Here is a 72,089-nt window from a genome sequence, read left to right on the forward strand (position 1 = left end):
TATGTAAATACCTTATTATCCAGGTGATGTGCAAAAGTGTCCAGTAGCACAGAAGATTGGTTAATAGGATGGTGTGTCCCAGCTTTTTACTGCACTTGTACTTGCTTCGAATATTTAGGACCCCTATATAAAATTATCTTCTCCAAAGTCATAATTTCCAAGAAGATCTTATACCCACACTATTTTCATAAGTAGTCAACTGCAAGATCTTTAGAACCATGAGGGGATCTCAATACACAACAATTTAAGATTAACCATTTTGTTGAATGTAAGATTATATCCCCTCCAAAGAATGAAATTAAAATAGAGAAAAATAAACAGCACACGTGGAATCCTGAGCCTCTTGATGCCTTTTGCCTTGGGCTAAAGTTCTCTTGTGAGTTGTAAACTTCAAAAGTGTCCTCAAACTGGAACCTTTCCATAGGAAAAGTCAGCAGAAAATATTGACCCCAGGATCAATTGTTTCTGTTTAAGTTACAGATTGCTGCAGTCAAAATAAGCAGCCAGTGTTTGATAAAGACAGCTCCTCTTAGGAAGAACTGTCATCCCCAAACACATAGAGAGACACTCTCTGTCTCTCGATTACAATCATGATTTCCAGAATGGAGAAGATGACGATGATGATGAAGATATTGATTATGTTTGCTCTTGGAATGAACTACTGGTCTTGCTCAGGTAAGGTATTCACCAACCTGGCCACCTGCTCTGGATCATGCAGAGCCATGCTGGCGCCTGTGTCTTGTCTCACTGTGCCCCATGTGCTTGCGTGTCCAGGTTTCCCAGTGTACGACTACGATCCATCCTCCTTAAGGGATGCCCTCAGTGCCTCTGTGGTAAAAGTGAATTCCCAGTCACTGAGTCCGTATCTGTTTCGGGCATTCAGAAGCTCATTAAAAAGAGTAAGTGCAAAATGAAATCTTCTCTACTCCTCCTTCCAATGCTGTCTGCCTTTTGTCAGTTCATTGGATATACTTTTAAGAAATTTTCTCCAGTTTAAAAATGATAGTAGCTAGTCATCTCTTTCATACTGTCTCTTTTCTTTGACAGAGAAAGATTTAATTACAATTTTTTGTCATGAGGCTATCCAAACCACTTTTGATGACTGATTCTTCTGCTGTATTCTCCTCTCTAACCTTGTCTTCTGGTTCCCTGCAGCCTGCTTTTGTACTTGAAGTCCTCGCGATTCTTTCTGAGGTGTTTTATTACGAACTTCTCATTTATTGGAAATGAGCCTCCTTTCAAATTCAGCAGTTCTGCTCCTAATACTTACTGGAAATAATCTGGCTTTTGAGTCAAAGAAATTCACCTTTCCTTGTCAATTTGGTAATAGTCTGTTTCCTCTTAGCTTTGGGAGCTAAAGAAAGAGTAATCACTTGGGCTTCCAATGACTAAGTCTGTGATATGCAAGGAAAGAAATGTAAAAATATCCTTCAAAGGAAATGAGAAACATAAGCAGCAAGTCATCTCCCTTCTTCCTGTTCCCCAGGTAATTTCACTGCCTTATTATCATCTGCATGGGGCTCATTTGGAGGTAGGGATGAACATATTTTCAAGCAAATTTAGGTTAAGGTGGGAGGTAGAGAGGTTCTATAAAGTTGCACATCTTAGGAATGAAGGCTCTGTATAGCCAGGCAGCATGGGAATGAGAATGAAGACACGGCTGAAGGTCCAGGCAGCAGAGGCCAGATGGACATTGCTTTCTCTCTGTCTGCCTGCTGCCTTCTCCCATCCCTCCTGGACTGACTCTTAGCTTGTTCCCTCTGCTACTCTGTAGAGCACATGGCTCATGATTTCCTAGTTCTAGTCTCCAAATACAACATATTCAGCTTGATCTTCCTCAGAACCTGGCTCCTAGTTTCTCTTTTCCAAATTTCAAGGGAAATGAATCAAAAGGACCCAGTTTTATTTTCTAGTTTGATTATAGTTCATGAAGACTATGGGCTATGCTTTTTTTTAGGTGCCATTCCAGAATCATGGCCAGAGTGGAGTCACTTGCTCTGGATGTTGTGGTGTGGAGGCACTGGTCAGCTGCCACACCAAAGGTTGAGCTGCTCCTGGATCAGAATACAGAACCCCCTTTCCTTGCTTGTATTGTATTTCAAATGCCAGTTTCCATTGGCATTTAATGAAATCCACTTGTGGTGGTGTGGAATCGGGGTCTTTTTGCCAACCTTGCAGATGAACAGTTTAAATTTACTTTTGATTTAGCTATTGCTCACCACAGAAGAAAGTTAGCAGTTTATTAGATGAATAAGAGCATGAGGATAGATCCCAAGAGAACCAATTACTGACACCGTGGAAATCTGCCCTGTGGAGATGAGCTATTGTGAGGCACAGCCACCAGAGCGTGTTCTGGCTCATGTGCCATCTTGGTATAGTCACCCAGACTTGAGCCCAGACGCACATGCACCTAAAAATAGATACAATTATATGCGATGTGTGTGACTCTTGATGAGCACATGAAAAATGTTGCCTCTCCACCTCAAGTACACTGCTCCTTTACCTGGAGGTCTGCCTATTCTTGCCTCTCCCTGCCTTTTCTGATTATTCAAATTCATTGGTCAAGCTACAGTCACCGTGCCCTCTTGTTGAGAACTCTATTTCTTCTCCCACTGGAAGGGAGATTCTCTTCCTTTGATCTCTCCTGGTGATATTTTTTTCTATTGGGAGTGTTTCATATTTTGATTTATGTTGTGTGTATTAACCATGTCTTCTATAAACACCCTATAGATGGCTCCAAATATACCAATTCTCTCTACCCTAGCAGACATGAGGGATACACTAAAAGGCAAAGCCCTCAGGAGAGAGTTGAGTGAATAGATCACTAGCACTGGGGTTACAAACAATTCACGAAAGAGGAAATACAAAAGACTAAGAAAGATTTGGAAAGCTATTCAACCTCCCTAATAGAAGAAAAGTGCAGAATTAAAATAGCAATGTGAAAAAGAAGAATAACAAGGTAAAAGAATAACGGTGAAAAAAACATCACAACTGCCGCTCGAGAGTTTGGAATTTTGTAAAATTGTATTTGAAAAGCAAGTTGGAAATATGTGTTAAACATATTTACTAGCATGTTAAACGTTAAATTAGTAAATATTTAAAACTTTCAATTGCATAGTTTCACTTCTAAGAATATGTTCAAAGCAAATAAGTGGTTTAGTCATGAGTATTTGGGGGTACAGTTCAATGGTTGTAGGGAGAAGGGTCGGGCCCTTCTGTTTTGCCCTCAGGTTTGCTTACCAAGTGCAGTGATTCTCTACTCAGACTACACATCATCATTGCACGGGAGCTTTAAATATTTCTGATGTCCAGGAGGGATGATCGACTCCTTAAATCCCAGTCTCTGAGGGCGGGACTCATATTCTTAAATGTTCTCCTGCTCATTCTAATGTGCGGTCTCGGTGAAGAACCACTGGGTATTACCAACAGACCTAGATCAAATATTCTTTTAATTGATTTCAAGTTACTCACCTCCTGGGCTCCAAATTTGAGAAAGGAGGAGAAAGGAAAAATCCACACGACTTTAGCACTGATGGTTTTCTTGCTCCAACCTTGACATTAGGCTCACTTGGACTATTCCCTCAGTGGACACAAGCAGAGAAAGGAAAGGTGGGCATTGGCCCTATGCTGGGCCCTATGCTGGGGAGGGGGAAGCAAAGAGGACAAGTAGGGCTGTGGTTTCATAGGGAGCAGTTTCTACCAGGGAAAGAGAGGGAAAGGAGATGGGGAGGGAGGGGAAGGGGAAGAAAGGGGAAGAGGAAGAGGACACAGTTAAATAAACCAAATTCATTTCCAATAGTGGAGAGTACCGTAGAGGAGGGTAAGCAGGTTGACATGATAGGCCTTGCCTGGGGCAGCAGTCAGATGGGGCAACAGTGTCCTCTGATGCTGCATCTTTGAGCTAAGACTCACTCCAGTGACAAGAAGTTCCCACTGTGGAAAGACGTTCTGAGGAATATTGGGTGAGCTGGCAGAGTCAGTGGGAGGGTCCTGAAGGACGAAAGACCTTGAGAGGGAGGCTGGCTAGAGCCAAGTGAGCCTGGGAGAGAAAGGTGGGAGTGGAGAGCGGTCAGAGAGGTGGGCATGAGTGGGACATGCCTAGGTCATGATTTTGAGGAGTTTGAGGTCTGTTTTAAGGGCAATGGGTATCCCCTAGGGACATGTGCATTTGCAAAACATCTCTGCTTAGCTTGGGCCACCGTAACAAAGTACCACGAACACATAACAAACCATGGTCTAGGTGGTGCATAAAAAACACCAATTTATTTCTCAGAATTCAGGAGGCTGAGATCTGGGATGAGGGTGCCAGCATGGTCTGGTTCTGGTGAGGGCCCTCTTCTGGGCTGCAGACTGCTGATTTCCTGCTGTATCCTCACATGGCAGAAAGAGAGCTAGCTGACTCTCCAGCCTCTTCTTATAAGGATGCTAATCCCACTTATAAGTGCTCTACCTTGAAGACCTAATAACCTCCCAAAGGCCCAACCTCCAAATATCACATCAGGGATTAGAGTTTCACTATACGGATTGGGGCAGGGGGACAAACAGTCCATTGCAATCTTTCCAGCTGCTGTGTGGAGTGGGGTGTGAGGGGAGAAACTGATCATGGTGAGATGCTGGTGTGGGGTCTCAAGTCAGGGCAGGGAGGATGCGGGGAGCAGATAGATTTGAGGTACATTTGGAGGCAAAGCCATGGAGTTTTGGGATCCTTGAGGTCTCCATGCCTTTTTTGTGTGTCCATTTTACCTTTCAACCTCTTTGCATTTTTTGGTTTTTGGCTTTCTAAATTATTCTCAGCTAGCCATTTCTGATCTTTACTTTTTGTCCATTAATAAGGGATTCATTTGAAAAACCTAAGTGACCATTGATGCCCTATTAGTGAGGGTTCTCCAGAGAAACAGAACCAATATGACATGCATACATATATAAATGGATGCATATGAATATATGAGAGAGAGACATTGAGAGAGACAGAGATTTATTATAAGGAATTGCCTCATGCAATTTCAAAGGCTGGCAAGTCCAAAAGGAAAAAAGAAAATCTGATGAGGTAGGCCAGCAGGCTGGAGATTCAGGGATAACTTACAGTTTAAATCCAAAGGCAGTCTGCTGGCAGAATTCCTTTCTGATGGGAAGATTTCTGTCTTTATTCTATTAAGGCCTTTAACTGATTCGATGAAGCCCACCCACATAATGGAGGGTCATCTGCTTTACTTAAAGTCCACTGATTTAAATATTAATCCCATTCAAAGAATAGCTTCACAGAAACATTCAGAAAAATGTTGACCAAATATCTGGGCACCATGGTTCAGTCAAGTTGACACTATAAAATTAACCATTACAATTGTCAAATGGAATTGCTATGGGTCTTTTATTTTTATATATTTGTATTTCTTTTAAAAATAAAAACCAAAATGTAATCATTACAAAAAGTCAAAAAATACAAGAAAGGGAAAATGAAAAATAACATTCATTATCCATTTATCTGAGAAACACTCACTATAAACCCATGAGAGGATATCCTTTTGGAGTGTTTTTATTCATATGAAGGTATACAATGTATTTTTAAAGAAAAATAGGACAATACTGTAATACTGATTGTAAATTCTCATAATTTGTTTCAGCAATAATGCTGGGTTTTTAATTTTCTCCAGTTGACTTCTTTTTTTTTTTTGGAAATGAATTATTTTATTTTATGAGTATCTTGGTAAGTTTTTTTATTATACTTTAAGTTTTAGGGTACATGTGCACAACGTGCAGGTTTGTTACATATATATACATGTGCTATGTTGGTGTGCTGCACCCATTAACTCATCATTTAACATTAAGTATATCTCCTAATGCTATCCCTCCCCGCTTCCCAGTTGACAAATGGGATCTAATTAAACTAAAGAGCTTCTGCACGGCAAAATAAACTACCATCAGAGTGAACAGGCAACCTACAGAATGGGAGAAAATTTTTGCAATCTACTCATCTGACAAAGGGCTAATATCCAGAATCTACAATGAACTCAAACAAATTTACAAGAAAAAAAACAAACAACCCCATCAACAAGTGGGCGAAGGATATGAACAGACACTTCTCAAAAGAAGACATTTATGAAGCCAAAAGACACATGAAAAAATGCTCATCATCACTGGCCATCAGAGAAATGCAAATCAAAACCACAATGAGTTGACTTCTTATTGTTCAGCATTTAGGCTGTCCCACATTTCTTGAATTACACAGAATAGAAATTTACTGGCAGAAAGTGAGTTCAAATGAAACAGCAAAAATGTTAGATGTTTCTCCCTATTCTTGAAAGTCCCCTTCAAGATGCAAAAGAGGTTGCAAAGTTATCTCATAGCTCAATAAAATGATCTGTACCCCCAAAAAACTCACATTTTCATCTTTTCAGCTAAGCTTTTGTGTTGCCAGTTGCTTCCATCAAATTGCTTTTAGGTGAATTGCTGAAGCTCACCCTGCAGTGGAGGGCCCCAAACAATGGACTTCAGTTGATGGGAGAGATTTTTATTTTTTAATTTTTTAATGAGACACAGATTTAACGTTCAATATATTAAAATTATAAGTATATGAGGTAGTAATTAATGGTGAGGTTGAGTTTTTATTTCTACTTGTTTTCAGAAAATTCTACTTTTATCAGCACTCATTATGTGTCCTATGTTAGGAGACATAAAGATCCCCGTCCTCAGCTTGGAGTTTTGCCACTTTTTTTCCAAAACAAAATGTTCTGCATGTGCCTATTATTCCCTACTTGTAAGTAGTTCTCGCTCTCACAGAAAGAGCGCTGCCTCCATCTCTCTCCTCCCTGGGCAGTACGTTCAATGTGTTGCTGACTTCAATTTGCTGCAAGGTGGGTTCAGAAACTAAGAGGCAAGAAGTGACTTGGATCCTGGGGGTGTTGTCAGGTACTGGACCGTGGCAGGCTCCCCACTGGCTTCCTGCTGCCCCCTTGTTCCTGCCCCAATCTGTTTACCTTGCAGCAGCCACGGTGATTCACGTGCTGCTCTTAAAACTCTGTGATAGCATCTCGCTGCAGTGAGAATTAAATGTAAACACCTTTCCGTGGGCTCCAAGACCATACCTGACACGCTCCATCTCTCCAAAGTCACAGTGTATGGTTCCTGCCCTGGTCAGGTTTGCTCCAGCCACAAGAGTCGGAGTTGTCCCTGCCCCAGGGCATTGGCTCTGCTTTCTATTCACAGGATGAGCTTCTTCCCATCCTTCAAGGCTCAGTTTAAATTTGCCTTCCTTGGGAGGATTTTTCTGGCATTTTCTCTAAAACAGCTGCTTCCTTCCCTCACCCCCATTGCCATGTTGTTGTTTTTCTTGATAGCCCCATAACTATCTGGGATGATCTTGGATAGTTTTCTTTGATGTGTCCACTGTGTGGCACCTCCTCTGGAATTTAAGCCACTGGGCATCTTCCCTGCTCTGCCTCTGGTGCTGAACACACAGTGAGTACTCAAGAAGTCACAGGAATTTGTGACATCAGAACTCCCCAGATTTGTCATGGAGTTTAGATTATTTTCCTTTGTGGAAAGGAGAAGAAAATCATTTAAACTCATTCACATATCAGAACTGCTCAAGCAGGAAGCTAGGGCTGGAGAATAGTCTGTACTGCAGAGAGCACTCGTTGCTCAATTACTTATTTCTGGAATTATTAAAAAATTATGGAGCAGTCTTTTAGGAAAATGACACTTAGAAATATGGACAGTTGATTCTTCTTACTTGTAGTAGTTATGTTGTATAAAATCACCACGAACACTGAATTAGCAAACACAGAATCATTGCTCCTAGGGGAAATAGAAGGTTTGGTTCCTGTGAGCCTTGGGTCACAACATTTTCATCAACCCATCAATACTAACCTTGTTTTTGTGAGTTCCTGCTTAAAGATGCTTAAATTAATATATATTGTTGATTCATTAACATTGAACTCACGACCAACAGCACTGTGACTCCTGCCTGAACAAAGCTTACCTTACTCACATATTTTCCATGTCAGCTGCATCACAGCCTTGTGCTTTGGAACACTAGTGGGTTCTTCCACACCAGGCTTGGGGGCCATCATAAACATAAAGCTACTAACAAAAAGCACAAAAATGCAAAAAAAGCCACGAAATAGACCATAAAAAGCACACTTGTTTTCAATATGAGAGTTGAAACAAGAAGGAAGAATGTCTCCTTGTTCGGCTCCTGTTGGTAACATGCATGTTGGGTGACTCAAGATTTTTGTCGTTCTGCATTTGTCCCTAGATGATTGCCAAAGTAAGTGTTACTAGTATTGATTTTGGGGTTACAAATAAATTTTAGTGAGTAGGTGAGTTTGCCAATATGGAATCCACAAACAGTGAGGATCAATTGTCACTGTAAAGTGTTAGAAGCAATACTGGCCTTGGAGTTAGAACACCTACATTCTGGTTCCATTTTCGTCACTAAACTATTGTACGACTTTGTTAAGTCACTTTTCCTCTCTGGTCTGCAGAAGAAAGGCACGGAACTAGGTGATTGCTAAGATAATTTATTGCTTTCATGGTGGACAATTCTGTAATTTTTTTCTTATGGGGTAGAGACAATGATTTATAGCATCATAAACTTCAGAAATGCATTGATCACACTCTGAAACTTTATTTTTGTGAAGGTTGAGGTCCTAGATGAGAACAACTTGGTCATGAATTTAGAGTTCAGCATCCGGGAGACTACATGCAGGAAGGATTCTGGAGAAGATCCCGCTACATGTGCCTTCCAGAGGGACTACTATGTGGTAAGTGGGAGGAGACCCATCCCAGAAATGAACAAAAGGAAGAGCCTCACTTCTTCCATGACCTGGAGTCACACAAAGAACTTGGTCGCTGCCTGGCTAGCATCTGGCCACACTGCTAACATGTGGACATTGTGTCCCCTGGTGGGGGAAGTGTTACTCCGTGGCTGAACATTGAGCTGTGGAGTCTGAGATCCTGAGTGATCCTGACAAATTACTTTATCCCTGGTGCCTCAGTTTCCTGCTTTTTAACATGAGGATGAATTTGTATCAGGTAAAGTGAATACAACACCAGAGACAAATCCCAGACACACTTAAAATTCTCTTACAAAGGATTATGAAACACTGACTCTTCCTGGCACATGTCACGTTCTTTTGCCATTGACCGTTGAATGACATCTGTCTTCCCCACTAGTTCAGGCTCAGTGAGATCAGGAACATGGCATGTTCGCTTTCGTGTCTCTCATGACCAGAACATGTACAGCACTGTTCCGTGGTAAGCAGGACCATGAAAACCTAACCCCAAAGGCCAAGGGAGCTGAGAGGCTGAAGAAAGAGGCTCCCAAATCCAGTTTCTCGGAAAAACAAACAAACAAACAAACAAACAAAAAACACTTCATAGGGACTTACAAACAGAATGCATGTCTTGGGTGGAGGTGAGACAGTGGATCCCTGTGCCATTACCTCCCAGATCCAGGGCTTACATACTGTAGGGAATTTGACCCAAGGCCAGGATTTATGGTATGCACATGAAAGTGGAAATCTTAGAGGGATTCCCAGAAACGGGTTAATCAGAAGTCATCATGGCAGATTGGCATCCAAGGTGGAATAGCTTTAGTCTCCACAGACACTTAGTCAACACCCATGGGCAATAATCCCATCTGAAAAGGGCAACACCAGCAGTCCAAAATTTGTTTTCCAAAGTGTTTGCATTCTGAGGTTCAAGCTCGTGGGTTTTGTTACTTAAAAGAGGATGTTTGATTTGTTATTTGTTTCATGAAACTACTCACTGTGACTCTGTTTTACAAAGGACTCATACCAAAGTGTCACAAGCTTCTATTTCTAATGAAATCTGAGGGCAAAGAAGAAGAGAGTGAAGTCCTGTGGGGTTCTTCGTCATTTCTTTTTGTCCGAATGAAAATTGACTCAGGGCAGCCCAGTTAGCACTCATGGGGGAAATGTTTGCGTTTCCTAGAGACTTGTAATGGGTCAAACAGCAAAGAGATGTTTAAATATTCCATTTGTTTCTGCTTCGGTCTTGAGGAATTTTCATTTTGAAAAAATAAAATGCCTCTGTGAAGTTTTTCTTTGTCATTTCGTCAAACCTGACATTTATTTTCCTGATTTACTCAATGGAGGCTATCCCTTTCCACAAACAGCTGAAGAGAGAACTCACCCCTTTGTCTTTTCCAGTCCACAGCTGTTTGCAGAAGCACCGTGAAGGTATCTGCCCAGCAGGTGCAGGGCGTGCATGCTCGCTGCAGCTGGTCCTCCTCCACGTCTGAGTCTTACAGCAGCGAAGAGGTATGACTGGGGCCTTGTCTCCTCCCAGACCGCACCTCTTAGGGTCTGTGTGGGTTTGTGAAAAACAGAGTGGTTTGCTGGGTAGCTGGATCATCACCTGGGCTTGGGGATGCCGAACTCTGCTGACACAGTGGGATTCTCTCTTGGACACCTACAGCCTCATTGTCCACATCCCCTACTTCTCCCAGCTTATTCTTTCACTCGTGTATGTCCTCTCTCTTTCTCTCTCTCTCTCTCACACACACACACATATGCACACACACACACGCACACACACACACATGCACACACGCACACATACACACGCACACACACTTGATTTCCCTGGGATTGGGAAATGGCCTTCAAGTAAAATTAACAAACCTTTAAAGTTTCAGATCTAAGTATGTGGCTCGCTGGCACTGTGGTTTAGTGCAATCAAGAAGGACATTTTTGTTGGACCAGTGTTCAAAACTATTTCTCAGCTCTGTAGTCCAGGTCAGGATACTTGACTTTCATTTAACCCTCATGATCCATGGCTTCTTCATCTGTTAAATGCTAGCAGTCATAAAGACCACCTTATAGGTTGTTGAGAAAATCCAGTAAGCTGATGGACATGAAGGATCTGGCTTGGCACTGGGATACTCAATGGATGGCAGGACCCTTATTTTTCCTCAATTGCATTGAAAGTTTGATTTGCAATAATACTGTAATATTAATAATATATACATTTTTTCCTTGAAATTATATTATATAAGTGTCCAATTATTGGCTGCTTTCCATACTAGACTGTATGTCTCATGAGGGCAGGGAATGTTTGTTTTTGTCAGTCTAGGACAATGTGTGATGCATCACAATGTTTGACATAGCTCACTAAATACTTGTTGTATAAATGCAAGAAAACTGGGGAAGAAATGGACAAGAATATGATAAGAAGAGGCCATCTCTTCACTTTAAACTAGGGATAAAAACATGACATATTATTTGTTCATGTGTAATAGGATAATATTATTGACAGATATTTTTAAATATTTCCAACATTATATGGATGATTCTAACATAATCTTTCTTTCCTTTTTATATTTTTGTTCAGTTTTTCAAGATTTAACTCTGTAGTGAAAATTACATTAAAATATTATAAAATTTCTACTTCAAGAATTACACATAAAAGTTAATTTTCCCATATAATTAATATACTCCTGCCTTAACTATTTCTTCTGGAGGTACATTTTAGAATTAGAAAGTAATGAAACTAATGACTGAGACACTCCTATTGCAGAGGATGGCCTTATTGGTACAAAGAGAACTTAACACAGTTTATTAGGACTTTCTCCACAAAAAGTTCAGTTGAGCACGGCCTTATTGATTGATCCCGTCACACTGGCAACTTTCGAAGGTCAACCCCCAGGTGACCTCTGAACTTGTCCTGGAGCCATAGTTGAAGAATCTTCTTTTCTCAGGGCTGGGGCGAGTACCATGGGCCTCCTTTCTTAGACCCTATTGAAATATTTAGGAAGTCAAATACATTCTGCTGTAACACACTCATACACTGTGGCCCCGCTAACCAGAAATGACAAGGACCAAGCTTATCACTTCACAAGTCTTTTGTTAATCTTGATTTGTGGTTCATATGAGAAAAAAGACAGTGGGGAGGAAGACAAGCACAGTGCTAGCCTTTGTGGAGTTTATAGACACGTCTTGGGGAAAGGTGCCCACTAAGCAGGAATTACCCTATCAGGCAGGCACTGGGGGCCACATAGTGAGAGGAATGCATGTCACCTGGGGAGCAGACAGCTTCCCCCAGGAACTGACCTTCCAGCCAAGAACTGGAAGGCGGGTAGAAGTCAGAACAAACAGGGCAGAGTGTGGAGGGGGAAGGGTATTTCAAGCATAGGGGAAATCAGGTGGGGTACCCTGAATTGCCAGGAAAGCTGGTGGGTTGAAATGGACAGAACTCCATTACAACAGGAATGAGAAAAACATGGGGAGAGAGGCACAAGGTGGAGCTGGAGGAACATTAGCAGTCAAGATGGACTTTGAGGGTCTTGTCGAGGTTGCCTGGCTCTATCCTAAAGACAAAGGGGCTATGAAAGAGTTTTAAGTGTGTGTGTGTTGGGAGCAGAGGAGGGTAACAGAATCAGATGACGAATAGATTGGAACTAGGTAAGAATAAATATGGAGTAAATATGAAATAAATAAGAGGTGAGAGAGAATGCTAACTGGGTCTAGGGCTTAGTAGTGAATGTTGAAAGAAATGGATTCTGGTTCATTTTATGACCTTTAACACAAAATGAATTTAGTAAATGGCCAGCTAAGTTAACGCCTCTTCCACCCTGATTTGGAAAGTGGGTTCTGATTGTTTGCAAAGCCTACAAATCTGTTGCAGCTTTCTAATTGCATAGTGAAGACCACTCTCTTTTCTTCCAATTCCAAGTTTTCTAAGAAGACTCAGATATTAAGTTAGCCCTTGTAAAAAACTAGATCTTAAAATAAACTCTCTGATTGCTTCTTCTTAAAGGTTAGGTGATCATAAACATTTTTGAGCAAATTTATTTTTAAAAATTCTCAAATTAAAAAATTCTACAATTTGAAAGACAAGAAGAAAGCAGATAGAGACTTAAGTAATTCCTGGAAACTCTGAAATGAATTTCTTGCATGAAACAGAGAAGAAATGAGAGAACAGCTGGTAATCATTCTCAGTGAAAAAAAATGGCAATATTATAAATATGAAAGACATTAGATTAGGATACATTTAGTCATAGAACAAATAAATTATTGTTGGAAGGAAGAAATAGAAGAAATAAAACTGAAAAAAACTCCCAGAGTAATAAAAATAAAGATCACTTGAAAAACATATAGAGAATGTAGAAGAATTTCCAGAGTAAGGAATATAAGGTAAAGAAAAATGGAAGCCATGGCAAATAAGCCCCAAAATCCAAATTATGACTAATAAGGACTTAGAGTAAGTCTGGTAAGGACATAATGAAAGCCCTGAATATAAAATATTTGGACTTTCCATGACATAATTTTTTAAAGTATAGTAACAATAAAAAATTGAGAAAATAAATTTCTAAATTTGCAAATATTCTCCTATAGTTAACTAAATAGATAGGTGAATTATCGGTAGTTTTTATTATTTCTTTTTCAATCCCGAAATTGAAATGTGTAGAGGATAAAAGCTTTCCTTATGGTGCATAAGCACTCACTCAACCTCGTACTGGTGCAGGCCCCATCAGGAGTACGATGCTGAAATGGTACAATGTATTACAGTTGTAGGTTGGAGCTCTCTTTCTCTTTCTTCAGTTTCTAATGAGTGAGCTTGACTTTAGACAAATCCTTCTGATTTGGAGCGGATAGGATGAAGTCAGCTAGGGTTTCCGACACGAGACCCAAAATAAGAGAGAGAAACTGAAGAAGAATGATGACAGGAATTCTGAGCTTACGGGAGGGGTGACGGGCATTTAATTTATTTACTGCCTTTCATTTCAAAAGATAGATATTCAACTAGAAGTAGTCTAAGCCAAAAAGAGGTAATTCCCTGGATCACATTCCCAGAAAGGAAGGAGAGAAGTTGGCTTCAGGGACAACTCGACTTAGAGTCCTTCAGTCCTGTATGTGCCACATTCTTCTCCTTCCCCTTCTCTCCTGGCCTCCCCTCCCCTCTGCCCCTCCCTCTTCCTTCTCCCCCTCATTCCCTTTTCTCTCTCTCTCTTCCTCCCTTTCCTCCTCCCTCTCCCTCTCCTTCTCCTTCCTTCTCTGAGCCTCCTCCATCTTCTCCTCCTTCCTCTGTCTCTCTCTCTCTCTCTGTCACTGTGCCTTCTGCACTCCACGTCCACCCTTGCTGCAGAGAGGCTTTCCCCTTGCAGCAGGAAGTAAAGCCTCAAGCTACTCCAGACTTATGTCCTCTGTACTTAGGAGGGAAAAGAGGCATTTCTCTCTGCTGCCAGTTAGAGAAACCTCTTGGTATTCCCTCTATTGGCCTGGCTTAGGTGTCCCCTCTTTTTGTTCTTTTATACATATAACTTTATTATTAATTTATTTTAAATTTTATATATTTACTTGTGTACAATGTGATGTTTTGATACCCCCCTTTAAAAATACATTTTGGTGGAGATATAATTTACATACCATAGAATTCACCCTTTTAATATGTACAGTTCAGTGGTTTCTAGCATATTCACAACTGCCACCACCATTTAAATCCAGAACACTTTTATCACGCGGGAGAGAGACCCCAGTAACAGTTGTTCTCTATTCCTCATTCCTCCTAACACTTGGCAACCACTAATCTACTTTGTGTGTCTATGGATTTGTCCATTCTGATCATTTCATACAAATGGAATCGTACAGCCTGTATTCTTTTGTGACTGACTTGTTTCACTTAGCATAATGTTCTGGAGGTTTATCCATGTTGTAGCATGCATCAATGCTTCATTCCTTTGTATTGTTCCGTTTTACAGAGCCACATTTGATTGATCCATTCATTCATTGATCGACATTTTGCTTATTTCTCCCTTTTTGGCTATCATAGATAATGAGGCTAGAAGCATTCATGTGCAAGTTTTTGTGTACACATGTATTTAATTCTCTTGGAAACAGAATTCCTGGATCATATAGTAACTCTATGTTTAATGACCGTATAGTGACTTTATGTTTAACTTTTTGAGGAACTGCCACATTATTTCCATAGCAGCTGTACCATTTTACATTCCCACCAGTAATGTATGAGGATTTCAGTTTCTATACATTTTTGTCAGTTCTTGTTGGTGCCTGTCTTTTTTATTTTAGCCATTCTAGTGAGTGTGACGTGGTATCTCATTGTAGTTTTTTTTGTTGTTGTTGACAGAGTCTCACTCTGTCACTCAGTCTGGAGTGCGGTGGCACAATCTCGGCTCACTATAACCTCTGTCTCCTGGGTTCAAGCAATTGTAGTGCCTCAGCCTCCCAAGAAGCTGGGACTACACGTGCGTGCCACCATGCATGGCTAATTTTTGTATTTTTAGTAGAGACGGGGTTTTGCCATGTTGGCCTGCCTGGTCTCCAACTCCTGGCCTCAGCTAGTCTGCCTGCCTTGCCTCCCAAAGTGCTGGGATTACAGGCATGAACCACTGTGCCTAGCTCTCATTGTGGTTTTAATTTACATTTTTCTAACGACTAATGATTGGCCATTATACATCTTCTTTGAAGAAATGTCTATTCAAATCCTTGCCTATGATTTAATTGCACTATTTGTCTTTTTATTTAGTTGTTTTGAAATATTTTCTCCCCCTCTATGGGTTGTCTTTTACTTTCTTGATGGTGCCCTTTGAAGAGCAAAATTAAATTTTGATGAACTCCAGTTTATCTATTTTTTGTTTTGTTGTTTCTGTAGTCTTACATTAGGTCTATGATCCATGTTGACTTGATTTTTGCATATGTTGTGAGGAAGGGGTTTGACTTCATTCTTTTGCATGTGCATATCTGGTAGTATCAGCACTATCTGTTGAAAAGAATGTTCTTTCTCTCTTAAATTGTCTTGGTATGTGTCCCTTCCCAGTCCAACTACTGTGATGGAGGCCAAGAAATTACCTGACTGTTCAGGACAGGGAGGACAGCCTACCAAGACTCTTGGTAGAAAGACTGCGAGCCAAGCAACCACTTTACTTTGTGATGATTGCATGGACTTTTAGTGGTTTCATGAAAACTTCTTGTGGACACCTTTTCCTACTGAACATATTACAGTGACTTTATAGAGAGAAACCTCTAAAATTCGATCTAAACTTAGTCTGTGTGCAAGTCTGTGTAACAGGGTTTTGCTTTTCTGGAAGCCGGCAATGTTTGGGAGTACATTCTCAGTCTAGGGGAAAGATCTGTGGGTAATTTAAACTTCACGTAGTTTGCTCTTCCCCATGTGCTTTTTTAGACTTATATGTTTGATATATATAAAGTTATTTAATATAACGTATTGCCTATTTCATTAAAAATGGATTATATAACATATATCAGAGTCTTCCAGATGACATTTACATTTTTCAGTGTCTTTCCTTTTTCTTTCTTTCATGTGCTGACACATCCTGATGCCTGAATTTCTTTAGATGATTTTTGGGGACATGTTGGGATCTCATAAATGGAGAAACAATTATCTATTTGGTAAGTTAAGATCTGTTCTTTTTAACTTTTTTTCTTAAAATAACTCCATATTGCAACTCTTTGTTAGTGAGTCATTTAAAACTAGAAATACATATGTATGTAATCTTGCAACAATTACAGCCATAGAAAATTAACATTTTGTTTTGCTTTTGCTTATTTTTTATCACTAGGTAATAATGATACAACTATTCACTTAGATATTCCTTTGTATTCACAACAGAGCTTTTCCATACATAATTCCATTTGATGGCCCCAACATCTCTGCCAAGTAAGCGGAGCCAGTGTTGGTTTTCCCCTTAAGAATGTCTAGCTGGGAGGATCAGGAGTAAACAGTCTGAATTCTATCGTCTTTCAGCCATACAACTAGATCTGATCATCTCTTTGAATGTCTTAGTTCAGGGAGGAAGGGCTCTCCTTCTTTCTTTTCTTGTGTGGCTTTTAATACAAAGTGGGTTGGGTTAGTGTTCTATGATTTAGGAGGCATTTTTCCTATTAGTGCTGACGGCAATAAAACTCAATGGTGATCTCTCACTGCTTCTTTGCTTAAGAAGCATATTTGTGGCATTAACAGTAAAGTCATAGAACATTCTGGAACAGTGAGAGGAGTCTTGTCTTATGATTATTACTGTGTTACAGGTCTCATTTCAGACGAGTCCATAAGTGAACAATTTTATGATCGGTCACTTGGTAAGTGATTTCTTTCCTGCTGTGCCACCAGACCCTTTTCTGATCAATCTGGACTCCTGAGAAATCCTATTTCATAGCTGTTTCCTGTTTCATAGGAGTTAAATCTCTGAAATACAAAATATTTTAAGTAAAAAAGGAAAAGAATAGTAATGTATAAACTTGCTTTGCAAATCATTAAAAAGGTAGCCTTGAGGCACTAACTGACTTAAAAGTTACCAAGAGGCCGGGCGCGGTGGCTCACGCCTGTAATCCCAGCACTTTGGGAGGCCGAGGCGGGCGGATCACGAAGTCAGGAGATCGAGACCATCCTGGCTAACATGGTGAAACCCCGTCTCTACTAAAAATACAACAAATTAGCCGGGCGTAGTGGTGGGCGCCTGTAGTCCCAGCTACTCGGGAGGCTAAGGCAGGAGAATGGCGTGAACCCGGGAGGCGGAGCTTGCAGTGAGCCGAGATTGCGCCACTGCACTCCAACCTGGGCGACAGAGGCCAGACTCCGTCTCAAAAAAAAAAAAAAAAAAAAAAAAAAAAAAAGTTACCAAGAATCAAAATATCAAATCTGGCTCAGGAAATAAGCATTCACCATTTTTTTTTTCTGACACTCTCTGGAGCATTTAAAAAGTAGCATGAACTCTAATATAATCTTGTTTTTTTAAACTAAAAAATTTAATTTTTATGGGTACATAGGAGGTATATACATTTATGGGGTACATGAGATATTTTGATACAGGCATACAATGTGTCTAATGATCTTCTTTTTGCCATACTCAACCAAATTTCTCACCAAATGGATGAAACAAAGTTATTTTGTCCCTCTCCTGTACAGATCAGTTTTCTCATTTGGTCCTCATGATAGCCCTGTCAACCACGTGTGTTACCTGCTTATATAGACGAATAAAGCAGTAAGAACTCATGGCATTAAATGGCATATGCAAATTGTCTACCCTGTACTAATTGCCTAACACAATTTTCTTCTTCAGTGTCACAAACATTCTGTGAGGTAGCACTATGTTCTTTCCCATTTTGTAGGTGAGCTAACTGAGGCTTAGTGAGTTCCTGTAATTTGCTTGTGGCTACATTGCCAATGTAGGACTTTAATCAGATTTGTCAGAATCTAAAACCTGTGCCTGTTTCATGCTGCCTCCCAGAAGAACTGCGAAATCCACCTGATGTTCAGCATTCCCCATTAAAATGAATAACAGAGATATTAACATTTCAATGAGCTCAAAGTCTGACCTTCATTAGGCAAACTCCAGTTTATTTGAAGTGCTAGAGCTTATAACCTGATGCTTGATTTTTTTTTAATGCCTGTTTTATATCTCATCCAAGTTGTCACTTTGGGAGAATATACAGTTATTATGACAGCATGACCACTGCTGAAACGTTTTTATGAGCTTTTCTTTTAGAATTGCCTTCAGAATCCATGGCTTTTTTTTTTTTTTTTTAAATCTCCGTACTGGTGGCAAACATTTGCCCTTGGATTTGATGTTGGGAATATTCAAAAGATATTTGGAGACAAATCTGATTAATCAGATTAATAATCAACTTGGGTGTGTTGGTTATCTATTGCTATATATCAAATTACCCCAAAATGTGGCAGCTTAAAACCACACACATTTATTATCTCACAGTTTCTGAGGGTCAAAGACCAAGGAGAAACTTAGCTGGGTGGTTCTGGCTCAGAGTCTATCAAAAGGTTTCAGATAAGACGTTGACTGGGCTGTGATCTCATCTGAAGCTTGACTGGGGTTGAAGGAGCCACTTCCAAGCCCACTCACATGTTGTTGGGAAGCCTCAGTTCTTTACAGGCTGTTGGACCAAGGGCTTCAGTTTCTTACCATATGACCTTTCCATAAGACTTCTGAATGTCCTCAAATCATGACAGCTGGATCCCCCCAGAGATGATTATTTGAGAGAAAGAGAGAGAGAGAGAGAGAGAGAATGAGCAAGCAAGAGCACTGAAGGCAGAAGACACAGTCTTTTATAAACTAATCTTGGAAGTGATATATCATCACTTCTGCATAATCTATTATTAAATACACAGGCCAATCCTGCCCCAATGTGGGAAGGGACTGCCCAGGAGTGTGAATACCAGGAAGCCATCTTGGAAACTGATTATTGTATTGGACAAATGCCATTTGGGACTAAAAATATTATATGGCTATAAATTAATGTGACCAATTCTTTTATATATCTCAGAAGAAATTTCTAAGCCAAAATCTAAAAACACATTGGGCCTGGGGGAGCATCATTGACACAGAAGTGCGGCTGTCTTGGAGACTGCTTTGAACATGATGATTTAATTTAATTCAATAAATGTGTGTGACAAACACTGGGTAGATCCCTTGGAGGACTGAAAGATAAATGTGGCAGTTCCTGCCCTCCAGGGCATCCATGGTGGCTGAGACATCACATGTAGTAATAAGGAGTGGGGAGAAATGAGCGCTAGACCAAGCTGAAACACAACACGGGGGAGAAGGAGAGAGAATGGAATAAGGAAGATGAAGTTATCGCACCCTCAGGTATTCTCATGGCAGATGGGTTCAGGTTATGCTTGTCACAATCCTCCTCATTAATTTGTAGTAACATTGTCCACACTGTCTCAGATCTTGATGTGACTGACAGAGCCTATGCTTCCCTTTTCTATCTTTAGGGATCATGAGAAGGGTATTGCCTCCTGGAAACAGAAGGTACCCAAACCACCGGCACAGAGCAAGAATAAATACTGACTTTGAGTAACGGCCTTGAGGTAAGAAAATGCAGGTGCACACAAGTGTATTTAGAAATAGAAGCTACGTGGAGTGAACGCCTTAAAACTGCTGACCTTCAAATATCTGCAATATGCTATTCAAATCCTTGCTTTTCGGCTTCTCTGACCTCCTTCCCAAGACTTCTCCTCAATTGCCTCTTCAATCTCATGCACCCTCAATCTTTTTCCCATGACATTTGTATCTGTTGCCACTGATGTGGTCAAGTCTGTCCATGTGAGGAGCAAACAAACAACAAGGGCACAGCCCCTTCTTTTGGCCCATCTCATCCATCTAAGCAACTGCCTTCCCTCCGTCCTTCCTTCCTTGCTAAACTTTTTGACACAACTGCGGTCTCTGGTTGCTTCCTCAACCTCCTCACCTCACATCTATGAAATCTCATCTAGCTTCCTTTTCTGGATGTGTACTTTATTTATTATTTATTAATTTATTTTTTGAGAGGGAGTTTCGCTCTTGTTGCCCATGCTGGAATGCAATGGCATGATCTTGGCTCACTGCAACCTCTGCCTCCTGGGTTCAAGCAATTCTCCCACCTCAGCCTCTCTAGTAGCTGGGATTACAGGCTCCTGCCACCACGCTCAGCTAATATTTGTATTTTTAGTAGAGATAGCGTTTTACCATGTTAGCCAGGCTGGTTTCAAACTCCTGACCTCAGGTGATCTGCCTGCCTCAGCCTCCCAAAGTGCTAGGATTACAGGTGTGAGCCACCACGCCTGGCCGACGTATGCTTTAAATACTGGTGAGCATTCGTATGATCTCCTTAGTTTAATTCTTTCCCTATGCTGTAGATTACTCTTTTATCTCTTCTTCTTGCTTGACTTTAACTATCAATGATGCATAATTATTTCCAAACACATGTCTCTTACCACACTCTATGTCTGGATCCAGGCCTTTATAACTGCCTCTTGGGTGGTGTTGCCATTGTGTATCCTGGGTGTCCCTGAAACTCAACTAGCTTCCTGACAAGCTCCCTTTCTTAATTGATGGCATTACCATCCACCTAATTTGCTCAAGCTAAAAATCTTGAGGGCATCACTGACTCCCCTTCATCCTTCATCTTCTTGGAACATACATTGGGGTCCAGTCTTATTCATTTCACCCCCACATTTCTCTGGCATTGCTCCATCACTTCACTACCATCACCAATGAACTATTGATTGTATTCTTGCATCAGGTTCTGATCCCATACTGTCTACCTTGCTTGCTGTCCTCAGGTTTATCGTGAAACATGGAGGAGACTCTGATCCTTGCCCCATATAAACTAATGCTTGCTTCACTTGTGGGACTGAGCAGAGGTGGGCAACAGCCAGACACTGGGCCAAGAGGAGGAACAGCCTATCTGCCCCAGTTCTATAGAAAGCTAGAGACAGAGTCCTGGTTTATCATACTGGCACTGAGCTTCATAGAGTTTCACATGAGTATAAATTCCCAGTTACTAGGGATGGGATTGGAGCAAATGTAGCTATCATGAAGGGCACACGTAAGAGGAATCTCAAGATGGAATTATAGATGTCGATTCCATGCATAGGTATTTTACATGCGCACATGTGCACACACAAGTTAATAATGAAGTTGGAGTGTTCACGGGCTTTACAGTCTGCATAACACTGCATGCTTTCAGGATAAAGTCCAAACTCCCAGTGTAGCTCACAATGGCTTTCATGACCTGGGTCTGCCCACATCTCCAGCCTCACCTGGCCGCTCAGCTCCTGAGGCACTGAGGTACTTGCAGCTCCTCTGGCTGCTGCCTCTACTGGGACCAGCCACCTGACTAGTTCTGCCTCACCATTCAGGTCCCAGCTCAGTTGTCACTTCCCTTTGGAGGTCTACGTTGACACCACAAACCACCACCACTGAATCAGAGATGATGTCCCTTTTTGGGCCTCTGTAGGTTCCTCATCACAGGGCACTGCCATTGGTTGTTTCCTGTCACCCATCTGACTAACAGACTTCCCAAGAGGAGGTCTCAAGGAACTTCAACTGCCACTGTCCCGCAGTGCCCTGCACACAGCCCAGCACACTCAATAAATAGCACTCAGTAAATATTTTTTAAGTGAATGAAATCCTTCACTTTGGGTTCTTGAAATCCTTTTACCAAAAACATCAGTTAAGCATGGTATAATTAATTTTTAACCATTGAAATTTGAAAGAAATCAACTGACATTTTACTAAAATAGAAGGGAAATTCACCATTGAGGCCTTCTTGGATGAAAGACACAAATGGTAGCTTTTCTTTTTAATGTATGGCACAACTCTAAATATAAAAACCAGCTCCATACTGAGATCAAGAATCTACTCATTATGAAGCAACAGATGCATCATATTCCTTTTTTATAAATGTAAATGATATCTTTTTTTTTTCTTTACAGAACATCATGGGTTATGGGCAGGGAGAATAGAGTTCTCAATGGATTGGCTGTATTTTGTTTATTAGTAATATGATAACGTTGGATGTGTATACATATGTGTATTGCAATATAAATTCATCATTTGATTTTTATGAAGAAATTGATCACTCAAAACATTTATTTTTAAAGACAGCTGCAGCCCTGACCTGAACATTGGATTTGACTGAAGTCCCAGTTATGTCTCTGCCCTCCCATGACCTTTAGCAGGGCAGGTTTCTACACTGTGCTGGGTTCCCTGAAATCACAGAATGAGGCTGGTAAGGCCGGCATAGTGGGTCTAGTGAGGAGGTCAATCCGATGGGATCTGGAATCCACGGGCCTGGTTCTGAGCCTGCTCTCCCATCTGTAATGGTGATTCAGTTCCTTAACCTCTCAGGGTGCAATTCCTTCAAGGGTTTATTATTACTTTTTGCTTTTTCTTGTCCATACTAGACCATAAGCTTCCTTTTTATTTTGAGACAGAGTGTTGCTGTGTTGCCCAGGCTGGAGTGCAGTGGCACAATCTCTGCTCACTGAAAACTCCGCCTCCCAGGTTCAAGCGATTCTCCTGCCTCAGCCTCGTGAGTAGCTGGGATTGCAGGTGCCCACCACCACGCCCAGCTAATTTTTGTATTTTTAGTAGAGATGGGGTTTCACCATGTTGGCCAGGCTAGTCTCAAACTCCTGACCTCAAGTGCTCCACCTGCCTTGGCCTCCCGAAGTGCTGGGATTACAGGCATGAGCCACCACGCCTGGCCGACCATAAACTTCTTGAGGATGCATTCTCCTTGTTAATTATTGCAGTTTTACAACATGTAAAAATATTATTAATGATATGTCTATACAAAATTATTAAAAATATCTTTTGTCCATTTCATAAGGCTAAGAACAGTGTATAGAATACAATCAATCAGATTGGGAGGGAAGAATGAATGAGTGCATGACCAGAAACAAAATTACTCTTTTGAAATTGTGAGTGTCATTTTTCCACTGGGAAGCTCTTTGAAGGCAGAGACTTGGGCTATTTGTTATGAAATCCCCAGAGCCCTAAACACTGTTCTAGGACTCTTTCATGTTGCCAGAAAATGATTTAATATATGAGTAGATAGTGAAATGTAATATTTAAATAAAATACTCTGAATTTTTTTCTTATTTATTGCTCTAAGGTAGGAAATGTAGAAAATCAGGTCCCAACTCTCATGTTGAAAAAATCTCTTTGAGAATCTTAGACTTTCTTATCTTTGTAGCTGGAATAGTTCTGACTTTTCAATTATGTAGTGGCCAGAAGACCCTCAGCACCCAAACCATAGCTGCATGAGTGATGCATTTTTCTTTATGTCACAATCTTGATTATTAGTGTGAAGTTCCTAAACTATGCCCAAGAGCAGCAAAGGGGGCAGTTCTTATTGAGGCCTTTTGTCAATAAGGGCACAGTAAAAAGAATCATTCTCATGATTTTATCCATTTATTCAACAAATGTTCATTAAATGCCCCTCTATGCCTGGCCTCTGTGCCCATGAATATTACAGCTCTCAAGTATGCCTGGGCCTGTGTTTGGACCCATCTCATACATTCTCTTGCATAAACCTTGGAACAATCAAATGAAGTTTTATTCTCTCTGTTTCATTGAGGAGGAAGCAGAGGCATTTAGAGGCCCCTGCCCTCAGAGATAATGTTGGGATTGGAATTGAACTCTTGATGTCTGTCTGTTTCCAAAGCCTCTTCCCTTTTCCTCCCTGTTTTTCTCATATCTCTGTATTTAAAAAAATAGTATGAGAGGGCAAAACTTCAAGACTTATTTGTTTAAGAAGCATTTGTCATGCGTTGGGTGAAACTAGAAATGTAGTCACCAACTAGATGGCAAAGACTTTAATTGATAGGAAGTGTTAGCAACATATCTGCTTATCATCAACTATGTGGAAGGACCGGTCCCTAAAACCTGCACCACCACCGCCAGCTTTCTGAGTGATTTCCACTTTCAGGTGTCAGACTCATTCGTGACAACTTCTTGTCATGGTCTCCCTTGACAGCCCCCCTACTGAAGAGAGCCAGATGCCCCACGGAAGACAGAAAAGATCCAACCGAGACTCCAGTGGCAGAGACATGGCTATGTGCAGTTGTATTCATTTACACTTACTCTGATTCACATTCACAGGACACTGTATTAATTGCTGCACCAAGTAGAGTTGGTTCTTATTATCTGAGGCAGCTATGGTCTATAAAGCTGCTTCAAACATTGAATTAGTGAATACTAAACTATTGCTCATATAGGCAATGCAGGGTTAGAATTCTCTGAGCCTCTGTTCCCAACGTTTTCCTCAACTGATTAGTCTATAACCTTGCTTTATGTGTGTTTCTGTTTAGATGCCGTATTTAATAGATACTGTTGACTCATTAACAATGAACTCTTGGCCAACAGCTCTATAACTCATGCCTGAATGAAGCTTCTCTAACACACACATTTTCTCTGTAAGGCACATCACAGCCTTTTTGCACTTAGAAACACTTGACAGCACTATACTTTGGGGCTATTTTAAACAGTGACGTCATCAACAAAAAGCACAAAAATGCAAAAAAAAAAAAAAAAAAAAATGGGGCACTAAATAGACCGTGAAAAGGACACTTGTTGACAGCAGGAGAGCTGAGACATGGAGGCAGAGCGTTGCCTTGTTTGACCTCAGCTGGGAAGGTGTGGGTAGGTTGACTCCAAGTTTTTGCTGCTCCGTGCCTGTCTGAGAATGAGTGAGAAAGAACCATGAGTACTGATTTTGGGGTTTCAAATAACTGTTAGTGAGCAGTGAGTAGGCGAATTCACAAATACAGCATCTGTGACTAATGAGGATTGACTGCTGAGTGGGTTCCTGGCCCCTCGTTTATCCCTAGCTTCTCATTACTCTCCGTTGATCTCTTCTCATCCTGTCTTTTTAAAAACACCATCTGCATTAGTTCCCCAGGGCCTCAGGCAGTCTCTCCTCCTGCACCCGTCACCGCCCTGCTCTGTAGCCACTTCACTGCTGTCCTATCCCCATGTCCACCCCTTCTCCTCCTGGACCTCACGGCCGCGTTGGATGTGGGTGACCACTCCTTCTTTCTTGAAACCCTCTGACCTCTGAGATTTGGTCCCCTCTCAGGCCAAGACTTCTTACTCTTCACAGACCGGCTTCTTCCTGCTGCCCCTGAAACCATGATGTTACCCAGGGTTCCAGCCTCAGCTCTCCTTCTGCTCATGGCCTTCCCTCTCCTGGGTGATGCCAAGCACCCCCAGGGCTTTGACACCCAGCTGTCTGGGGATTCTTCCCCCTCTCCTCCACACTGTCCCTCCAGCCTGGACTCCAATCAATGGCAGCCTGCCAGACACCTCCGTCTGGGTATTCCACACCACGTTCAAAATGCAATTCTTCCCTCGGAGACTCACTCTTCCCCCTGTCTCCAACTCATCTTCCAAGGTCCCCCAGGCCTGAAGCAGATGCATCTCAGACCTCCTCCCCACCTCACCCAGTTGGTCACCGAGGTCTGCTAATCCTTGCTCCGAAATGTTTCACAGCTCTGTCCTTTTCGAGCTGTTGGCTCCAGTTCCAGCTGCATCTCTAGCCTGCTATGTTCAGCATTTTCCTGGTGGCTGTGTCTTGTTTCCCTCAAAGGCACCTGTGCACTGTCATCAGAGTCATCTTATAATGAGTCTGGGGTCTTGCTGTGCTGGAGGATGGGGATGAGCTCCCTCAGAGTGTGAGCCTCAACAGTCCTCGCCCACACACCCGACAGTGTGCGCCCACTGTCCCCAGCCTTGAGTGCTGCTTCTGTCTCCCGAGTCACATGGGAGAACCTCACACAGCTGACTGTTCTCCCGGGGTCCCAGTCTGGGTCTCACCTCCACTCTCAGGCCCCCTCTGCTGGGATACAGTATCCCCGCCCCATCTTATCCTCCGAGTTCAGCTTACATGCCCTCTTCAGGAACCCTTTTCCTCGGGTTTCCTGCACATAGGCGTCTCTGGAATTGGCATTTATCAAGCTGTACTCTAACTACTTCCACCCCCTTCACTAGGTTGTGGGAGGTTTTTGAGGTCAAAACTATGCCTCATTGATCTTTGTAACCCCCAGCAAATGCTCAGTGCATACATGTTTATTGAACAGATGAACTGATAAATGGATGAATGGCTGGATGGCGTATCCTGATCTCCAGCCCCACACCCGCACACGGTGGCAGCTGTGGCCAACCTACTCTTTTGCTTTTGCTTGGTTCCTTCCTTCCTTACCTCACACCACAAACACCTTCATAGACCTGCCTGGGGCCCAACACCTGGCTGCAGCCTCTGCTTGGGGTCTCTTTGATTCTTCCCTTTATGAGAGATTTGAGCTTCCTTTCTGGGGTTGTGTATCTGCTCCCCAGACCCAGTTACCTGTTCTTCCTCCTGCAGGTGTCCCTCGCCCTTTTGGTTTGTTCAAGGAGCTGCTGCTTTGCATAGCTGCTCTAGTGTCTGGTATCATCGGATCTGGTTTTGAATAATTCCCAGGAGTCCTGGGTCCCTGGCCTCCAAAGCTGGAATGTGAACGCATGCCACGGTGGTCTGACCCTCACACTCCTTTTCTCTTAACAGCAAAATGCAATGGAAGGAAGAAAAGTTCCAACAAAGAATGATTTTGTGAATTCTGTGATTTTTCTTCTGATCAGTTTCAATCTGTAATAAATGCCTTATTTTTCCTGTAAGACTTTTTCTTTCGTTGCCTGGTTGTTGTTGTTGTTGTTGTTGTTTTTAAAGTAACATTAACTATGAAATTTTTTGATGAGAAACTAATAAGATTGGTGTTAGCTAAGGATTTTAGGAGTTGAGGACTCTCAAAGTGACTGGCGTATTTCAGGTCAATTTAAAATGGTTGTAAATTTCTTGTTGTTAGAAAAGCAAGCAGTTCAGTGTCAGAAGAGCTCTGTTTTTCTCTTTATGTCTAATTTTTGTTTCTTTGTTTGTTTTCTTGAGACGGAGTCTCGCTCTGTCACTCAGGCTGGAGTGCAATGGTGCAATCTCGGCTCACTGCAAGCTCTGCCTCCCAGGTTCATGCCATTCTCCTGCCTCAGCCTCCCGAGTAGCTGGGACTACAGGCGTGTGCCACCACACCTGCCTAATTTTTTTGTATTTTCAGTAGAGACAGGGTTTTACCGTGTTAGCCAGGATGGTCTCGATCTCCTGACCTCGTGATCCGCCCTCCCAAAGTGCTGGGATTACAGGTGTGAGCCACCGCACCCGGCCTATTTCTGATTTTAATTTTGAAAAATCATCCATGGAGCTCAGGGGACTTTCAGGACAGTGAAACTGCTCTGTATGATACTGAAATGGGAGATGCATGACATTATGCACTGTGAAAACCCGGAGGATGTGTGACACAGAGCGCACACCCTAATACTCCACACTCGTGCGAGATGTTAATGGTAGAGGAAATTCTGTGGGGTGAGGTTTAGGGTGGGGGAAGGAGCTATCTGAGAACTCACTGTATTTTCTGCTCAACTTTTTAAGAAACCTAACACTGGTCTAAAAAATAAAGTTTATTAGTAAAAGAATTATCTGGTGGCTAAGGAGTAAGAGGTATCACAGTCATCAGTGTCCCCATAAAATACCCTTGTTGCTGCTTTTCCTCCAGGTTTCGCAGTCTAGGGAATCTATAGCAAAGCGAGCTTTCTATCAAAGCAGGTATTGCCAGGAAGAGATCCAGAGGACTGGGGCTTCTGTTCCCCAAGCCACTTAGAAATGTGCTCCAAATTGGTTCCGTTCCTGGAGCCGGGTCTGCTTTGGGGTTGATTGAGCAGTGAAAGAATTTGAGGATGTGAGAATCTCCCAAACTAATCACAGTCTCCTGCTGGGGACTGAAACCCACATGCATTACCATGGCAGTGTCTGAAGACATCATGAACCCTTGAAAACTATTTCCTGGATGAATATTACACTAAGTCATTATCAGTCATTTGTGCCTGGGTGTAGATGTGACTATTTAATTCTGCTCCATAGCAAACTGCTTTACTTGTTACAGCTTTTAAATGTCTGATAAAGCTAGTCCCTATCTCACTCTGATTCTTCTATAATTTTTCCAGAACTTTCCTGAATATTTTCATATGCTTATTTTATTTCAACTGTAGGATCAGCTTGTCAGGTTATGAAGAAAACTCTGATAGCATTTCAAATCAAATTAATTACATCAAATTTACAAATTAAGTTAGAAAAACATGACATTTTTGGATTTTTGAGTTTTGCTCCATAAGACTGAAATATACATTTCCATGTACTAAAGTCTTCCTTTATGCCCCTCTGGAGTTTAAGAATTTTCTCATATGTGTTCTGCATATTTCCCTTAAGATTTATTTATTGCTATAATTCTTTTCATTGTTATTATAAGTGGGATCTTTTGTCATTATATTTCATAATATAAAATTGACTAACTTATATTAGGATTTTGGCCTCTCTTCCTGCTGACTTTTCGTAGTGTTAATAATAGATTTTCAGCTGACACTCTTGAATATTCCATGTATTACAACCATAACTTTTTCAAATAATATTAATTTTGCCTTCTTTTCATTTTTTTAAACTTTATTTCTTTCTTTTTCCTATTTCTTTGATGAGTCTATTCCAACAGGACTAAATTACAGGGTGATGATAGACTCCTCTGTGTCCCGTTCCATTCTAAGAAGCATTTTAGTGTTTCACCGTGGACAATGCTGACTTCTGTTTTGGTGTACGAGGGTCTATATTTTTAAGCACATTAAAGTTGCATCTGTTCTTCCACTATTAAGAGCTTACAACATAAATGTATATTGAACTTTATTAAATGTCTTGAAATTATCTCATTTTGTTCTTCTTTGATTAAAAAAAGTAGAATGAATTGTTAACAAATCATCTTATTAAACCATCTTTGCTTTCTTGGGACAACCCCACTTGGTCATGGTTTACTACTCTGTAAATACGCCACTGTTTCATTCAGGTTGTTTATATTAAGCTCCCTAAGTGAGAACTGACTGTAGTTTATTCTATGCCGTCTTTGTTTGGTTTTGGTGTCCGGGTTGTGAAGTCCCTTCCATCTCTGTAGTCTCTCCACGGCATCGCCTCCTGTCCCTAAAACCTCCAACACTCTGGTCTAGTAAAGGACCCATCTTTATTATTTTATATATATATATATATATATATTTACATATATATATTTTATTATACTTTAAGTTCTAGGGTACATGTGCACAACATGCAGGTTTGCTACATATGTATACAGGTGCCATGTTGGTGTGCTAAACCCATTAACTCATCATTTACATTAGGTATATCTCCTAATGCTATCCCTCCCCCCTCCCCCCACCCCACAACCCTTTCCTGTGTCCAAGTGTTCTCACTGTTCAATGCCCACCTATGAGTGAGAACATGTGGTGTTTGGTTTTTTGTCCTTGTGATAGTTTGCTGAGAATGATGGTTTCCAGCTTCATCCATGTCCCTACAAAGGACATGAACTCATCATTTTTTATGGCTGCATAGTATTCCATGGTGTATATGTGACACATTTTCTTAATCCGGTCTATCATTGTTGGACATTTGGGTTGGTTCCAAGTCTTTGCTATTGTGAATAGAGCCGCAATAAACATACGTGTGCATGTGTCTTTATAGCAGCATGATTTATATTCCTTTGGGTATATACCCAGTAATGGGATGGCTGGGTCAAATGGTATTTCTAGTTCTAGATCCCTGAGGAATCACCACACTGTCTTCCACAATGGTTGAACTAGTTTACACTCCCACCAACAGTGTAAAAGTGTTCCTATTTCTCCACATCCTCTCTAGCACCTGTTGTTTCCTGACTTTTTAATGATTGCCATTCTAACTGGTGTGAGATGATATCTCATTGTGGTTTTGATTTGCATTTCTCTGATGGCCAGTGATGATGAGTGTTTCTTCATGTGTCTGTTGGCTGCGTAAATGTCTTCTTTTGAGAAGTGTCTGTTCATATCCTTCACCCACTTTTTGATGGGGTTGTTTGTTTTTTTCTTGTAAATTTGTTTGATTTCTTTGTAGATTCTGGATATTAGCCCTTTGTCAGATGAGTAGATTGCAAAAAATTTTCTCCCATTCTGTAGGTTGCCTGTTCACCCTGATGGTAGTTTCTTTTGCTGTGCAGAAGCTCTTTAGTTTAATTAGATCCCATTTGTCAATTTTGGCTTTTGTTGCCACTGCTTTTGGTGTTTTAGACATGAAGTCCTTGCCCATGCCTATGCCCTGAATGGTATTGCCTAGGTTTTCTTCTAGGGTTTTTATGGTTTTAGGTCTAATATTTAAGTCTTTAATCCATCTTGAATTAATATTTGTATAAGGTGTAAGGAAGGGATCCAGTTTCAGCTTTCTACATATGGCTAGCCAGTTTTCCCAGCATCATTTGTTAAATAGGGAATCCTTTCCCCATTTCTTGTTTTTGTCAGGTTTGTCAAAGATCAGATGGTTGTAGATGTGTGGTATTATTTCTGAGGGCTATGTTCTGTTCCATTGGTCTATATCTCTCTTTTGGTACCAGTACCATGCTGTTTTGATTACTGTAGCCTTGTAGTATAGTTTGAAGTCAGGTAGCGTGATGCTTCCAGCTTTGTTCTTTTGGCTTAGGATTGACTTGGCGATGCGGGCTCTTTTTTGGTTCCATATGAACTTTAAAGTAGTTTTTTCCAATTCTGTGAAGAAAGTCATTGGTAGCTTGATGGGGATGGCATTTAATCTATAAATTACCTTGGGCAGTATGGCCATTTTCACAATATTGATTCTTCCTATCCATGAGTATGGAGTGTTCTTCCATTTGTTTGTGTCCTTTTTTATTTCATTGAGCAGTGGTTTGTAGTTCTCCTTGAAGGGGTCCTTCTCATCCCTTGTAAGTTGGATTCCTAGGTATTTTATTCTCTTTGAAGCAATTATGAATGGGAGTTCACTCATGATTTGGCTCTCTGTTAGTCTGTTATTGGTGTATAAGAATGCTTGTGATTTTTGCACATTGATTTTGTATCCTGAGACTTTTCTGAAATGGCTTATCAGCTTAAGGAGATTTTGGGCTGAGACGATGGGGTTTTCTAGATATACAATCATGTCATCTGCAAACAGGGACAATTTGACTTCCTCTGTAAAGGACCCATCTTTAAACATCCACGGAAGGCAGGTGTGATTTTTCTTTATGGTCTGAATAGAATATTAACTATATATAAAGTAATATATATTAATTTACATATTTTTGTAATCTGCTAATCTTTGAATTCAGCATCCTTTTCCAAGGCTTTTCCTTCCACTTTCTTCTGGAAAGTTGGCAATAATATTCTTCATTTTTATTTCACTTTCTTCCGGAGAGAGAGAATAGTAGCAAACAAATACTAGGCCTGGAATGTTAGATCCTTGCTTAGCAATGGTCGTTGGCCCAGGATCGTGCTGCAGTGTGTAAGGGGTACTGGCATCGGAATATTAGATCTTTGCTTGGCAACGATCATTGGTCCAGGAGAGTGCTGGGGTGTGTAAGGGGTACTGGCATTGGAACTATCTCATGTGTTTTAGAAATGTGTCCTTTGGGATGGTGGGAGCCAATTCCATCATTAACCTGGCTACCAGGCCCCAGCTCAGCCCATGCCTTTTCAGAGCACTGCCTTTCCTTGGGCATTAGCAGACCAGTAGAAATAGAAACACACGTAGTAAGGAACACGGCTGTAGGCAGCAACAGAGACGTCATGGAAGATGCAGACGGAGGCTGTGGGACCCACATACTCTGCACCCTCAGCCGAGCCTGTTTCTGAAAACAAACATGATCTACTTCCTTCAAGCCGGAATCCAGGTGTGTCATTAATTTTCTGTTAAACAAAGAGAATGGTGGCTTTTTTGAGTGGAGCACACCTGTCCCCACTTGTGGAGTTGCAGAATGTGGGCACTGCCAGGATTCCCTCTCAGCTCTCACCTCTGTAGAAATCACGGCACAATACAAACAATGGAAAGCTCCTCTATTAAAATGTCTGGGTGCCACCGCGAGGCTTGCAGCAGAACAATTTTGGCCTCTCTCCAGAGGCAGGTGTGACCGGAGCCAACCTGTCTGGAGTGACTTTTTTACTATGAAACTATCAGCAGCATGGACGAGTGAAACAATGTTGCATTATTTGGAGCCCCTGGGAATGTGCACACCCCTTATAAATGGACTGTGTTTACGCTCCTGTCCCTTCACAGCTGGGATTAAAAATTGCCAGAGTTCAAATATTTAATGTTCTTTCCTGTTTTCTATCCCTGGAATGTCTCAGTGTCGTCTGACTTGTTGCCAACACGTACACCAGATTTTTCCTCCCTTGCCCAGGTTATCACATGTATGAGAAGCTGGACGGTCAGTTCTTGTCACCTTTGGTGATGTCTTAGCCTGAAAATCAGCCGGTGCCCTCCTCAAGTTTGGAGGCAGCCTCCTAGGGCTATTCTGTTCTGTGTTATTTTTCTTTCCAGGTTGCAACAAGATATTTAATTTTGATCATGAGAATAATTTTATATTGCATTTCACAATATGTTATTTCATTTCCTCAGTGATTTTGGAATGTTAGTGGTCACAAAAGGATGTAGGTAAGAGAAGTGGGAAAGGGGCAAGTTATGAATTACTCTATAGAATGTTATGTACTGCAAAGATGACAAGTTCTATCTTTCTTTCTTGCTCAAGACCCCTGTCAGATCAGACTGCTTGGCAAGAGGAAGAATTTGAGTGAGAAAGTGGCACTTCCAGATATTTAGCAGACCAGGCTGAGTCCTGATGTCTAAACACAGGCTGCAAGTGGCGTTGCACAGTCGGGGCGCAGCTATAGTTGCTATGGTAGTGGCTGGGGCCACTGGTCCAAGGAACAGATGAAATCTCTAACTGGGGTGAGCTGTAGGGAGCTTCTAGGATCACACAGGGACAAAGGAACAATGGCAGTGTCTTAGTCTGCTTGGGGGGCAATCACAAGATGCTATAGACTGGGATGCTTAAACAACAGACATTTATGGCTCTCACAGTCCTAGAGGCCAGGATATCCAGCATCAAGGTGCCAGCAGATTTGGTTCCTGATGAATGCCCTTTTTCTGACTGGTGGCTGACTTGGTGGCTGACTTCTCACTGTGTGCTCACAGTGGAGAGAGCAGGAGCTCTGACCCCTCTTCCTCTTCTTATAAGGATACCCGCCAATCCCATCACAGAGCCACACCCTCAGGACTTCATCTAAACCTAATTGCCCCCCAAAGGCTTCATCTCCAAATACCATCATATTGCGGATTAGAGCTTCAACATATGAATTTTGAGGGGGAGACAAATATTCAGTCCATATCAGTCATGAAGCATTAGACACACAGAGCAGTTACACACTCCACTGACCATGGGAGCTCTGAGAGCTAGGGTCACATACTTGGCGGCTGACCAACTTCACCCCTACTTTCCCGATCCAGTGCTAGCCAATTCCCCAAATCAGCCAGGAGTGTGTCTGCTGCATCTCTGGACTCTCACAGTTGCTACAGTCCCAGTTCAGCCCCCCAAGATCACCCTGCAAAAGGACTCCCCAGGGTAAGAACCAGTCTTCCTGGAGGTACCAACAGGCAGAGAAAGAGAAACCTCCTCAACCTTCTCATTCTTATTTATTTTCCAACCACATTTATTTCCATGGAACAGCAATAGGTCAGTGACAGAAGCCACAGTCTGAGACCCGCAGATTTCTCAAATGCACACGTTTGAGTTTGCATATATACCCCCAAACCACACTTTTTCTTGTTCCCTCTTTCAATTCCACCTTCATCTGTGCCCTCCACCTCACCAGGATATTCTGTATCACTCCTGGGTGGGGCCCCAGAGCTGACCTCTTCCTTGCCCAGCTCAAGTTTCTACATCTTCCTCCTGGTATTTTTGTGCCCTTATAATGTAGGACGTGGTTTGGGTCCCAGATGTCCGTGATGGACCCCCATGTTTTCCTTCCTTGGTAGTAGATTGCTTTGGCTATTATTCTTTTATGATCCAAGTTATGCAAAGTATCAAGCATTTATTTTCTTAACTTTCTCGTTAGTAATAAAGTGAGCTGAATATTTCCCTTCACTGTCCATTATTGTTTTGTGCTATTTGTTGTGCAGACCATTTTATTTCAAATGCTGTCTACTCATTTCTAAAGTCCTATTTGAATGTGACTATATTAATATATTAAATGATCAGTTTCTCAATCAATATTTTACTTGCTAATAGGTTCACCCTGACCAAACCCTTGGACGGGGAGGAAATCCCTTCTATAAAAATAAAAATCTTGAACTTTCTGATTGTGAAGTTGGAGAGATAGATGAGTGGATACAGAGAGTCACAACTTTCCAGAGCAGAAATCCGCAAGCATAAACCTCTGGGGAAACCATGCCAGGGTAGGGAAAGCTGAGCTGTAATTGATGAATTGCTGATGGATCAGGATGTTGGACAGGTCTGAGTTTTAAAAACTCCAGGGGACACACTCAGAAGAAGTCTCCACATATTTGTATTTCACCCTGAGATGCTCTAGCATCCTCACAGTGAACATTGGAGAAAAATACCCCGAGGAATCATATTTACCTTTCAATAAAAAAATTACAAAACATACTAATAGGGAAAAAACCCTACAGTTTGAAGAGACTGAACAAATATCAGAACCAGAGTCAGATATGGCAGGAATTTTGGAATTTTCAGTACAGGAATAATTTTTAGAACTCCAAAACTATGATCAATATGCTAAGGGCTTTAATGAAAAAAAATAGACAACATCCAAAAGCAGATGGATAATGTAAGCAAAGAGATAGGCTAGAGATAAAAAATATTGAAAGAGAAATGAAGAATGCTGTTCATGGGCTCATTAGTAGATTGGATACAGACAAGGAAAGAATCTCCAAGTTTGAGGATATGTCAATAGAAATTTCCAAAACTGGAAAGCAAAGAAAAAATGACCAACCCCACTCCCCATCCCCAACCAAAAACAAAACAAAACAAATAACAGAGCAGAGTTTCCAAGAACTGTGAGATGACTACAAAAAGCATAACGTATGTGTAATGGGGCTACTAGAAGACAAAGAAAGAGGGGAAGAAACAAAGCAATATTTGAAGCAACAATGACTGATAGTTTCCCCAAAATAATGTCAGAGGCCAAAACTACAGATCCAGGAAGCCCAGAGAACACCAAGCAGGATAAATACCCAAAAGAAATACACCTAGGCCAGGCATATCATATTCAAACTTCAGAAAAATCAAAGATAAAGAAAATGTCTTGAAAGAAGCCAGAAGAAGAAAACAACTTACTTAGAGAAAGGCAAAGATAACAATGACATGTGACGTTTTCTCAGAAACCACGCAAGCAGGGAGGGAGTGGAGTGAAATATCTGAAATGTTGAGAGAAGAAACCCACTTCTTTACTCTGCATATAATTATCCTTCTTAGGTGAAGAAGAAATAAGGACATTCTTAGACAAAAATTGAGAGAATTTGTTGCCAGTACGCCTGCCTTTGAAAGAAATGTTAAGAGAAGTTGTTTGACGAGAAAGAAAATGTTATAGGTCAGAAACTTGTATCTACACTAAGAAATGAAGAGCATTGGAGAAGGAATAAGTGGAGACAAAGCAAGACTTTTATTGTTCTTATTCTTATTTGATCTAACAGATAATAGTTTGTTCAGAATAATAATATCTACATTGTGTTCTAATATATCTATAATATGCTTATGTATAAATGAAATAAATGGCAACAATGACACAAGGAAGAAGAGGGAGAAATTAGGAATTTTTTGTTATTATAAGGTACTTGCATTACCCATGAAATGGCAAAATGTTATTTGAGGGTGGACTTGGATTAGTTGTTATGTGTGTTGGAAACTCTGAGGTAATCACTAAAAAGAGTAAAGAAAGAAAAAAAAAGAAATATAATATGCTAAGAAAGAAGAGAAAATAGCATCATATAAAATGCTCAGTTGAAATAAAAGGCAGAAACAGTGTAGAAGACAAAAATAAGAGCAAAGAACAAGTGCAACAAACAGAAAATAGTAACAAATTTGGTAGATATTAGTCCAATGATCTCAATAATCACTTTAAACATCAATTTCCTAAATATTAGATTGGTGCAAAAGTAATTGTGGGTTTTGCTATTACTTTTTTTTTTTTTTTTGAGATGGAATCTCACTCTGTTACCAGGCTGGAGTATAGTGGCACGATCTCAGCTCACTGCAACCTCTGACTCCTGGGTTCAAGTAATTCTCCTGCCTCAGTCTCCCGAGTAGCTGGGATTACAGGCACGCACCACCATGCCCAGCTAATTTTTGTATTTTTAGTAGAGACGGGGTTTCACCGTGTTGGCCAGGATGGTCTTGATCTCCTGACCTCGTGATCCGCCCGTCTCAGCCTCCCAAAGTGTTGGGATTACAGGTGTGAGCCACCCCGCCCAGCCTGCTATTACTTTTAATGGCAAAAACTGCAGTTACTTTTACACCAACCTAATACATCAATTAAAGACAGAGGTTGTTAGAATGGATCAAAATATGACCCAACATCTTGTTTAAAAAAAGCCCACTTTAAATATATAAAGACACGTATAGGTTAAAAGTAAAGCTATGGAAAAGGATATATCATACTAGCACCAATCAAAAGAAAGCAGGAGTCGTTGTATTAGTTTCAGACAGAGCAGAATTCAGAGCAAGGAAAGTTATCTGGGTTAAAGACGGTGATTATATAATGATGAAGGAGTCAATATTCCACGAAAACAACAATCATTCATGTGTATGTGCCTAATGAAAGAGCATCAAAATATGTGAGACCAAAACCAATAAAACTGCTTGGAGAAATAGATGAATCCACTATTACGGTTGGAGATTTTAACATTCTTCTATCAGAGATGAACAGATTCAGCAGGCAGAAAATCAGGAAGGACATAGTTGAACTCAATAGCACTATCACTTGGCTGGATATAATTGACATCTACAGACTACTTCATCTAACAACAGCATATTACACATTCTTCTCAAGCTCATATGGAATATTCACCAAGATGTACCACATTCTGAGCCATAAAACACACCTTAACGAATTTAAAAGAATATAAATCATACAATGTCTGCTTTCATACCACAGTGGATTTAAATTAGAAATTAATACAGAAAGATAGCTGAAAAATTCCCCAATACTTGGAGATTAAACAACATACTTTTAAGTCACAAATGGGTCAAAGAAAAACTCTTAAGGGAAATTCCAAAAAAAAAATTGAACTAATTAAAATGAAAATACAACTTAATTTGTGGAGTGCTGGAAAACTTTCATATGCATTAAAGGGGAACTTTAATGCATATGAAAAAGAGGAAAAAATATCTGAAATCAATAGTCTAAGTTTACACTTTAGGAAACTAGAAAAAGAAGAGAAAATTAAATCCAAAGTAAGCAGAAGAAATATAATAAAGATTAGCGCAGAAATCAGTGAAATTGAGGATAGGAACTCGACAGAGAAAAGTCAATAAAACCAAGAGCTGGTTATTTGAAAAGATTAGTAAAATGTATCAGTCTCTAGCCAGGGTAACAAAGGAAAGAAAAGAAAAGAAAAGAAAAGAAAGATAAGAAAAGAAAAGAAAGAAAAGAGATAACACAAATCATTAATATCACAATAAAAGAAGGGACATCACTACAGATCCCATGGATATTAAAAGAACAATAAAGGAATGCTATGAATAAATCTAAGCCCACAAATTTAATAACCTAGGTGAAACAAACTATTCCTTAAAGGATACTATTTGCCAAAACTTACACATGAAAAAATAGACAATTGGAATAAGCCTATACCTATTAAGAAATAGAATCAATAATGAATAACCTTCCAAATAGAATGCTCAAAGCCCAGATGGGTTCACTGGTGAATTCTACCAAACATTTAAGGAAGAAATTATACCAATTCTCTACAGTCTGTTCTAGAACACAGAAGCAAAGGAAATGCTTCCTAATTCTATGAGGACAACATTAACTTAAAACCAAAACCAAACAAAGAGGTTACAAGAAAATAAAAAATATATAAACCAATATCGCTCTTGAACATAGATGCAAAAATTCTCAACAAAATATTAACAAATCAAATATAATAATGTATAATTAGAATTATTCAAAACAATCCCAGTAAAGATCCAAGGAAGGTATTTTGTGATATCAATACTGATTCTAAAGTGTATATAAAGATGCTGAAAACCCCAAATACAGAAATCAAGAACGACAAGAAAGCCAGAAGATTGATACTACTCAACTTTAAGATGTAAGTAGAACTCATCAAAAAAGATATACAAATGGCAAATACGCATATGAAAAAATGCTAAACATCACATGCCATTAAGGAATTGCAAATTAAAACAACAATGCAATACCACTACACATCTACTAGAATGGCCAAAAACCAAAACACAGACAATTCCAAATGCTCTTGAGGATGTGTAGCAACGAGAACACTCATTCATTACTGTGGGAATGCAAAATGGTACAGCCACTTTGGAAGCCAGTTTGATAGTTTCTTACAAAGCTGAACATGCTTGTACCCTAAGATCAAGCAATCATGCTCCATGGTGTTTACCCAAATGATTTGAAAACTTACACTTGGATATTTACAACAGCTTTATTTATAATTGCCAAAACCTGGAAGCAACCAAGATGTCCTTCAATAGATAAATGGGTAAATAAACTGTGGCATATCCAGACAATGGAGTATTATTCAGTGCCAAAAAAAAAATGAACTATTAAGTCATGAAGACATGGAAAAAAACTTAAATGTATGTTACTAAGTGAAAGAAGCTAATCTGAAAAGACTACATGCTGTACAATTCCAACTATATGATATTTTGGAAAGTGCAAAGCTATGGAGACAGTCGAAAGATGGGTGGTTGTGAGGGGTTGGGGAGAGGAAAGGGTGACTAGTTGGAGCACTGGGAATTTTTAGGGCGGTAAAACTCTTTTGTATGATACTACAATGGTGGAGAAATGTCATTATACTTTTGTCCAAACCCACAAAATGCACAACATTAAGAGTAAATCCTAATGAAACTATAGATTTGGGGGGATGATGTGTCAGTGCATGTTCATCAGTTGTAACAAATGCACCACTGTGGTGTGTGGTTGTTGATCTCATATGAGAGAGGCTGAGCATGCATGGTAGCAGGGAGTATACGGGAACTCTGTCCTTTCTACTCAGTTTGACCATGAACCTAAAACTTCTCTGAAAATTGAAGTGTATTTATTTTCAAAGAAATAGCGTCACCCAATGTCATGATTCATGTGACACATTTGGGGTTGGGGGGGCAGTTGGTAGTTATCCTTGTATTAGTTTCCTATTGCTGCTAAACAAATTGCCACAAACTTAGTAGATTAAAACAATTCAGATTTATTACCTTACAGTCTTGGAAGACAGATATCTGAAATGGGTCTCATTGGGCTAAAATCAAGGTGTTGGCAGGGCCGGTTCCTGTGGGGGCTCCAGGGGAGAATGTTTCCACGTTGTTTCCAGCTTCTAGAGGCCACCTGCATTCCTTGGCTCATGGTCCCTTTCTCTGTCTTCTCCATGAGAAATTCCAGCCTTGGTTTCCATCATCATATGGCCGGCTTTCTCTCAGACTCTGACTCTCTTCTCTCCTTCTTCGAAGAGCCCTTGTGGTTACATTGGGTCCACCTGGATAATCCAGAATAATCTCCTCATCTCAAGATCCTTAACCTAATAAGACCTTCCCCTTTTACCATGTAAGGGAACTGTTATGGACTGAATTGTGTCTCCCAAAACCCGTATGTTTAAGTCCTAATCTCTGGTTTCTCAGAATGTGGCTGTATTTGGAGAGAGGGCCTTTAAAGAGGTAATTAAAATAAAGTGAGTTCATATAGGTGGGTCAACATGAGTAGCGTCCTTATAAGAAGATGAGATTAGGACACAGACACACAGAGGAAAAATGATGTGAAGACACAGGGAGAAGACAGCCACCCACAAGCCAGGGAGACAGGCCTCAGGACAATCCAAACCTGATGACACTTTGATCTCAGACGTCCAGCCTCCAGAACTGTAAGAAAATACTTTTCTACTCTTAAGCTACCCAGCCTGTTGTATTTTGTTATGGCAGCCCAAACAAAATGGAAGTAGCATATTCACAGATTCTGGGGATGAGGATATGAACACCTTTGTGGGTGGGGAAGGCATTTTTCAATCTACCACAACCACCACAAACCATCCAAATGGCTGCCACGTGTTGAATGTTGCAGGCCAGGCAGGAATCTTACATGTATTATATTATTTAATTCTTAAAACAACCCTACTGGGTAGCTACAATCACTATCCCAATTTTACAAATAAGGAAAAGATGACTTAGAGAAAACTTGCTGCATTGCTAGTAAGAGGCAAAATCAAGACTTAACATTTTAGCTCTCTGGTTCCTATCTTCTCCCCTGTATTAAAAGAAAAAACAATCAATGGAGTTGCAGCTCTCTGGATAGATATGAAGCAAAGGAGATGATAGCCACACTGCTGGCCTGATATACCTCTCTGGCTATCAGATGTTGTCAGTGTTTGCTTCTTTACTTTTTTTTGTTTTTATTTTTTTTTGAGACCGAGTCTCACTCTCTCGCCCAGGCTGGAGTGCAGCGGTGGGATCCACAAGCTCTGCCTCCCAGGTTCACGCCATTCTCCTGCCTCAGCCTCCAGAGTAGCTGGGACTACAGGCGCCCGCCACCATGCCCAGCTAATATTTTGTATTTTTGTAGAGACAGGGTTTCACCACGTTAGCCAGGATGGTCTCGATCTCCTGACCTTGTGATATGTCCGCCGCAGCCTCCCAAAGTGCTGGGATTACAGGTGTGAGCCACCGCACCTGGCCCAGTGTTTGCTTCTTACAGAATGATTGCAAGCCCCCCTTGCAGTCCTGCCTGCCTTTCTAAAAAACGTGCATTGAGTGGCTTCATAAGGAAATCCAGAGACCTTGGTTCTCTGAGTCTGATGCAGCTACAGAAGCTGTGCAGATGCGGGTGTGGAATTATTTTACCCTAAAGGACCCGGTTAACACTCACACTTTTGCCTAAATCCTAGACTGGAGGCCTGAAGTTTTCAGTTCATGAAATTAGACAAGGAGCTGGGGTTCATTCCAAGTTTCCCTTTGCCCATGACCCTGGCATTCTTTCTTTTGACATCCAAATAGACACTCCCTTGGCTTCCATTCAACAGAAAATTGGCATCCTGAAAAGCCAGATAAAACCTGCCTCAAAAGGGAAAACAAAATTAATGAACAGACAGGAAATCTGAGAATTATTTTTCTCTGAAGTAGGATGCGGGGGAGGTAATGGCTTTGTGAATAAACTGGAGGAGGAGGGAGAGAGAAACAAAGCTGTGTTTCCAAGGTTGATTCCCCAGCTGCTCCGGGTGTTTCGAGCTAGAGGGCACTCAGTGGCAGAGTTTGTTAAGCACCATGGCTCCGTGGGCTCCCAGGGCCCCAGGCTCGTGGTGACGAGAGCAAGGCTTGGTATTTTCTCCAGGTTCCAGTCAATTATCACAGTTAAATTGGAACATGCATGTCCTTCTGTGGACAGAAGTGCAGGAGCTGCCGCAGCTTCTTCCAAAATAGAGCTCTCCTGGCTGCTGCAGCTGCTGACGTCTTCCTGCATCTCTCAACCTGCTCTTCCTCTCCTTTCTTCCCACCACGCCATCTCCCCTCGCCTGCTTCCCCTCACTTGGACTGGGGCCCGCTGGGACATCACCCAGTCTACCACCCTGGTGTCTCAGAGGGTGGGTGAGGTCACTGTTTTCCATTCCAAACCACACCTGGTGTTAGGAACATTCCATTTTCAACTCTTCACTGGTTTGCTTCTGTGGGGGCAGAACTCAGATTTTCAAGAAAATGCATTACATTGTAAAAGGATCTTTCAGATTACAAAAAAAAAAAAAAGAAAGAAATCAATTCACCAAGAATCCCACCACATACATTTTGTGTCTCTTGTGCTCCCTTTAAAATCTATTGTGGAAATCCTCCCCTGACCAAGAATGGGAATACTGGCTGACCGTGGCTACTCTCAGATGATTAAAAGCTCTGTGATCAATTCCAGTGCTAAAATAGACCCACGTCTTTAATTAGGATGATGCCATGTTGCAGGATACATGGGCATAGTGCATATCAATACACACATATTAGCATATGTCCTCCTTACAGTCAACACTCTAAGCCAAGTATCACATTTGTTGCCTCTTCCTTTCAGTTGCATTTGCAATTGAACCTGCGAAGGGGAAAAGGAGGTGGTTCTGTTATCCACCCTCACCCTGCAAGCACAGGCTGGGGACTGGACAGTTTGCAGGGGACTGGGTAGCTTGGTGCCCTGGCCCTGGCAGACAGTAATCTGGTTCTTCCACTCAGGGCTCCTAAGAAATGCCCTGTGTTCCCTTCTCCCTGGTGTTCTTTTCCCCTGGGCTTAGAGTGGACCCAGCTCCTTTCCAAATATTACCTGCAGCTCCTCGCTCAGCCCCAGGCCAACCTGCAACACACCTGCCCTCCTTCCCTGTGTCTCTTACCCCTCCACACTTCATGTGAACTGACTCAGGATGACCCCATCTCGTCCTGGGTTAAATAGTGTCACCCCAAAATTCATATGCATGCAGAACCTCAGAAGGTGACATTATTTGGTAATAGGGTCTCTGCAGATGAAATTAATTAAGTTTAAATTAGTTAAATTTGTTTAAGATGAAATCATACTAGATTAGAGTGGTTTCTAATCCAATAATAGGTGTCCTTATAAGAAGAGAAAACAAAGATGCTGAGGCAGAGGAAAGAAGGCCACGTGATGATGGAGGCAGGATTGGAATTGCACACCCACAAGTCAGAAAATGCCGAGGGGCGTTGGAGTTGCTGAGAGCTAGGAGGGAGGCATGGAACAGTTTGTCTCTCAGAACTTCCAAAGGAAGCAATCCTGCCAACAACCAGATTTCAGACTTTCGACCTCCAGAGCTGTGAAAAAATTAATATGTGTTGGTATAAACCCTTCCATTTGAGATAATGTTTTATGGCAGTCCCTGGAAGAGAATACACTGGCTTGCTCCCCACTTGCCCACATGTAGTCCCAGGAAGCACCCATGCATCGTTTGTCCTCATAAACCCTGGAGGGCAGGCTGATCCTCCTAGCGCAGCCCTCTCCTGGCCCTTCCTCCAAAGTGCTTGCACGGCTCTGCTCTGGTCCCTCAATCTCCTGGTGGCAGTTGGATCCCCGTCCTCTGTCCATTTTCTCCATCTCAGTTTTGGATTGGACACCAGGTATCACTAACTTCAGATGGTCCCCTTGAAGCTCCCTCCAAGGCTATGGCTTAGCACTAGCATCCGCTTCCTTTTCCCCAAGGGTGGGCTTCCACAGCAAGGAAACTGTTCTCTCCAGAGATGTCTTCACAGTCTGTTCTCCAAAGACTCCCTCCCTCTGACCCCTTTGCAAATCTGTGGTCCTGCCAAGAACTCCATGCCATGGGCCACAAGTTCTCCTTCATTCCCTTTGAAAATTCTGCATATGGGCTTAGAAGCAGGGTCTTTTTGGTCATTTTGGTTCCCCAGGCCCGTCTCGCATCCTGTTACATTTCTATGTTCTTCCACTTTGGAGGGAGGACCGTGTATAGTAATATCTACTGCCTTTCTGACTCGTTATAGTGGGTTGGCTTGTGGTCCCCTCATTCCCCCTCCCCAAAAAACATGTCCAAACAGAGCCTGTGAATGTGACCTCAGATGGGAAAAGGGTCGTTGCAGATATAATTCAGTCGAGGATCTTGAGATGAGATCACCCTGGGTTTAGGATAAGCCCTAACCTATAACAGGTGTCCTTATTAGAAGAAGGGAAGACACAGACACAGAGAAAAGAAGGCAACGTGACCACAAAAGCAAAGGTAGCAGTGATACTACCACAAGCCAAGGAACATCTGGAGCCACTGGAAGCTGGGGTAGACACGGAGCATCCTCTCCTAGAGTCTCGGGAGGGAGCATGTCCCTATAACACCTTGATTTTGGACTTCTGGCCTTCATAATTGTGAGAGAATACATGTCTGTTGTTTTAAGCCATCCAGTTCATAGTACTTTGTTTTAGTAGTCACAGAAAACTAATATCCAAAAAATATATATAAACATTTTTCCTAATGGCAGAACATTATTCTGCAGTATGAGGAAGCCAACCTATTCTTTATCATAAAATATTTAATATTTGAAAATTGAACTACAATAACTAATAAGAAATGAACTACACTTGAACATACATTTTGAGTATCTGACCATTTCCTTAGGAAATTTTGCTAGAGATGGAATTACTGGGTCAAGGGATACACCCTCTGCATTGGCGCCATATGTGCCTCTCTTGCCTGAAGCCTATTGCTCAAAGCCTATAATTTCCATAAATATTATTTTCTGCTAGTTGGTAGAAGACATGTAATAACTATGATTCATTTATATAACAATGATTTCAAATGAGTCCTTGTGAGCATGAAAAACGACCATCTGAAAACCAGGCACAACCCAGTACTTAGGCTGTCTGGGTTACCCATTTAATATATTTTAGTCACAATTAGCTCACATCCCTTAAATTTGGTGTCAGATGTGTATTTAAAAATGTGCTTCTTTGTGGCTTTTCTTTTACTGGTCTCAACGCTAAAAGCAAATTCTGAAATATAGCAAACTATTCTTAAGGACCATGAACAAAAGTGGTTTGGGTCAGCTCCCTCCTCATTCTTTAATGCCTAATAAAACAAATCCACCAGCGGTGGCAGTAAAGTTAGCTCAAGAAGGCTTTGAGCATCTTTGTTTTGAAGAAGTCGGCCTAGAAGAGCTACTGAAAACTGTTCATCAAGAGTCAAAGGATCTGGGATTCCACTTGTATTTTGCTAACTTTTAATTATTTTTTCCTTGGGAGTGTTTGTGAGTCACTTAAAGTTGGTGACATATTCTGGGCAACAAGGACGGTGGGCTAGGTAAATGCTAAGACTTCCAAGATGTGATCCTCCTGCTGACGTTTAAATGGCCCACGTGAAGGCCACTTGCACATCCGTCTCCAAGTACTGAGGCAAATATGTCTGAACCACATCGTGTGGACAAGTCATTCCATGTGCTCTGCTCAAAGACAGTATTCATAAGTTAAGCCCTTGCTAAAATAACCATCATAAAGGTCATAATTATATTAAACAGATGCAATTATACCAGGAGCTGAGCTTGCTTTTTTTTTCAGTTGAATAAAACATTTGATTGTTATATAAACAACTATCTTGATACTCAAGGTTATAATTAGAAACAATATAATAAATCACGAAATTATTACCCAACTAGCTATTGTGCTGAGGCACAAATACTAATTGCAAGTTTATAGGCGCCCTATGGCCTCTCATAAGCTTATAAAAAAAAGTCTATGTAATTTTAACTCAGGGTCAAAATTACACAGACTTTTAAAATAATATTAAAAATTTAGTCTAGAAAGAAGTTGATTAGTATAATCAAATAAGAAAAACATTATTACTTTGGCCAATGACTATTAAATAACACTCCTTCATTCTAAAAAAGAAACACAAGCACACACGCACCCATTCGTACACACATGCACACACACACCTATTCATACACACATGCACACACACACCCATTCATACACACATGCACACACACACCCGTTCATACACACATGCACACACACACGTTCATACACATATGCACACACGCGCCCGTTCATACACACCTGCGCACACGCGCCCGTTCATACACACATGCGCACACGCCCCCGTTCGTACACACATGCCCGCACGCCCCCGTTCGTACACACATGCACGCACGCACCCGTTCGTACACACAGGCCCGCACGCACCCGTTCGTACACACCTGCGCGCACACCCCCGTTCGTACACACCTGCGCGCACGCCCCCGTTCGTACACACATGCCCGCACGCCCCCGTTCGTACACACATGCACGCATGCCCCCGTTCGTACACACAGGCCCGCACGCCCCCGTTCGTACACATCTGCGCGCACGCCCCCGTTCGTACACACATGCCCGCACGCACCCGTTCGTACAGACATGCGCGCACGCACCCGTTTGTACACACATGCCCGCACGCACCCGTTCGTACAGACATGCACACACACATGCATATGAACACATGCACATGTGCACACACACTAAAAGGACAGAGCAGATGCACAGTAACTCTTTGCCTTCCTCTTTCTAGCATCTTTTTTCCCAGTGTCTCTTCTTTAGGAAGAGATAATACCACCACATAGCATGAAGAGAGGCTGTCTTAGAAAAATTGTCAGGGAGAGGATGATATAACATCCCTTTTGAAGTATATGAAAAGCTAAAAGACATTCGTCCTTAAGTTGCACACAGTATCACGAGAAGGCCCAGGGACAATTTAACTAAATTATTTGGAATTAGGTTTCTTTAATAGCATGCCTCTAGTTTGGTTTCCTTGATTTTTCTAAGTTTTAATTTTTTAAATTGCTTTACAAAACTTGTTGACTCTTTAGAGTTAGATGAAACTTTAGAGACCTTCTACAGTAGATGCACAAATTCTATTCCAACATCCTTTCTGTCTCTTTCACAGTTTGGGCCAATGTGGTCTCAGCCAGTGGTGGGAACACCAGCTCCTTCCAGTGACTGGTTCAGAAATGGGCCCATGAGTCTATGCAGGCCGGGGTTGAGCAAGAGCAAGTCTGCTGGAGCCTGCTGGGTACATTTTCCTGCTTTATGGGTCTCTCCTTCCTCTACAAAGCTGAAGATGAAGTTGCCGCCTGGCAGAGGGCAGAGCTGAGAGAATCAGACAGCCAGAGCCACAGGGTTCAATTAAGCGTCAAACCCATCCTGCACGTCCAGAGCCAATGCATTCATTACTATTTAAGTCATTTTGGGCTGCCTGTTATTGCAAAAGTGTCATAAGTGTAATATACTATCATGTTCAATACATTTCATTTTATGCAAGAAACCAGAGTCCAACAGGCCAAGGCTAAAGGACTTGTCCAGGATCATTGGTTGTTTAGAGCAAGATCAGAAACCAGGACCCAGTCTCCTGATAACAGTCTACCGTTCTTTCCATCTCACAGTCCACAGTCCTTACGAGCTGGAGCAGGTCTTCCACACACCTACCTTTCTAAACACGCTGCGCTTTGGTGGATAAACAGGCTTCTCGGAGAGATCTTTAATGGTCAGAGAAAGTGGATAAGGTCAGTGAGGCAGCATTTGTTTGGGACATCATATCTTCATAACCCAACTTATTGAGGTTTTTCTTTTATTTTTTTTTTATTTTTTTTTTTTGAGACAGGGCACCAGAATGCTGTGGCGCGATTATAGTTCACCACAGCCTGGAACTCCTGGGTTCAAGCAATCCTCCCACCTCAGCCTCCAGAGTAGATGGAATTACAGGTGCCTGCTACCATGCCCACCTAATTTTAAAAAATTTTTGTAGAGATAGGGTCTTGCTATGTTGCCCAGGCTGGTCTCAAACTCCTGGCCTCAAGTGATCCTACCTCCTTTGCCTCCCAAAGCACTGGGATTATAGGCTTGAGCCCCCTCGCCCAACCTGACACCTTTCTTGAGGCTTGCAGAAGCACCAAGGTGCCTGCCTGTGACTGGCCGATAACATTTTAGCATTTTGATATGGGCAGGCATGCTAACTGAGAGTCCAGTTCTCCAGTTAGTTCTTGCTTTTTGATTGGAATGTTCCTGCCCATTGCTGTTGGAATGCTCAGAAAGGGCCTTGGCCTCCTGAGGACATCTTCCTCACATGCCTGCTCTAGCCTGTGCCTCCCCGGGGAAAAGGAGAGGACCAGGGAAGCCTGTGGACATCCCTTCCTCCCACAGGCTGGGACACTTTTCAGAGTGGGTGAATCCACTCTCTTTTATCTCTCTCCTCTTTGTGGCTTACATTATTCCTCCCCACTCTCCTTCCCTCATTAACACACCTTTTTGTTGTTGTTGTTGTTGTCGTCGTTGTTGTTGTTGTTCCGGGCAATATATTGAAAACAAAGGTTACTAGACGGCAAATCAGACAACCTGCTTTAACATCTGGAAATGACTTTGAACAGAGTAACTCAGTGTCTCCAGGTTCTGCTCACACATCTGAATATGAAAATAACAACATCTGCCCAGCATATTTTTCATCTGAGCTGCTCTGCCCCCCAACCTCGTTGCGGTGATCGGTTCTCCAACACATTTTGGGTAACTACTATGTAAAAGACACATTGCTAGGGAGGAAATATCAATGTAAATTGTGGAGCATTATCTAAATGTAAAGTCTCGTTACCATTAATAAAACACTCATCTGGAAACTATATACAACATTTTATTTCTTCTTCAACTACTGGTCCTCGTCCACCTCCATAAACTTCCCGGCTCTTCTATTACTCACATTAGAGAGAAAAACAAAATGCCATCTTTTTCATGCTCTGTCACCTTCCTCCACTGAACAATAACCATGTCGACCGGCAATATCAGAAAGGTCATCCGGTGAAGCGTTCACTCTGCAGTTGTGCACCACTGGGTTTTGAGAGTGCTGGCTAAATATTTTAAGTGATGGATGTCCCTGCCACTTCTCACTTTTCATTTTTTATTTAATCAGTCTCACATGGATCAGGAAAAACACAAACCTTTACTCCCTGTGAAAACACTGTAGTCAAAACAGATTAAGCATGTTTAACTCAGGCTATGGTAGCATGCTAGTAAAAAGCACTTGGTATAGGCTATGAATTGAATTTTTCACTGCCTCCCACCACCCCACTAAAAAAAGAGATATCTAAGGTTCTAATCTTTAGTACTTCAGAATGTTGTTTTGTCTGGAAACAGGGTCATTGCAGATGTGACTGCTTAAACTGAGAGGAGGTCATTCGGGACTAAGGTGGGCCCCTAATCCAATATGACTGGTGTCTTTATGGAAAGAGGGTCTGTGAAGACAGAGCTACACAGGGAAAAACCGTGTGACAACAGGGGCAAGATTAGAGTTAATGCAGCTGTAAGCCAATAAATGTCAAGGATTGAAGCAACCACAGAAAAGGGAAGTATTCTCCTCTACAGGTTTCAGAGGAAGCACGGCCCTGCCAATGCATTCATTTCAGATTTCTAGCTTCCAAAACTGTGAAGCAATACATCTCTGTTGTTTTAAGCCACCCAGTTTGTGGCACAGACATCCCTCAGTATCCCTGGAGGATTAGTTCCAGGTCCCCGCATGGATACCAACATCCACACATGTTCAAGTCTTTTATATAAAGTAATGTAATATTTGCATATGACCTAGGTACATCTTCTCATATACTTTAAATCATCTCCAGGTTACTTGTAATAGTACCTAACACAATGAAAATGCTGTGTAAAGAGTTGTTCTACTGTATTGCCCAGGGAATAATGACAAGAAAAAACTATGTACATGCTTCAGCACAGATACAGGCATTCATTCTTTTCTTTCAAATATTTTCGATCCATAGTTGGTCAGATCCATAGATACAGAACCCACAGATATGGAGGGCTGGGGATACTTTGTTATAGAAGCTCTCTGAGACTAATACAGTATAGAAGAAGTTTGAGAAAAGGAGGTTTTCCAAATGGTGCTGTATTTAGCTATCTATTGCTATATAACAAATCACTACAAACTTAGTCACTTAAAACAACACCCATTTCACAATTTCTATAGGTCAGGGACCTGAGCATAACTTACCATCTTCTGTTTCAAAGTCTCACATAGTCTACAGTCAAAGTGTTGGCCAGGTGTCTCACCTGAAGGCTCAATTGGGATAGAGTCCGTTATACACTGGTGGTGGGGCCTGGTCCTAGCTGTAGTTAGTGTGCAGGTGACAGAGGGGGCCGTTGGGTAGGCTCTTAAAATCAGCAACAGAGGCTCATCTATCTTCAGATACTAAGAGAAAGGATAGCTTGTCTTAATCTAATAGGTTAAAATCTGTAGGGACGGCTGGGCATGGAGGCTCACGTCTGTAATCCAAGAACTTTGGGAGGCCGAGGTAGGCGGATCACCTGAGGTCAGGAGTTTGAGATCAGCCTGGTCAACATGGTGAAACCCTGTCTCCACTAAAAATACAAAAATTAGCCGGGCATGGAGGCAGGTGCCTGTAATCCCAGCTACTCAGAAGACTCAAGCAGGGAGAATTGCTTGAACCCACGAGGCAGAGGTTGCAGTGAGGCAAGATCAGGCCGCTGCACTCCAGCCTGGGTGACAGAGTGAGACTCTGTCTCAAAAAAAAAAAAAAAAAAATCTGTAGGGACAAAAGAACAGAGTATATTTAATGTAGGTAAACTGTGGCTTAAACTAAGACTACATGTTTGGGTATCTTTTCTGTAGTTGACATATTTTTGGAAATGTAATATTTTTGGCCATGTCAAAATAAGATAGATCGACAACTGAAGAAATGAAGGCTTCTTGTCATTTCCTTTTGTGGTATTTTAGCGAAATCCGTGGTAAGACCTCAGTCCTCTGAAATGTTGGGACTGTAGGTGAAAGCAAAAACAACAACAGCACAGCTGACATTTCACATAAAATTGTGTGCCCAATGCTTGCATTTACATACTCAATTACTTTCCTAGAACATGCATGTTAAGACATATATCTACCATTTTACATATATATTGAGCCTGCACTATATGCCGGGGACTATGCTTGTCACTGGAGATATGGCAGATAACAAGACAAGCTTTGTGGTTAAGATTTAAAGGGATAAATAATTAAATCCCTTGTCCTCAGAGTGCTAAATTGTGTCACACAGAAACATAAGTATCAAGTATGAATAAAAACTGCTTTGTGACTGATGGATTAGAAACTACAGTGCGATTCAAAGTCCAAAATTGACTTCCTACTTCTCCATGGATGTATAGTGGAGACCCCGTGAATGCTTCTGCCCATGGTAAAGTGGTGGGGAAAACCTTTGTGGTCTGTAGGTTGGGGGAGAGTGATGAGAGATGGAGAGACAGAGACAGAGGGACAGGCAGACAGAAAGAGAAAGGGACAGAGACAGAAAGAGACAGAGGGAAAGAGGGAGACAGAAGAAGAGAGAAAGGCAGACACACACACACACACACACACACACACACACACACACACACACACAGAGTCTTGTTCAAAGTCTCTTCCCTTTTATCCTCCAGGGAGCAGGGATGGTGGGCATGGCCAACATGGGGGACTGTTAGCAATCCTGCTCCTGGTTAACACCTCATCAGAGATGTGGCTCTCTGTGGGATATTTTTGAGGAGAGGGCCTTCTGCTTGGTTCGCCTACAGGGCCACTGGCTAGCCGGCTCTGGGGCAAAGAGCGTGGGCCAGGGAGATTGAGAGTTGAAAGTGATTTTGCTATTTCAGGGTCTTTTGACTTCAGGTGTGTTACTTATCTTCACTGAACCTCAGTTTGCCTACCTGTAGGATGGGATGTTTCTACCTACCGTAGTGGGTTGGGAGGATTAAGAATGAACACACGCCAACCATGACATGTGTGATATGTAGCAGGTGTTCAGCGAATGTTGGCTTCCTCTTCTCCCCCTTCAAGGCTGGTTTTTCCATCCCCTTTCCATTCTTATTGTTTCCTTCTAATATTCCTTCCATTCTGAGAAAGAGTAAGCTCAAATTTCTTCAGAAGTTTTGCAAAGGTTTGGTGGAGGTAGGGGAAAGAGTAAGAGGTTCTTTTGGCACCAAGTTTATTGCACTTTGGAGTTTTCCATGACTTGTGAAGGGATGGGGTGAGAAGAGAGAATGGGACCATAGACTTGGAGGTATCAGTGTCAGGAAGTCACACAGAGGTTGGAAGGTGGAGGCAGGAGTGCCCAATGCCCTACACAGGTCGTTGTCATCCTGCAGACTCCAGGAGGGAGAAGCAGGTCAGGTGAGTTCTGTGCACACCAAACCACGGGACTACAGAGACTCCTTTGTATTAAAGAGAGTATTGCAGGTGGTTGCTTCCTGTCAGCCACCTCTGATGTGAAATGGCTGAGTTACTAGGAGAGACCTTGTGTACAGTCAGGCATACATTTCAATTACAGTTCAGCTACTTTTTAGCTGGATTTCTCTGAGCAAAAAATTTGACTTCTCTGAGCCTTTATTACCTCATAGCGTTTTTGAGAAAATCACATGGGAGAATTTCTAAAAATGTGCTCCATAAATAGCGCTATTTTGATTTTGGTGTCTACGCAACCCCAGCATCAGCTCTCCCTGTTGCTGTCCAGAGTTACCTTCCTCCACTTTAAGTTAATCCCACCTGCAGGGGACCTTGGCCATTTATATGGCTTTATACCATAAGTGTACTTTATAGTACACATTCATAGTATAGGGCTGGGGAGGTATTATTCAAGCTACCAAAATATAAGTAAGAAACAAGAGTCTCATTGCCCTTTCTGGGAAAAGGATGGGCAGCAAATACTTTCCAAGGTCTCCTCTGCCTCTCTCAGATAGGGCCTGGGCCACTGCTTCCTCTCTTGCTGGTTTCCTCCTGGAGCTCTGGTGGAAAAAAGGCTACCCTTCACTTTCCTGCCTCTTCCCTGAATTTTCCCAATAAACCAGTAACTTCAGAATCTCTCTCTCTCTCTCTCTCTCTCTCTCTCTCTCTCTCTCTCTCTCTCTATCCATTCATCTATCCATCTTCCTACCTATCAGGGTTTGGCAAACTCTTCTGAATAGCAGGAAGGAATTACAGTGTAGAAAGAAAAAAAAATCAGTCAAGTGTAACTGTTCTCATAGTTCCAGGGAAAAGAATAATAAATGAACTAACTCATTCACAGACAAAATGCACCAATCCTGGCTTTACCCCTGGTTTTGAGGATAGCCTTCCTATCCTCATTCCATCCACACTTCCCTCTTAAATCAATAAAAGGCAAAATCCTAAACTTCTGTTTGGAAATGTGGAAAGGAATATGCAGGGAAGCAACATGATCGTCCCTAAAGCCAGTCTGGAACCAAGTGACTGACAGAGGCCCACATAGGCACATGATGTGTGTAGAAATCAGTCTAGGTGTATGTCCAGGTGTGTTCAAAGACTGAATGGAGACCTCCTCTGCAACTGCTGATCTCTCTTGACTAAGGAAATTGGAAACCTAAACCTAAAACAAAACAAAAAACTCACACATAAACCTGTGTCATGAGTAACTTCACTGGACACCAGGAAAAAGTCTTTTAGGCTGGGAGAAGGCCCTGGTCCATAGGCCCCAGCAGCCTCTCCCTATAGTTTGTCCAGGAGCTTAGCTCACTAACAATGAGTCTGAATAAAGAAGGAATCAGTACAGAATCTATACAACAGCAATATATAAAAAATGAGAAAAGAAATAGCAAACATATACAGCAGATAAGCAAGCCCCACAGAAAAAACGTTACCATGGGTCAGATGAACATTGTGATTAAACCAATTGCTGAGAATTTTCTAAAATCTTAGTGAAGAAACAGAGTTTTATAAAAAAATAAGCCAGGCACAGTGGCTCACACCTGTAATTCCAGCACTTTGGGAGGCTGAGGTGGACAGATTGCTTGAGCTCAGGAGTTCAAGACTAGCCTGGGCAAAATGGCAAAACCCCATCTCTACAAAAAAAATACAGAAATATGCAGGCATGGTAGTGTGTGCCTGTAGTCCTAGCTACTTGGGAGGCTGAGGCAGGAGGATCGCTTGAGCCCAGGAGGTCAAGGCTGCAGTGAGCTATGACTGCACCACTGCACTCCATCCTGGGCAACAGAGCAAGACCTTGCCTGAATAAAAAAATAGAATTCTTTAGAAAACCAGAGCCCAAAGATAGGGGCTCAGGGATGACATGGTCAGATAAGAGAATGAGATAAAGCATGAATTGAGAGAGGTCTTGAAAGGGGTGGATGAGAAATAAAACGACTATAGGAAGGAAAGCCAGATGGGAAGCAGTGCAGAAGGGAAGAGCTGATGTTGAAACTGTCAAAGGTAATGGATGATAAGATGGAGAAAGATGGGAAAAAAAATTCATATGAGCCAAGAGTCATAAGAGGATTGCAGAGAAAGTGAGAAATAAGCAAGACAGACAAAGAAGTTCAAACCACCCATAATTGATGCCTCCAAAGAAGATAACCAAATATGTTATTACATATTTTAAGAAGGTTGGGGGTAGAAATTGGGGAGATGTTGTTCAAAGGATGCAGAATTCTTGTTCATTAGAGGAGTAGTTCAAGAGATCTATTGTATTATACACTAGATATACAATGGTGACTATAGTTAGCAATATATTATATTTTTTAAAAATGCTGAGAGTGGATGTCAAGTGTTCTCAACATAAACATGATAAAACTATGTGTGGTAATGCATAGATTCATTAGCTAGAGTCAGTCACTCCACAATGTGTACATACTTCAACCATATGTCATACACAGTAAATATGTACAATTTTATCTGTCATTAAAACATAAATAAATTCAACCTTCCTACCAAAAATAAAAAATAAAGATATAATCCAAGTACAATTACTAAAAATAAAGAAAGACTTGGCTCTTCAGCTTGAAAGATCATAACAGTATGTCTTAGAGGGAAATATTTACAGAACCATTGATATGGAGCCTCATCTGAGTGAAGTTACTGAACATCAGAGAGAAAGAAAGAATCTTTTGGACAGGTAGATCAAGAGACCAAATTACCTCTTAACGGGAAAATACCAGCCTGGCTCACAGCCTCAATCGACCCTTGAAGTCAGTAGAGCAAAGTCTACAAAGTCCTAAAGAGAAAACGTGTATTTTATAGCAGTCTGTACCATGCATCATAAATAAGACAGCAGAAAACATCTTTGAACCTGCAAGCGCTTAGGGAGTGTGGTTCCCATGAGTCACTTTCGAAGAAACTACTAAAGGATGACATTCAGGCAATTTTTTACTGGAAAAAAAAATATGGTAAAAAGACCACCAGGGAGCACTGACTGACTCCATTAAGGTGTAGGGTTAAGACCAAAGTGATCTGGTTACTGGCATGTCGAAATTATGCAGCTGATGAAAACCAGGAGACAAGGAAACTGTGTACTGGAGAAGGTAAAGGAGGCAGGTGTTTTCCCTTGTTTAATATTTGCTATTTTCTGAATTTTGGCCCACAGACACTTATTATCTATTCAAGAAATAAATAATGTATTTAAAAACAACATGAAAAGGATGAGCCAACAGTTGAAGCTTCACTGTCTGTCAGCTAGAAACGAAAAGATATGTACAGTTCTGTATTATCTCAACCACAACAAATTGGGGTGGAGAGGAGTTGTTCTCTCACACAGTCAGGAAAAAGGATAAGAAGAAAAAGGAAAGGAAAGGGAGCATTCTTTCTTAGGGTTGGCATTTTCCCGGCAACCAGCATTCGAGTCATCCTTCTACAAGGACACCTTGTTACGTTGGTGTGCATTTGTGAAAGGAAGAGGTTATTGGGCTGACGTTTCATATCAAATGATGTCCATAGTGAGCCTGTGGCTTTTCATTCCTGTGAGCCTCACTAGATCCCCATGGCTTCCTTCCCCAAGTTCTGCCCTAACCTTGGTTCCAGAGTGGTTCAGATGGCATCTAAGCCTCAGCAGCTGGTCTCTGGTGGTTCAGTCCTGGATGCCTTCTCATCTTCAGAGCCACCCGTTTTCCATGTTGTAGTCTCATTCATCTCTCTGGGCCTCAGTTTCCTGGCCTGGGATTCTGCTTTGCTTTGTTTGGCTTTCTCCTACTCCTCCCAGCTTCTCCCCCAAGAGAATGTGGCCTTTTCCTTGAATCCCAGCCCAGTAGCAAGACCCTACCATACCTTAGAAAGCTCTGTTGGACAATGATAGACTGAACCCTGTCCTCATTGTGTCAAAGCCTCCTCAGTGGGACCCTTCCACCTTCTTTTGCAATGTCCAGTTCTATTTTTACATTAGGCTTATTGTTATTGTTGAGTGGCGTTTGGCTACCTGACGTCCCAGTGTGGACCAAATTAACTTCATGACCTTTGACTTGAATGGGTAGGTTTCTTGCCAAGCTCTAACATCCCTCTCCTTCTGTTGGAACGTGGACTCATCAATTCTTTTGCCTGATTATTTAACTCAATTATCCATAAGAGTGCACCTCAATTTTAATGTCCCTATGAATGATCTGGGTTCTTATTAAAATGTAAATTCTAGTTCATTAGAGCTGGTGATAGTCTACACATCTAATGAGCTTCTAGATGATGATATCAGGCACTCCTGGATATATAGACCACAGTTTGAGTAGCAAGGAATCTGTATCATATCACTTTAATTGGAGAGAGAAAGATTTTTTTAAGAAATTTATTTTTGCTAATCAAAACCACAATGAGATAACCATCTCACACCAGTCAGAATGGCGATTATTAAAAAGTCAGGAAACAACAGATGCTGGTGAGGCTGTGGAGAAATAGGAACGCTTTTACACTGTTGGTAGGAGTGCAAATTAGTTCAACCATTGTGGAAGACAGTGTGGAGATTTCTCAAGGATCTACAACCAGAAATACCATTTGACCTAGCAATCCCATTACTGGGTATATACCCCCCCCCCAAATTCTAAATTATTCTACTATAAAGACACATGCACACATATGCATATTGCAGCACTATTTACAGTAGCAAAGACTTGGAACAAACCCAAATGCCCATCAATGATAGACTGGGTAAAAAAATATGGCACATATACACCACGGAATACTATGCAGCCATAAAAAAGAATGAATTCATGTCCTTTGCAGGGACATGGATAAAGCTGGAAGCCATCACTCTCAGCAAACTAACACAGGAAGAGAAAACCAAACAGCGCATGTTCTCACTCACAAGTTGAATAATGAGAACACCTGGACACAGTAAGGAGAACATCACACACTGGGGCCTGTTGCGGGGTGGGGGTCAAGGGGAGGGAGAGAATTAGGACAAATGCCTAATGCATGTGGGGCTTAAAACCTAGATGACAGGTTGATAGGTGCAGCAAACCACCATGGCACATGTATACCATATAACAAACCTGCAGGTTCTGGATGTATACCCCAGAACTTAAAGTAAAATTTTTTAAAAAATTGTTTTTAATTGGCAAATAATAATTGTGTATATTTATGAGGTACAGTGTGATGTTTTGATATATGTTTACAGTATGGAATGATTAAATCAGGTTAATTAAGCAATCCATCACCTCATATACTTTTTTTGCTGTGAAAACATTTAAAATCTACTCTTAGAAATACACAACACATGATTATCTTTTTGAAATAGACAATGCATTATGATTCATTATAGTCCCCATTTTGTGCAACAGGTCACTAAAGCTTATTCCTCCTGTCTAGCTGCGCTCTTCACTCTGTACTCTTTACTCTTTGACCAACATGTCCCCTTTCCACCACAGTTACCTTTCAGGCTCTTGGGTTCTGGAAAGATGTTTTTGACATTGCAACTTGGAAGTCACAATGTATTTTTCACAAAACAGTGCAGCTAGATGTAGTAAAAATAGTATGATTAGAGCTGTAATTTGGGTATTTGTGGGTTAAATAAGCTTTTGCTCACTGTCTGGAAATCATACCACCAGGAATGAAGTTGTCACTGAGGAAGAATCTACTCAAGGTTGCAACCAGCTTATATGCAGAATTCAACCTGGGCTTAAATGGGACAGTGGACTTTGCTGGATTTCTCACAGCAAAGCTTTTTCTCAAGCTTAAAATATGCACCCCTTTTTGAATGACTGAATCTAACATGAATGATTTTTACTTGTTGCCAACTTACGTGCCTTGAAATCCTGAGACATGTCCTTTCATGTTGAATTTTCCTTAGGAATTAAAGAAATCCTTAATAAATGTCTTGCAATTATAATCAACTTTAATTACTTGTTGCTATGGAGTTTTGCTTGGTTACAAATTCTTCATCTGCTGTTTCTAATTCAGCTCAAGTTTCTGTGGCTAAAGGGATATTTTGACTCTAATGAGAGAAAATACATAAATTTTTTAATAGTTTTAGTCTTTCTTCTAGCAATGGCTATGCAAGCAGTACCAAGAGAAGAAAGCAGAACAGGGTAGAGTGATATTTCATAAGAGCTCTAGTACTGATCTTTTTTTTTTTTTTTTTTTTTTTTTTTTTTTTGAGACGGAGTCTCACTCTGTTGCCCAGGCTGGAGTGCAGTGGTGCGATCTCGGCTCACTGCAAGCTCCGCCTCCCGGGTTCACGCCATTCTCCTGCCTCAGCCTCCCGAGTAGCTGGGACTACAGGCGCCCGCCACCACGCCCGGCTAATTTTTTTGTATTTTTAGTAGAGACGGGGTTTCACCGTGTTAGCCAGGATGGTCTCAATCTCCTGACCTCGTGATCCGCCTGCCTCAGCCTCCCAAAGTGCTGGGTTTACAGGCTTGAGCCACCGCGTCCGGTCTCTAGTACTGATCTTAAGAAGAAAGATTTGGAATGGTTTGCCTTTTCCAGAATGGAAATTTTGCTGTAATAGCTTGAGAACAGGAGAAAAAAATATTTGTCAATAGGCTAATCCTAAAGCTTAAGCTACTAGTTGGAAAGCAGTGTCCCCACCACAAGTTTTGTGCTGCTTTTTCCTGAAGAAATTTTTTAAAGTTTCGTTATGTGTCAAAACAATTTTGATGGTTTCATCCTACATTTAGTAGAGGAAAATAAAAATCATCTCCATACCAGACCAGATGAATCTAACAAAATCTTTTTTTTAAAAAGAAGGTATTGTATTAAATGAGAGCAGCATCAAACTGCAATCATGCATGGCCTTGCTGCAAACACTTACATCCATGCCACTCATGAGAGCTGAGCATTTGCCGTTGTACGTTCCTTGGTCTACTGTTCTCTTCTGTCATGTAAGAGTGGGCCTTGGGCATGAAGGCTGAAGAATTTAGAGGTAAAGGGCCAACATTTTTTGAAACCTATTTTGAAATCATGGCTTTATAATGTGTCAACTTGACTAAGCTGAACTATGTTCCCAGGATTCCCTCTTCTGTATGTTTCTCATTAGGTTGGACCACAAAAGACAAACGGGAGATTTTGAGGGCAGAGGGGAAGCCACAGCCATTTGGCAGTTCTAGTGCATCATCAAGGAGTACCTGGCTCCCCTCTCCCCCTCACCTGTTGGCAAGCATTCTGCCTTCCCCGGGACCTCCTCCAGCTGCTCCAGCTCCTGGGTCATGTGTGTGCTTTTAGCTTCATAAGGAGGGACCCGTGTCTTCCCCCTTCCCCTCACCTGTTGGTGTGAGTCAGCGGGGCCTGCAAGCATTCCGCCTTCTCTGGAATCCTCCTCCAGCTGTTCCAGCTCCTGGGACAGTTGTGTGCATTTATCTTCATAGGGAGGGACCCCTGGCTTCATTAGGCCACCGACTTCATCAGGGTTGGAAGCGACAAGAATGACGGGAGTCTACCAATGGTAGACTTACCTGCTCCCTGAAGACCAGTCATCTGTCCATCCAGGTGAAGGCCCAGCTCACACTAGTGGGTTCCAGCCTGCTCTTGGTCTCCCCCATTCCACATCCATCTTGCTTTCTTGACTCTTGCTTTGTGAGCCTTAAGCTCCAGCATAAAACATGAAGAACAGCCTTGCAGATATGAAGAAATACAGATAAACAGTGACTCTGCTTTTCTGATTGAACCCAGCTGATACACAAGCCTACCTGCATATACAAATAAGAACATATTTATGTATGCATATTATATGTATATATATTCATATATATTATATATATTCATGTTTATATAATATATACATTTTATTTTTGTATAAACATTTATATATTTATGCTTATATGTACAAACAGAAACATATGTAAATGTATTTGAAATGTTAAAAGAAATCAAATAAATTGTTAACAATTATTAAACCTAGATAGTGAGTGTGTGATTGTTTATTTTATTCTTCTTTCAACTTTTTCTTGTGTTTGAACTTTCCTATATAAATAATTTGGGAAAAGAAAGAATAGGTCTTAACAATAAGTAAAGCCTCCAGATCCTTAGTCCAAAGAGCTGTGGAGTAAAGTCTCAGCAAAAGTTTTCTTTTCACTGAAATTAAATATCATTACATAAGTATTGAAGTGCCCACTAGGTGCCAGGCACTGTCCTAGGTGCTGAGGAGTGAATGGCAAGAAAATCATGAGTTCCTTGCTTCCTGCAGTTTATATTCTAGGGTTTCTCTAAACAGCCATGGTTCTTTGAAGTCTTACATTCTGGCTTCTCATGGCCACTCCTGGTATAAACCAAAAATGCAAATAGTAGTAAGCAACCATAGATTTCCCCTGCTGTCTGAAGAGTAGCCATTAACTGTTTCTTTTGTTTCCAGTGGGAACCTATCATATGCTTGGCCCTGATTAACGAATAAGATGCCAGGGACCTTTTTTGGACTATGGTCTTCCAGTTGTACCTGGACAGCAAAACTGACCTCAGTAGAGGAACTGTTGATGGTTTGGGGGTCCTTTTCAGTTGGGGACTTGCCACTGAGTTGCATATCTGGGCAGTGCTTTGTGAGGATTGTGGTTGGGGGCTGGCGGAGGTGTGATGCTGGATCACAGGTACCTGGACTCAGAGTTAAGGGGATGATGAGTGGAGACGGGCTGAAGACAAGCACAGGCTTCACAAGCTGAGATCCTCCTCTGTCAGCAAGTCTCGGTATGCCTGTTGTGACACATGTCTTTTGATGAAAGGTTCTAAATGTCTCAGATGACAGTATTTTAGGAGTGTTCTTTTGCTTTTTGGCAAATACAACATAGGAAAAGCAAGCTTTTGTAGTTTTGGAAGGGAAAGAATAAGTGGAAGATTACAATCTCAATATGCTTAAAACCATTTGGTCTCTATAAGCTCAAAAGTGGGGCAGGTTGTCACTTTTATTATCATCTGCCAGTGAATTGTCTCTATGCCAGCACTGTCCCTCTGTAATGATGGCATCAGCTTCTAGCTGTGGTGAACCTCTGGGCTGACTCTTGCTGGGCATCTCAGCACAAAGCCTCAAATGATGGGAATGAAAAAATACATATACATACGCACACATTAATTACACATATGTATTGATTCACATATTCGTCAGCAACTCTCTTGTTAAGCTGCATTTCCAGTTGTATGGACCCACTTCCTACTGGTAGTACCATCACGAGGCATGCCACCATCTAATCAAAATCAATGTTGATGTGTTGTAGAAATGTTTTTATAACTGGTGTGCATTGATTCCAGTTGTCTCTTTATTCCTGAATAAAAGCAGGCAAGAACAACATTGCTTTAAGATGCCTATGGAAAATGTCAACTGTCAGACTGCTATTGTTCTTGCATTGCATTAGAAAGTATATTACTCTATGGTACTCTATGATCTTAAATAATGATAACCCCACCCATGACATTTCTGTTCTTATTATTACCTCAGAGGCCAGTAATAGCTGGTCTCTGAGATGACTGTCTGTGATCTCACCTTCTGGTATTTATGCCCTTGTGAAGGGCCCTCTACACTGAGTCACAGTTGGCCCTGTGTGCCCCGTAGAATATGGCAGAGGTGCCAGTGTGTGACTAAGGATAAGTCATAAAAGGAATTTCAATGCCCATCTTTGTGTCTTGTTCAAGTTTTCCATAGCTTTAATGATTTTTGTCTATTTGCTCTATAGCTTACTGAAAGAGTAGGATTGAAATCCCAGACTATAATTACAAATTTGCCAATTTCTTTTCATTTCTATCATTGTTTTGTTTATGTATTTTGAAGCTGTTACTAGACACACATGCATGTAGATTATTATGTCTTTTTAATCAGTTCACTCATTTATCATGATAAAATGCTTCCTCTAAATCCCTTTTAATATTGCTTGTTCTAAAATTCTAAAATTCTTCGTCTATATTAATTAAGCACTCCAGGTTTTTTGATCGATATTTGCATTATATATATACATATATAACTTCCGTGCAAATATATATAATGCAAATATATATATATCACACGTGTGTGTGTGTGTATTTCTATCATGCTACTTTCAGCCTGTCTGTGCCTTTATATTTAAAATGTGTTTCTCTTAAACAACATGCCGTCAAATTTTATTGCTTTATTGATTCAGAAAAGGTTTTTAATTGGTGGATACATGTTGGATTTCAACCAGAGAAGCAAAACCAGTAGGAGATACATAGTAAGAGATTTACTGTAAGAAATTGGCTTATGTGATTGTGGTAACTGGCTAGGCAAGTTGGAAATCACAGGGCAGGTCACTGGGAAGGGTGAACCGGAACTCAGGCTTGATGGATGCTGCTGTCCACAGGCAGGATTTCTTCTTCATCGGAGAGGCTTCAGCTCTGCTCTTAGCTCTTTCAACTGACTGAATAAGGCTCACCCCGATTATCTAGGATAATTTCCTTTACTTAAAGTCAACTGATTATAGACTTTAATCATGTCTACAAAATAACTTCATAGCAACACCTAGATTCATGTTTGATTAAGATATTGTGAACTGTAGCCCACAGAAGCCAACACATCATTAGGCCATCACAGTGAGGTTGATTACAAGCCATTTACATTAAATGTAATTATTAATAGAGTTGGGTTTAAATTTACCATGCTGAGATTTATTTTATATTTATTTCCTGTTTCCCTTGTAATTTTTCTGTATTCCCTGACATCTTTTGCATTGAGCACTTTTTATGGTAGTTATTCCTCTTCATGTTACTTTTTTAATGGTTTCTAAGGGATTTCCAGTATAATTTTTTCACTGAGTGATGAATTCTAGGTTGATTTTTTTTCTTTCAGCACTTTAAAAACATGGCTTTACTGTATTCTGCTGTGCATAACTTTTCATGTTTCCTGTTTTCCTTGTCTTTGTTGCCTCTGTTTAAAGTGTCTGTTTTTTTTTGTTTGTTTGTTTTGTTTTGTTTTTGAGACGGAGCCTCACTCTGTCACCCAGGCTGGAGTGCAGTGGCACGATCTCAGCTCACTGCAACCTCTGCCTCCCGGGTTCAAGCAATTCTCCTGCCTCAGCCTCCTGAGCAGCTGGGATTACAGGTGCATGCCACCACGCTCAGCTAATTTTTGTATTTTTAGTAGAGACAGGGTTTCACCATGTTGGTCATATTGGTCTCGAACTCCTGACCTCGTCATCCTCCTGTCTCGGTCTCCCAGACTGCTGGGATTACAGGCATGAGCCACCACTCCCGGCCCTAAAGTGTCATTTTTAGGAACAAGTTTTAGTGTTCCTTTTTTGGTCACTAGGTTTTAGAAATCTGGTTATGATGTGGCTTGAAATGGTTTGAAAGTTTATTTTACTGACCTTCTTGGATCTGAGGACTTACAGTTTTCATAAAGATTTGTAAAACATCAGATGTGGCCATTATTTCTTCAAATGTTTTTCCTGTATCTGCCCTTCCTCTCCTAGAACTCCATACAGTGTGTTAGAACATTTAATGGTATACATAGTCATGGATACTCTTGTTAATTCCGCCCATCTTTTTTCTGTTTTATTTTGAATAGTTTTTTATTGCTTTATATTCCCTTTCACTGATATCTTTTTCTGCAGTGTCTAATTTGCTGTTAATGGCTCTTCAGATATATTTTACTTTTCGTCTCTAGAAGTTCTATTCGGGTCTTTTCATATGTTACATCTTTCACCTCATCATATTTATGTTTTCCTATACATTCATGAACATATGTGGGCTATTTATAACTGTTTTTAACATCCTCTTCTGCTGGTTTCATCATGTCTATCATTTCTGGCTCAGTGGCTAATGAGTAAATTTTTTTCATGCTTCTTTGTATGGTAACTTTTGTTGGACACAGAACATTGTAAATTTTTTGTTCTCAAGTGCTAGATTTTTTGAATTCTTTACTGGTGTTTAATTTTGTTTTATCACTTAGTTAAGTTACTTGGAGTCAGATGTTTTAAGGCTTGCTTTTAAGCTTTGTTAGGACTTGTTCAGTGCAACTTTTTTTTTTTTTTTTTTTTTTGAGACGGAGTCTCGCTCTGTCGCCCAGGCTGGAGTGCAGTGGCGGGATCTCGGCTCACTGCAAGCTCCGCCTCCCGGGTTCACGCCATTCTCCTGCCTCAGCCTCCCGAGTAGCTGGGACTACAGGCGCCCGCCACCACGCCCGGCTAATTTTTTGTATTTTTAGTAGAGACGGGGTTTCACCGTTTTTTAGCTGGGATGGTCTCGATCTCCTGACCTCGTGATCCGCCCGCCTCGGCCTCCCAAAGTGCTGGGATTACAGGCGGGAGCCACCGCGCCCGGCCGCAACTTTTAATCTAGGTCTAGTTCCTAGCCCCACGAGGAAAGCAATTATCTGAGGGTTTTGCCCAATGCCTCACGTATCACAAAGTCTTTCTGGATGGTGGGAACACAGACTATTTCCAGCTCTGGGTGAGCTCAGAGAATTGTTCTGCATTCTACTTTCTGGTGACTTTGTGCCAGACTCAGATAACTGCCTCTCCTGTATTCACAGATGAACTCTCAGCCAAAGATTTGAAGGCTCTTCTCTGGCAATCTCCAGAACTCTCAGTCTCTCTTTGTAGCTCTCTCCTCTCCAGTATTTTGCCGTGAAAATTCTTGCCATCTTGACCAAACTTCAATTTCTTTTTCTCAACTCAGGGAGACTACCAGGCCCTGTTTGGATTCTCTTCCCTTTGCTGAATCTTGAAAACTTCTTCTAGACAGTGAGCTGGAGAAACGTTAGGGAATTATTTACTTATCTTCTCTACAGGCCCCTGAACTTTTTAAATCACCCAGTTTATAGAAAACATTGTTTTTACCATTCTCTAGTTGTTTAAGACAGGAAGGTCTCTGTTACTCCATCTTGGCCAGAAGCAGAAATGTCCATGTATTTGTTTTGAACAAAATAGAATATTGTCTTAAAACAACCTTTTAATATTTAAAATTTAACATCATAGAAAGAAGGAAAGAGACCCAATTATAAACACAGGATAAACCTTAGAGTTACGTCTTACATTTCTAACTTTAACACAGCAATTGAAGTGTAAAATTCTCATAGGGTAATTACGTTAATAAACCATTACCCTTTCACAGTTTTAGCAGTCAAATTTTGTACACCAATAGAGTCCTTCAGGCTCCATGAATTTGGTTACAAATTCTGCTTGATAGGAACCTGTCTCAGGCCACTGAGCCTCGAGTCTATTTTTCCCCTTGAGATATGTAAGTATATTTCTAGGTAAATGAGAATTGGAAATGAGCCCCTTACCCTCACTCTAGTGATGGGCTAGGTCAGCCCAATATCTAATAGTGCTGATGACCCAATAACTTTCTTTCGAAGACCATCTAACAAACAGCCAAGATTACTTAGCTAGATAGCAACAGAAAAACAATTTGAGAGCTTCAAGTATATTGAACTTCTGGGATGAGGTTTTGCAATGAATCTGTAAAATTCTCACACATATTTGATTTTTTATATTACATATAATGACTCCTTTCATTTAAATATGGCTCTAATTTTTATCTTTTTCTCTAAGTTACCATAAAAATTAAAATTTTGTTTTATATACACAAATGTTGGTTCTGTACACTGATTTTTACTGTTCTCTTAACACACCAACCACATCACTGCAATCATCATTCCTATGAAATACTTCTGTTTTGTAAAACAGCCATATATGCAAAGTAACCCCCCAAAATGCTGAAGGAGCTGAGAGACCAAAGGGAAAGGTAGACAAATCCTGTTTGTCAGTATGGGATGATTCAGTGGGAGAACTTAGAGTTAGAAGTGTGGTCTTGGGTGGCCACAAGACAGGTAGATTGCCACACCATAACCCCCTAGACCCAGGGATTGTGTTTGGGGAAAAAGGATATGTGCTCTGGAAGGAATGTGTAGGTAGCTAAGGTATCACAGCCTATGATTTCTGCAACAACATCAAGGGTTGTTTGGAAGAAAACTTACGGTGAATAGGTGTTCCTGCATAAAGAGTAATTTATCAACAACATTTTGGAGGCATTCCCAGACTTGGGGTTAGTTAGAAGTGACACGGCAGATTAACATTTAAGATTAAGTCATTCTTGTCCCGGTATCTTCCATTCTGATATTTCAACTCTTCAACTGGGAAGGTTATTTTTGTTTCAAAACCCGTCAGAAATTAATTTTGGCATAACCCCTTTACTCCTTCCAAGCTTCTTTGAAACTTTCATCATTTCTCTGAAATTATAACAACAGTATTTTTGTTTCCTTTGAAAAAGAAAATCCCTCATTTCACTTTGAAGCGTATTTTTAAAAGTGTGTAACACTCACTTGGTAAAAATATGATAATTTAAATTTAGACAAATGTCTATAAACTCGTATCATTGAGGAATTGTTTAGTACATTTGTTTCACAAACTTCCAGTATTTCAAATACTTAAAAATCTACTCAATACCTACTGCAATGTAAATCATGTCTTATAAAAATTGACAATTTGGGAGTGATTGCTATTTTCCTATGCAAGATCCATTTTCTTGTCCCTTTTTAAGAGAACCAGAGAAATAACCCTAATGTTAGCTGGTTGGAATAAAGACTACATTTCCCAACTGCCCTTGCATGTGGGTAAGACTATGTGATTAAGTCCCAGTCAATGCGACATAAGCAGAAGCATCGTGTGGGACTTTTGAGAAACTCCTTAAAGTCAACTGGCCTCACTGGGAGCTGTGTCCTCTTTTGGCTTCTCTTCTTTCTCCTTCTTCCTCATAGCCTAGAATTCAGATTGACGGAGCTCCAGTAGCCAGCTTGCACGATGAAACAAACATGAGAATGGAAACCATACATTTGAAGGTTAGAAAGAGAGAAAGAGCTTGGGTCCTTGACGACTATGGAGCTACTTTATCAACCTTGTGCTGACCTCTTGCTTTCTCTTAAGGAAGAGAGAAAATCTTCTATTTTGTTTTAGCCACTATATTATATATATGTGTGTGTATATATATATGTAGGTATACACACATATATGTATATATACATATACATATATGTGTGTATGTGAGTATATATGTATATATGTATATATACACACACATACATATACACACACATACACATATATACACACATATATATGCGTCTCTATATATATACATGTGTGTATATGTATATATGTACACACATATATAGACATATATACACACATATAATATACTGGCTAAAACATATATATATATATATACGCGCGCGCACACACACACACACACGCACACACATATATATATATATATATATATATATAGAGAGAGAGAGAGAGAGAGAGAGAGAGAGAGAGAGAGAGATGGAGTTTCATTCTTGTTGCCCAGGCTGGAGTGCAGTGTCATGATCTCGGCTCACTGCAACCTCCGTCTCCCAGGTTCAAGTGATTTTCCTGCCTCAGCCTTCTGAGCAGCTGGGATTACAGGTGCCTGCCACCACGCCCAGGTAATTTTTTTGTATTTTTAGTAGAGATGAGGTTTTGCCATGTTGGCCAGGCTGATCTTGAACTCCTGATCTCAGGTGATCCACCCACCTTGGCTTCCTAAAGTCCTGGGATTACAGGCGTAAGCCACGGCGCCCAGTCTATTTTTTTGTTATGTATAACATAAACTAATCCTAAGTAATACAACAATAGTGATATCATTTTGTAAATAATTCAAATCCTCAAAAACCTCAAACTATATGCATAAAAATATACAGATATATTATAGGTGTAGGTACATATATTTATGTATACACATACACATGTGCATGGTGATCATATGCATACAGTGATTGGCATTTATTTCAGGAAGTTTGCTAAGACTCCTTTGTATTTGCATAGCCTGGTCTTTTGCCCGTTCTATCACAGGCCATGCCACATTTTATTAAAATGAATTTTGATTTTTTGTAGAAATACTTTTATGATTGGCAAAAATACTTTTATCATTATTTTGTTTACCTATTTATTAATGAAAAAATAGCAACACTGATTTTAGTAAAACAGCCATAGAAAATATAAAGTACTAGATTGGCTGCTGTTAATTCATTGCACTAAAAGATATATTATTGTGTGTTATCTTATATGCTTAGATAATGATGATCCCACCCATGATATCTTAGTCCATAGTGTTCTGTAATAACTAGCTACAAGATGGCCCTTAATGATTCTCATTTCTTATGCCATTTTGTATCCCCACCCACACTGAATTGGTGCTGGTTTTTTGCGCCTCATAGTATGTGGCAGAAGTGACAATGTGTGAACTCTGGGGCTGGGACATAGGAGGTATTTCAGGTTTCACCTTGCTCTCTGGGGTCACTTGCCCTGGGGGAGGCTAGCATCAGGTTGTGAGGACACTCAAATAACCCTATGGTGAAGTCCACATGGGGAGAAGAAGACTTGCCAAAACTGGCCTGCCAGGCATATGAGTGAGCCATCTTGGAATTGGATTCTCCAGCCCCCATCAAGCCTTCGGATGATGGCAGCTCCAGTTGAAATCTGACTCAGCTCCGTGAGAAACTCAGAGCCAGAATCATAAAATCAAGCTGCTCTTGAATTGATGGCCCACAGAATCCAAGAGAGATAAAAAATGACTGTGGTTACTTTAAGCCACTGTGTTTTGTGGTAATTTGCTACACAGCATTAGTAAATAAATAGATATGCTATGATTGATTATAGAACTTTGGATATTTTCATAGAAGTCAAATTGAGCTCATCATTAGAGCTCTTTCTTCTCCTTTAACCTTTGGTAAATTTCTAATAATTCACAAAAGGTTTGTTTTTTTCTTTTTTTGGGAAAACAAAAACTTATTACTGGCAATCACAGGTTTACAAGAAATAAATATTTTCAACTCTAATTTTCAGGTATATTTTATCCTTTCTTGAAACTTATTTTGAGTGAGTAGATAATAATTTATTAGCTACAGTTTTATTTTAAAGAGCTGTAGTCCAAAATTATTATTATTTCAGTTATTTCAGGCATTTTATTTCTAATTTCCTGAAAATTTTTAGAATTGTTTTTCCAGATAGAAACTCCTTGTATCATTAAGTAGATTTTTTACACAACTGATTTTCTTATTGACGTAATGGTAGACATGAAGGAATGTTAAAACGATGCATCCTTGATAACTATATTCAACCTATTGAAAATCTGAAATTCAAAGTTCTTTGACATCTTACAATTGGCCTTTAATTGTTTTCTATGTTCTGATTTAATTGTTACCCATGGCCCAAATACCCTATCTCCACATGTTCTGAGGTGTAGATTTGGGGTCTGTGCTCTGGATTTAATCCCCATAGACCCCTGGCTAGGAAGGTGGAGTCTGCGCCTCGCTCTAACGTACAGGCTCCCAGGATCCAGGTGATACTTTCAGACTGCCTGGATGGGAGGCTCGATCTTTCTAGTTTATTCCATGCCTATGTGAAGGCCCCCGGCAGGTCCTATGGAAGGAATCACAGGTGACATGAGCCGAAAACTGCATTCAAGTCTCAGGTAAAAAGTAAGCTCTCCACTGAGGGGCCTGAAGGCAGGTGGACAGAGCGGGTAAGTGGTGTCTATTCTGACAGCAAGAAATCCCAAAGTCTGTGATTCTTTGGTGACATATGGCAAGGATTTTTAGAATGCAGAGAGGCTTTTACAAGGCCAGGTTCACCGTGCAGATGGATGGAAGCCAAGGGAGGTCTCTTTCCTTTGGATACTTCTTGCCCATTGAAGCATCTGGAATTTGGCACAGGGTCTGTGATTTTTCTCACCATGGAAATCCTCTCTGTGGAAGAGCTCTGTGGTAACAGGGGCAGAGCTGATCTTGCTCAGAGACCCTTGAAGAGCTGCAGCTTGTTGTGCATAAGGGACCTGTCTCCAGGTGGAAGGAGGAGGGTTGCTCACTGGTGATGGTGGCGGTACACATAGAATGAGACCCACTGGCTTTGGAGTTAGATGGATCTGGAGTTAGACAGATCCTAATTCACCAACTATGATGCTTTGGAAAAATTTACTCAGACTCACTATATCTCAGTCTTCTCATTCTATAAAAGCAGAATAATAAAACTTCCCTCGAAGGGTTGTTGGGACTATGTGACTTCCGCCCAGCCCTTCACCCCATAATGGGTGAGTGCTCAAGAGATGAAGGCAATTATTCTTATCATCCAATTAACTCTAGATGTGCATTTAGGTTGTTGTGGGTGATAGCTGGCATAGCTATCTTCTCCTCTGCTCTCCCCTGGGTCCCCCAGGCCACCCCGGTCTCAAACTTGAGGCAAAGACCCAAAGAAACCTCTGAAGGAAGACACCTGGGCATAAAGTGAAAAGATTCTTGCAGAAGCCATTTTCCATTGTCAAAGACTAGAGAGCGAGCAAAGGAAGGGGGAGGCTGCTGGAAAGAGGAAAAAGGCAAAATACTCCCAGCCCCAAAGCAAGAATGACCTTCAGGTTGTCCCAAGAGAGCAATAGGGACAGAGGGACAGCTCAGTACTTAGCTTTCCAGAGTATAGACTCCACTGACACATCTTCTGGGGACATCTGCTGTCCAACAGGTGTGGCCACTTGCTTCTGAGCAAAGAGTAGGAACCTGGGCACCAAGTCCCAAGAGTGGGGATGTAAAGCATAAGCCTTACTCCCTGACCAAGCACTAATGGAGAAAGACCAGGTGAGAACTGCCCTGTGGCCAGGACACAGGGGGCATCTTCTCCCCCTCCCCTGGTGCTGGGCCCTTGTCACCATCCTTCCTTTGCCAACACATAGGTGGGACACAGATGCTAGATAGGTCACTCACAGACCCTAGGATAATGTGGCTCACAATAATTTGTACAGATATATATATTTGGGAGACCATATATGTTGACAAAATTTTGCTTTAAAAATGATGTTAAGATAAACAAACTACCTTTTCTTAGCACCACCAATTTACCAAAGAAAGGACATTCTACTAGAAAGAAAAGGTTAGAAAGGACACTATCAGAATAAAGAAGTGCTCTTCAAATGGAAGAATTTGGCTTTCTTCAAAATGAACAGTGCCCTTGGTTCTCTTTTTTGTAGGTGGTGGAGCCTGTTTGTGCCCAGCATGGGAGTCGGAACCTTTCTGAGGATCCACCTTGAAATGGGCCCCATGTTCCTTAGGAGGTTGGGCATAGGAGTCTGATGCCCTGGGATGGCATCTGCTCTGGTCTTTAGTGTCTGCATGGCCTCAGGGGAATTGCTTAGGGTCTCTGGGTCACAGTTGCTTCCTGGGTAACGTGGAGTACGTGAGATGTGCTCAAGAGATGAAAGCAATTATTCTTATCATCCAATTAACTCTGGATGTGCCTTCAGGTTGTGGTGAGTGATAGCTGGCATAGCTATCCTCTCCTCTGCTCTCCCCTGCCCACCTAATAGAATTGTTCTGAGGATAATTTAGGTTAATATCAGCAAAGCACTTAGGTCAATATCCAGAATTAGGAAAGGGGTTTATAAGTGAGAGCTGCCATTATTTTTCATTATTTTAACTTTAGATCATCCAGAGACTGCTATGTTTATCTAGGAGGTACTGTTTTCTACTAATTCAATGATATCACTTGGCTAGCTTTAGGGACTTTTAATAATATCCATAACATACTCATGCACGCCTGAAAAAAGGCCCTCATGTCAACCAAGTTATGGAATAATCTAGAACGTGTTTTATAATTGCCTTACGTGAACCAGGTAAGGGGTCTGACCTTCACCAGCTTAGCCACCCATTAACCTTCCAGTGTTTGGTCCTGAGGCTTTGGGAAGAAGTCAATGCTGATTCCATAGTCCTCCCGGGAGATGAGTCTGCCCTCTCCCCTTGCACTTTAAAGGAGGTTAATCTGGCCCTGGGTCTTCTGGAGTTGAGTAAGGTTTTTTTCTGAAGGGTGATTCTGAGATATGCCTTATTTCTCCCTCTCTCTCTCCTTGTCCTCCCTCACCCTACTCCTTTCTGCAAATAATGGGTATGTGATTGTGTAAGAGACAGCCTGACCTACAACCTGCATGTTTGGACAGAGCCATTGGAGAAGTGGACGCTAAGCACTGTGAGCCCAGCCCCTGGCTCACTGTCCAAATGCACAGCCCTCA

General features: G+C 41.2%; 1 protein-coding gene across 5 annotated transcripts; it reads left to right on the plus strand.

The window, feature by feature from the left end:
• Positions 506-26,938, plus strand: SPP2 (secreted phosphoprotein 2). Of its 5 annotated transcripts, none has more exons than NM_006944.3 (8): positions 506-675; positions 775-899; positions 8,640-8,762; positions 10,173-10,283; positions 16,337-16,391; positions 17,028-17,078; positions 19,732-19,827; positions 26,649-26,938. In NM_006944.3, the coding sequence occupies exons 1-7, from the start codon at positions 591-593 to the stop codon at positions 19,815-19,817; spliced, it is 636 nt and encodes a 211-aa protein (NP_008875.1). In that variant the 5' UTR covers positions 506-590; the 3' UTR covers positions 19,818-19,827; positions 26,649-26,938. The 5 variants fall into 5 exon arrangements, with proteins under 5 accessions (NP_008875.1, XP_011510001.1, XP_011510000.1 ...); XM_011511699.4 differs by having other exon boundaries at positions 26,829-26,938; XM_011511698.3 differs by lacking the exon at positions 26,649-26,938 and adding an exon at positions 24,264-24,833.

The sequence above is a fragment of the Homo sapiens genome, chromosome 2 (genome assembly GCF_000001405.40).
Source record: "Homo sapiens chromosome 2, GRCh38.p14 Primary Assembly".
NCBI lineage: Eukaryota > Metazoa > Chordata > Mammalia > Primates > Hominidae > Homo > Homo sapiens.

What these genes read in the sequence shown, in the direction of transcription:
- SPP2 (NM_006944.3), top strand. Translation starts at nt 591, where the DNA reads ATGATTTCCAGAATGGAGAAGATGACGATGATGATGAAGATATTGATT. An exon ending in GAACTACTGGTCTTGCTCAG is followed by an intron (nt 676 to 774) that starts GTAAGGTATTCA and finishes TTGCGTGTCCAG; the next exon opens with GTTTCCCAGTGTACGACTAC. An exon ending in ATTTTATGATCGGTCACTTG is followed by an intron (nt 17,079 to 19,731) that starts GTAAGTGATTTC and finishes TTCTATCTTTAG; the next exon opens with GGATCATGAGAAGGGTATTG.